The 72089-nt window shown below is 44.4% G+C and overlaps 1 protein-coding gene and 1 long non-coding RNA gene across 3 annotated transcripts in view; one reads left to right on the forward strand and one right to left on the reverse strand.

Annotated features, from left to right (window-relative positions):
• The first annotated feature begins 4856 nt into the window (after positions 1–4856).
• Positions 4857–54544, forward strand: LOC143982859 (cytochrome P450 2C23-like). Of its 2 annotated transcripts, XM_077481915.1 has the most exons (11): positions 4857–5153; positions 13309–13471; positions 17146–17295; positions 22992–23152; positions 27832–28008; positions 28482–28531; positions 31030–31111; positions 34698–34845; positions 39325–39512; positions 49098–49239; positions 54110–54544. In XM_077481915.1, exons 1-11 carry the CDS (start codon positions 4974–4976, stop codon positions 54307–54309), a joined length of 1641 nt encoding a protein of 546 aa, XP_077338041.1. In that variant the 5' UTR covers positions 4857–4973; the 3' UTR covers positions 54310–54544. The 2 variants fall into 2 exon arrangements, with proteins under 2 accessions (XP_077338041.1, XP_077338050.1); XM_077481924.1 differs by lacking the exons at positions 28482–28531; positions 31030–31111 and having other exon boundaries at positions 4860–5153.
• A 17275-nt stretch (positions 54545–71819) lies between these two features.
• The window catches only part of LOC143982870 (uncharacterized), a 10158-nt gene continuing 9888 nt past the window's right edge, over positions 71820–72089 (reverse strand). The window contains exon 4 of the long non-coding RNA XR_013274524.1: positions 71820–71985. This is a non-coding gene — a long non-coding RNA (uncharacterized LOC143982870). The remainder of the gene's footprint in view (positions 71986–72089) is intronic.

A 72089-nucleotide genomic window follows, 5' to 3' on the forward strand; every position in this document is an offset into this window, starting at 1 on the left:
GCATCTGTAATAGCTTTACGGCCCGTCTTTTAAAACGTCCATGTGTATGAGGCCTAAGAGTGATCTTTTACATGCTACAAAATGACCAGTCACACATAGCCTTAAAATTGATAATAACCTAGACTTGATGCGGCTTCATGGTGAAGGGGAATCCAACACCGGACTTGATCAAATGTACAAGTGGAACTTATCTTGTATTTTAGGTTCACTGGCTCTTTAGTGATTGTGTCCAAGGAGCTGCCTAAGTTCTATTGTTCTGCTAATTAGTAGATATGAATGTTCCCATTATAAGACAAGCATATCCTCCCTTTTTGGACTTGGTGCCCTCTTTTTTGCCCGTGCCAGGTATACTTCTGTAGTCAAAAAACTTCACTCAGTACACAAAATCATGATTGTATCCTCACCAAAATAAAAATCTCCACCTTGTGCTTTAGGGCCGGTTCACACTGCGACGCGAGGCGAGGCGACACGGCTCGCCTCGCCTCGCTCCCGCAAGTCGCCCCCATTCTGTACAATGGAACCGTTCTGAGAGGAGCGACTCGAGTCGCTCCGACTCAGAAAAAAGGTTCCTGTACTACTTTGGGGCGACTTCGGGGGCGACTTGCATTGACTTCTATACAGAAGTCCTCTGCAAGTCGCCGCTGAGGTCCGTGCAGGTCGCGGTGAGGCAAGTCGGAGACGCCTCGCCGCGCATCGCTGTGTGAATCGGCCCTTAAGATATGCTTTGTGTACTTTTAATAAATAATGGATACAGATAGCCTTGCTTTTCTTATATATTGTGTGCTTAACTTTATTTACTGAACAGCTGAAAGTATAACATCTGCATATAGAGAGTGTAGATTTGACACAGGATTCAGCAGAGATATAGGACACCATCGATTGTTCTAAAAGGCTTGTGGAATTGGTCTAATGTGGTAGAATCATCCCACATGATAAGTTTGAACCACCATGATGCATATTCTCTATTTTATGTTCATTGTGAAAAGTTGCATGTTGTGAGGCTGATTAATTAAACTGTTGGAAAGGATTAGGCTGTGGCCCACCGCTATCAGCTGAGTTTAGTTAAAAAACATTTTTTAATCTGCATGGATGAAGGGCTTTTGCCCCCTTTTTGGGGCTAGTACATGGGGTTTATTAACTAAAGCTGGAGAATGCACAATCCCCTTCTAACCTCAGCTTGTTCAATTACGCTTTGGCAATAAAACCTGGAAGCTGATTGGTTTCAATGCAGAAGTGAGCTTGATTTTGCACTCTCCAACTTTAGTAAATAAGCCCCATGTCTCTTGCCATTTAATTGTCAACTGTCAGCAAGTTAGTGGGTAGGAAGCAACCCTGACATTGGACAGTTGAATGTCTGGGGATTGAACTTGGTGCTGGGAGGAGGACTTCATCTTGACAAGGTTAGAAGTCGAGTCCCTATGTTAAGCATAGAGTATTTAAGGGGGCTCCACAATCATCATTTTATAGACAAGCACAGATAGCTGGTCCTGCACTTCAGCACTTGCTAATTTAGAAACATCTAAGGCCAGATTAAGTCTACTTCAAAGACCAACATCTCCGAAAATGTTCTATTTATTTAGGGAAAGGTTAAAGCCTGGATCAGGCTTTCACTGCCTGTGTCCTAATTGGGGAGACACTTGAGTAGTCACTTTGATTGACTTGAATAGGACATTGCTGGTACAGTATGGGTACATCTAATTTGAGTCTATGGGATGTTAACACATGTGCAGCCCCATCCCAACGCTTGTTTGAGCATCTGGTTAAATAGGCAGCTTTTAACAGTTTCCGCTGGTTGCAATGGGCAACAGCACTTATTTTTGCAGTACTGAATAGCAGGCAGAGCACACAAGTCCTTCCCAGGTTTCAATTCCTCAATTGTGGTGGAACAAATAGAGTTCCCCGACTCCCTTCCTTGGTTGCTAGGGGCAATGACTGGCAGTCACACGTGATCAGGTGGTCCCGGAACGAGACCCCAAACATAGCGGTACCCCCTGTAGGGGCTGCTGAAAGTATTCCAGTCTCCTCCAGCACAACACTTGTTTGCAGACTGTTACTCTCAACTCTCAATTCTCTCTCCTGCATTACACTTTACTCCAGGCACAGCTAGCACATGTTTAGGCCTGACACTGGCTCAGCCAGGCCATAGCAGTAGCCTTTTTGCAGGCAGGGACCACAGGCCCTTTTAATGTAGCAAAATAGGAATAGGAAGTCTTTAGTGCTAGCTGTCCAATAGGTGGACTACTGGTCCCAGTCAGCCCTCTTCAGATTTTGACAGCCCTCCTGGTTGCAGCTGCCCGATTCCACTGTCAGTATTATCACAGTACTTACTGCTGGCTCTGCACCCATCCTAGACTGCACACTCTCAGTACTCTCAGGCATGCCTCCCCAGCCCTTCTGACTGTGGCCCCCTGGCTGCAACTGGTGGTTCCCTCCTGGAGACTTACCTGGCAACACTAGCTCCTGTTGTCCTCTTTGATTCCTCTCTGTGCCTCCTGACCAGATCCTTCTTGCATTCTTAGAAAGGCTCCGAACCCTAGGCCCAGGGTCAGCCCCCCAGAATGGGGAGCTTCCTCAAAGGCCCCAACAACCTAGTGCTCCATCTCAAGTTCTTCCACCCGACAACTCCTCCCCAGCTGGGCTGACCCTAGGTATTTAAGGAGGCCTGCCCCCGGCCAATCCAAGTTGGGGATTGGTCAGGGCTCCTTAAAATACCCCCAGCTACTATATCCTCTCTTTCCCTCCTCTTCTTCTAGAATTCTGACAGTGAAGTGATGCTGCTGGTGAGTCACCATCTGCTACTCTGAGCCACTCCCAGCCCCACAGGCCAAAAAAAGAGGCCTAGTTAGCTAGGCCTTCCTAAATTTCTCTGCACTACAAAAATCCTAATCTCTAGCACCTACCTAGTAGGGTAGAGGGTGCTTACATATACAATCTCCTGGTCTGTGTGTGATCTCTCAGAGTTCGGGTACCATAGCCACAAGGCCTAACATACAAGTGTCACTTGCCTGCCATCGAGAAAATTCAAACCACCTGCCTACCAGACATGGTTGTGCTATTTGACAGGACTGTATGTGTAGCACTCTGGTGTGCAGGCAGGGTTGCTAACAAATTTAGTTTGCCAGGTAGTAATTGTCCTGGTTAATTGTTAGTAGATCCACCGATTCCTCTCTAATTCTGGAATTGATGCCCCTTTTCTCTTCTGTCACTAGGTGGCACTGTGGCTGACAGATTGACAACGGCTTTGCAAGGTCAGATCATGAATGGATGGGCATCTCAGCCAATTGGCAGGGGTTTCTTTAGTCCCTTGGCCTGCTGGGAGAACCTATTTATTTGGGTGGAGTCAGGTGATCGGGGTTCTGTGCCACCTGGATGGCTGTCTAGGTGGATGTGTTATGTTGCCCCAGGTTACTAGGCCGGAAGCCAGAGGCCTGTCCCGGGACACCTGGCTGCTAGGCTGCCTGAGGCCTTTCAAGGAGCAGGAGAAGCTGTGTAGGGTTGGAACTGCAGGATTGGAGTCCAACTGAGTTGCGGAGGTTCAGCTGGACGGGGAACCAGTTGTTGTTGGAGGTAAAAGGGACCATCCACCAGAGTCTACTGTGAGTAAGCTTGAGCAAGTACCAAAGCAGTCTTCTCACCAGCCTGGGATGATGAAGAAGTGGGAAAGCTTGAGCGAGTGCCAAGCCAGGGAGCCAGCAGGTTAGCGGAGTGATGCTTCAGGAGTGTACAGCGGGATAGCTGTAGAAGAGCTCAGGGGATCCAGTAACGATTGGATCTGGAAGTCTAGTGAGAGACTGGGAGCTCAGTGAGTGAAAATCTACAGTGGGATACTGTGAGATAAGAGAAGAACTCTTCTGTGTTACCAAAAGTTATGTGCAAATACCTTTAGTAACTGTTACAAGTTGCCATAGGAGACAACGTTCCTACCTATACAGACGTGGCATCCGGCTGGAGGCCTTTCCCTGTATAGCTGTCTACCTATAGAGTCTTGGAGCCTGCCAATTATCATTGCATCTACTCAAAGGTATCCTGGCCCTAACCTGCTCTCCCACAGTTCTTGTTAAGAGACAATAAATCTCTTGTTCGCATTCAAAAAGTGACTGGCACCCATCATTTCATCTTGCATTACACCCATCATGTCTGGTAACTCACTCTACAAGGAAGGATGTCAGCTCTCCTTAACTCCTTAAAGAGAAAGTAAACCCTGATGAGTTTACTTCCTCTTTCATTCCCTGCAAAGGTAAAGCATAATGGACTACTATGCATCAGTAGTCCATTATGTGTCACTTACCTGACACAGGAGCCAGCGATGTCACCGCTGTCCCCTGTAGTCCAGCGCATCCATCTTCTCGGTGGGTCTCGCTGCTCCGCCGCTGTCATTTGACGAAGCCGTGATGACGTCACTCCCGCGCAGCGGTGCCTCTTTTCCGGCAAATATCTCCTAAACCGTGTAGGTTTAGGAGATATTTCTTTGACCTACAGGTAAGCCTTAATCTAGGCTTACCTGTAAGTCAAAGTGTGTTGTAAGGGTTTACAACCACTTTAACTGTTGAGGTCACCATTAAGCTTTTGGGGGGCCAGGACTCAGCTACATCTGGATTTTAGAAGTTAATAGACATAAATACAAGTTCTTTGGTGGGTAAAACAGATCTCATATATTGGTTTCATCTCTGCATTTAGGTATTTACCTGGAGATTTAATTTTGCACTTCTTTTTATTATGCACAATATTGTTAAATGCCACTTAGCTTTCCCTTTATATGTTATTGTGCGCTGTTCTTTGGATTAAACCTTGGACTAAGAATGCTTATGCAATATAATCCACAGGAACGGTATCAATGACGTGCCAGCAAGCTTTCCAGATATCAGTTCCATCAAATTTAACAAAGCCTCTTGACGCCCACATTGCAGTGTATGCAGGAAGGCACAGTGTGTTAGAGGCTAAATTTCATATCCCTACCGATCGATACAGCAGTCATGACTATATTTCAAAGTATAACAACTATCTTGTTGGGCTTTGTATCTTTTATCATATTGCTGATTTATGTGAAGTTCCTATGGAGGAGAAGTAAGATGCCTCCTGGTCCATTCCCACTACCAGTACTGGGGAACTTTCTGCAACTGTACTCTGATGGATTGCTGCCAGGCTTGGCAAAGGTAAGTGTGAAATCAATATCATACAAATATCTATAAAACTGCTGATGTTGAGCATTTTTTAGAAGTGGCTATGGAATTTATGGTCTTTTAGCAGTAAAGTTGTATTTACTTTGGACATGAATGTTCTGTTGTTGCTTATATCAGTGTTTATTACTCTGGGAGTCATTTGAGTTCTCTTGGGTACCACAAGGATAAGATCTAGTTTGCCATGGATCCAAGGTGGATAAGAGGATTTTGTGATAGGGAGGACTCTATGGTGATGGAGGCCTCTGATCTATAGGGAGACTTTGATTTGCTGGAGGGACTCGGACATAAAGGGGGACTTCTGACGTGAAGAACTCTGATGTGAAGCTGAGGGTACTGAGGTGGCTTCTGACATGAAGGTTTCCCGTTGATATGTAACATTTAGAACAGTGGTCTCCAAACTGCAGCCAGGGGCCAGATGCAGCCCTTTGCTTGCCTTTATCCAGTTCTTGGGGCACTATTCCTCCCACTGTCCTCCAATACAAGACACTCTTCTGCCCACTGACACCAACAATGGGGCACCATTTCTGAAACTGACACCAACAATGGGGCACCATTCCCCCCAGTGATACCAACAATAAGCTACTGTTCCTCCCCCTTATACCAAATGTTGCGATGTTTAGTTTTACTGATGCCAGGGAATTTTCCGCTCCCACTAGCTACAGTTCTGCCCCTCTAAAGTCTGAAGAACAGTAAACTGGCCCTTTTAGAAAGTTTGGCGACCCCTGATTTGGAGGCTTTTTACATTTTTCACTGGAGTGCCTCAGGTGCCGCGACTGAAAAAAGTTTTGTTTATATGATCAATGCATGAATGTAGAATTGACCCCAATTTTTCAATCCTTTTGTAAAACAAACAGCCTTAAAGTATTTTTTTTTCAAGATGATTGTATGGTCATTATTGTAAGGTGTATGTACTTATTACTATGAGGTGGCTGTGCAAATTTTCCCATGATCAGTTTTATTGTATTTGTTATGAATAGTGAACAATATTTCCCTTTTAAAGAGAAGATGTGAAATATTTTCCAGCATTAGAATCATGGTAGTGTTTATTTCCCTTCTAGGCCCCCTCCATGCAAATATTGCATGGAAAGAAAATTGTATAACTCCAGAGAAAACTTTTTGTATATACAGGGGATTGGATATAACCCAAGGAGAGCTAGGAGCCAACAGAGACACAAACAGCAATAGCAATCCTCCACACTTTCCCTTTGCAAAATTAATTTCAAGGTCTGTAGTTAGTCTGAAGTTTTTTTTTTTTTTTTTTGTTTTTACATGAAAAGGGGCAAATTTGGGGATCGATTTGAATTTTTTTTGTTTATGGTGTCCCTGTTGAAAAGTTATGCTCCTATTTCCTGCTCATATGTTACCATGACAGTGATATTTTAGAAACGAGTGAGCCTGAGATTCCTGGGAAAAGGTTGAGGGGTTTGTGGTGGTACGCACATGGGGGATAATCGATAGAGGCGTGCTTTGATTGTGACATGCATATTTTAATAAATGCCTGTTTATAGCCCCAATATATGGGCTATAAACAGGCAGTTATTAAAATATGCAGGTAAAAAATTTAGAATTTTAAAAAACATGGGCATCAAATGAGCAACATGCGAGCAACAATCAATAGGCAATCATTACAATATGTGAGAATTTGAATACTGGTAAGATTAGTGACAATGACTGGAGCTCCGTCTGCCTCCCCCTTCTCTTTCCTTTATTCCAGGTCAATAGCAATCATTATTCTAATATACACGCCCAAGTATTTTTTTTCTATAAAAAAAAAAAAAAGGTGCAGGTACCCCCCTTCCTTCTAGTCACCCCCTGTCTTCACCCCTACCCACCTCCAAGCACCATCCCTTGTCTCCACCCTCTACCCACCACCCAGTGATGTCCCTTTTTAGGGAATACAGTATCATTTGTGCTGCGCTAAATAATTTGTATGGAATTTGTTAGTGATAAGAGGAAAGGCTTTAAAAAAGATCCCCTGCAGCCAGCAACAATAGACCCCCAGATACAAAATACCCCCCAACAACAATAAATCCCCCTCCAGCAGCCAGCAACAATAGACCACCCACCCCCTCAACAATAGATCCCTCAGAAGAAATACACCCCTACCAGCAAGAACAGATCCTCAATATCCAGCAACAATAGACCCGCCCAGCAGCAATATATCCCTACCAGCAACAACAGATTCCCCTATATCCAGCAACAATAGACCTCCAAGATACAAAATACCCCCGCCCCCTTTCCCCCCAGCAACAACAGACCTCCCCTTCAGAAGCCAGAAACAATAGACCCACCCAGCAACCATCGATTCCTCCACAGCAACGATAGATCTCCCATCAGCTACAATGGACCCCCCCCAGTGATAGCAGGTCCAGCAGCCAGGATCGATTAAACCCTCCAGCATACAAGTACCCCTTGCCAGTACATACAGTACATTCCAGTGTTTGAGGTGCCTAGAACTACATATCACAGAATTACCACTGAAAACAAAGTCTAAATGTAAGTTGAGCTTGAATTGGTAGAATTTATTAAATATATACTCTATACTACATAATATCTCAGCACTATATAAATATGGAAAACATGCTGATGCTGCAGTTTTCAAAACAGTGTATGTACCGTATATCCAACGTTTTTTTTTTTTTTTAAGTTTAGGATAGAGTCAGGGGCCTAACAACAGACCATGGGTGCTATTAAAAAATGTGATGGGGCCACCCAGTGACATCTCTCTGTGATACCCGGAGTGCCAACATTGCCATTGATCTTACCATAAGATATGGCTAAATCAAGGCCAGATACAAAGAGAGCTGTCAGCATAGTCAATACACTACAAGCTGAGTCAGTATAAAACAAAATGGACATTGGGGAATAGGGAATGTACAGCACAGGGTTTAGAATGGCATGGCAAAGAATAGGGAATGTACAGAAAATTGTTTAGAAGGATGCAGGGTGGAATAGGGAATATACATTGCAGAATACAACAGAATGAGATCGTATGGAAAGGGGAATGTATTATATAGCCTACAGAATGGGGCACTGCAGAACAAGAAATGTACAGCACAGTGTACAGAGGAAAGCGGTGTGAAATAGGGAATGTACAACATAGTGTACAGAACAAAGTGGTATGGAATAGGGAACGTACAACATAGTGTACAGAATGAGGCAGTGTGCAATAGGGAATATACAATCAGGGGTGGACTGACAACTCATGGGGCCCCGGACAATAGGAGATTATGGGGCCCCAAGGCAATCAGAGATTATAGGGCCACACAGTAAACACAAACACACACACAGTATACAATCACACAGGTTACACATACATGTATACACACATATGTTTCTATTGGCTGAGAAGGTACTGGAGAGGTGGGGCAGCTACAGTCTCTGGATTTTTAGACTAAAATAATGTCGGTAAGGGACATTTCAGAGACAGCTGTAAAAAAAACAGAGGCTGGCAACCCTGATGGGGCCCCCTAGTGGCCCGGGGCCCTCGGGCAGTGCCCGAGTGGCTGAATGGTCAGTCCACCCCTGTATACAATATAGTGTACAGAATGAAGTAATGTGGAATAGGGAATATACATTAGTGTACAGAATGAAGTAATGTGGAATAGGGAATATACATTAGGTGCACAGAATGAAGTAATGTGGAATAGGGAATGTACAAGATACTGTACAGAATAAGGCAGTGTGGAAGAGGGAACATACAATATAGTGTACAGAATGAGGTTGCATGGAATAGAGAACATACAACACAGTGTACAGAACGAGGCAACGTGGATTAGGGAACATACAACATTATAGAAGATAAGAGGTTATTCACTGTATGGTGGGCATTACCATCATCCCTATAATAAATTATCAAAAGAAAGTTTTTCCTGGGATTATAAAGGTAGTCACTAAATACTTATAATAAAAGTTATACATTTTATTGATACATATAATGAATAAAACATGATGTTTAAAAATATATTGCGTGGTTTACAGATGAAACAGACCAATAGGCATGTTGCACTTGTCAATATAAATACTTGTTTTGCAAAACAAACATCTTGGCACTTATGTGTTTTATTAACCGCTTCAGCCCCGGAAGATTTTACCCCCTTCCTGACAAGAGCACTTTTTGCGATTCGGCACTGCATCGCTTTAATTGACAATTGCGCGGCCATGCGACGTTACACCAAAACAAAATTGACGTCCTTTTTTTTCCCCAAAAATAAAGCTTTCTTTTGGTATTTGATCACCTCTGCGGTTTTTATTTTTTGCGCTATAAACAAAAAAAGAGTGACAATTGTGTGCAAAAGTTTTAATGTCTACAAAATAGGGAATATATTTATGGCATTTTTATGATTATTATTATTAATTTTATTAGTAATGGTGGCGATTTGTGATTTTATCATGACTGCAACATTATGGCGGACACTTTTGACACTATTTTAGGACCATTGTCGTTTATACAGCGATCAGCGCTATAAAAGCACTTATTACTGTGTAAAGGACACTGGCAGGGAAGGGGTTAAACATTGGGGGATGATCAAGGGGTTAAGTGTGTCCTAGGGAGTGATTCTAACTGTGGGGGGGGGGGGTGGGCTACCACTGACATGACAGCAATCACTGCTCCCGATGACAGGGAGCAGTAGATCGCTGTCATGTCACTAGGCAAAACAGGGAAATGCCTGTTTACATATCCTCGTTCTGGCGCTCCGTGACACGATCGCGGGACACCGGCTGATCAAGTCTGCAGGACCCGTAGTCATGGTCACGCTGTACACAGCGTGCCCACTTGCCCCCGCAAATTAAAGGGGACGTACAGGTACGCCCATTTGCCCACTGCTGCCATATTTTTTTGATTTTATTATGATATTGCTGACATATATCGGCGTGCGGCGGTCGGCAAGTGATTTATTATATGTATCAATAAAATGTATAACTTTTATTATAAGTGTAGCACTAACCCCCGAAGGAGCTGCTGGTTATTTTTGGGCTTACCGTTACCTTCTGCTTCTCCTTGTTGCACGTCTAGGGGATGTCCCGTGGTAGATGACCCAATAACTTGAGACTGACAATAGATCCACTTGAATGGATTTTATTTGCAAACTTCAACCATTGAACAGTCTTTCAACTTGGGATTGGAGGGTTGGGAAGGAATTCAGGTACTCTCAATGTCAAATAAACGTTAAGCAGGGCTGGACTGGGACAAAAATTTGGCCCTGGACTTCATCAAGACCGGCCCACTTTAATTTTGCAAACACACACAAAAACAGTATATAAACTATATGCAATTGCGCAAAAAAATAAATTATTAATCAATTACCGTGACCAGTAACAATAAATTATTAATCAGTTATCGTGACCAGTGACAATAAATTATTAATCAGTTATCGTGATCAGTGACATTAAATTATTAATCAATTACCGTGGACAGTGACAATAAATTATCAATTACCGTGGACAGTGACAATAAATTATTAATCAATTACCATGGTCAGTGGCAGTACATTTACCCCTACCCCCTCCCCCCGCTATGCTGCATATTAAGGCTGGGTTCACACTGCTGCGGCTACGAGAACCGGATGTGATTCGCACCGCACTGCAGTGTAAATCACATCCGATCTCTGTGCGATGCGAGTTCAGCCATACAGATAGTATGGCTGAATTCGCATCGCACCCGCCCCAAACTCGCACAGGACCCTTTTTTGGTCCGCAGCAGAATCGGATCGCATGGGTGTTCACACCATGCGATCCGATTTCTGTCCGAGTTTGCAGATCGCACTGCGATATGCGAACTGATCTGGGGGTGTCATTAACATTTCACTGACACTCCCAGCAGTCCACATAGGGCAGTGTGAACTGCCGCCGGGAGGTATGCGATGCGGGAACCCGCCGCGGATTTGCGGCGTTCCCGCATCGCTGCAGTGTGAACCCAGCCTAAAGCGGTAGTAAACCCGCAAATTATTATTATTTTTTTTACCACCTGCAAAGCAAAAGGCATAATGAGCTAGTATGTACCGCATACTAGCTCATTATGAAATACTTACCTTAGAACGAGGCCCCAACATCTGGCCCGATCCACGGCGAGGGAGCTGACATGCTCCCTCTGCATTTCTTCCGGGTATCGCGGCTCCGGTGCTGAGTGGCCGGAGCCGCGATATCGTCACTCCCGCGCATGCACGCGGGAGATATCACAGACATGTCATGCAGACATGCCATGCAGCCTGCATCCAGTATAGCATTTGATTACCTTACTTACTTTAATGACACTGGTGAGGTGATGGACCCTGACCCTGTCTGTGCTGCTGTCTGGAGTGGAGTCCTGGAGCTGTGGAGCAATGTTCTGGTTCCTCGTTCCTCCTCGGCGGCGCTTTCTCTTCAGTCCCAGGCCAGGCAGCTAAGCTTGGGCAGCAGCTGCTACACTCTGACTCCTCCCATATCCCCGGGCCGCCTCCGCCCTCCGGCCGTGTGTGACGTCACGGCGCTGGGACAAGGAGGCTGCCAGTAAGGTTAGTGAGTGGCAGCGTCATGAGGGGGTGGAACCTGTGTGCCGGACCGGCCCAGATGCTGTAGCGGAGCCGCGGCCGCCGCCGTCGTTAAAAATAAAAAAACACTGACTCAAACTGACAACCAGCCCAGCGGCCCACTGAGCCAATCGGCCCACCGGGAATCTCCCGGTAGTCCCGATGGCCAGTACAGGCCTGACGTTAAGGAACTTGCTTACTTTGACTGCATCCAGAGAATAGCCATTCGCAGCTGAATGAACACTCAGGTTGGACAGTCCCTCTCTCACAAGGCCTCGCAGCCAACAAGGTGTTTATTCAGGAACAAAGTCTTTATCACTGACGTTGTTACAGAACACGTAGGGAAACTAAGCTGTAGAACACTTGTAGGATACCTGGATCTTTCAGCCTGCTTGGCGATATCCACAAGACCGGATCCTCTCGGATACTTCAGCCCTTCCAGGCTCTTGTTAAGAAAACCAAACTCACACGTGATATTCTTCTAACGAGTCCTCCCCTGGAATGCTTGAAGTTCAGTGGGTCTCTCCCAAACCAGAGACAGCACCCATCCACCTTGGAATCCTTCCTTAGTTCCCTTGCCTTTGGCTAGCCAGCCCCGAGGCATTAAAGTCGAGTGGATCCGCACCCCAGGCCATAGCCTTCCTGGGGGCTGGTCAGGAGTAATCAGCACAGCATACTGAACCAGAACCCCGAACCACGTGACGTCCGCATCTTAAATACCCTCTCCCAGAGGGCACAGCGAGAGGGCCACTCCCACTGACCCGACTCCAAAAGAGAGTACCTTAAGCCCCTGACCAGACCATAGTTCCACGCCTGCCACCAGAGACAGCGTCCCACTGTGGCCAGGCTGAACATCTCACAGCCCAGTCAGACTGACACAGAAGTCAAATTTAGACAAATAGACCCAAACCAAACTGTAGTTTGGGTAAAGTTTTAACTTTGAAAAACATTGCGCGTAATCTTCAGGAGCCCACCGCTACATAAGAATTAAGTGGCTACCTTTATAATCCCAGGGAAAACACTTTCCTCTGAGGGAACATACAACATAGGGTACAGGATGAACAATAACACGGTGCTGCCATTCTGGAGGGGTCTGCTCCCCTTACTGGGCCCTTACTTGTCCCAGGTCCCATTGCAACCGCATGGGCTGCTATGGCATTTATTCCACCACTGCATAAATTAAAGTAAAGTTAAAACTCCAGTTGGTTTATTTATTTATTTATTTTGCTGCCTTTGTACTCCCCTCATATACAGCTATCCCCAGAACAGATGTCCCAGTGAAAGATTTCCCATCACCTCTTGTTCTGAGGGCAGCTATATCATTTTGGATTTTTCCCCACTTTCTTTCTTAGTGAAAATGGTCACTAGTAGAAATAGAGGGGTGAATCTCCCCAATGAGAACACACACAGCAAAAAAAAAAAAAATTTACAGAGGGTCTAACCTTTCCCTGTATGTGCAAAAATGTAAAAAAAAAGTTGTCTGGGGATACACTTTAATAACTATTCAAAATAAGTAGACATTCAACTGATACAGAGCTTTATTTAATAAGGAGCAGAATACAAAATTATCAAATTATTATTACATTCCCAAATAATACATTTTTTAAATTTATCTACAGATATCCAAAAAGTACGGTCCCATCTGCACCGTTTACTTTGGTTCAAGGCCTACTATTGTTGTTACCGGCTATCAAGCCTTAAAGGAAGTTTTCACTGATTCTGGTGATACTTTTCTGAATCGAGGATCCGTACCTGTTTTTGACCGTCTCTTCAAGTCTGAAGGTGAGAAGCAATACTTTTACCTAGAAGATACCTTCTGCTTAAATGTGAATGTTTTCCATTGAATCTTTCTTAGTTTATTTTACAATTCTGTATGTATAAATTTCTGATTTAGGGATAATGAGGGTTGCCCTCCTTATTTCTCCAAAATATGCATGTCAGCCCACGTTCACATCTACGTGATTTGACATGCGATTTGACAAGTCATGGTCTAGGGCTGCATGAGAGCGGCACTGGGGAGCTACAGTTCATTGAGGGAACCATGAATGTCAACATGTACTGTGGCATACTAAAGCAGAGCATGATCCCCTCTCTTTGGAGACTGGGCCAGTATTCCAACACGATAACGACCCCAAACACACCTCTAAGATGACCACTGCCTGGCTACAGAAGCTGAGGGTAAAGGTGATGGACTGGCCAAGCATGTCTCCAGACCTAAACCTTATTGAGCATCTGTGGTGCATCCTCAAATGGAATGTGGAGGAGTGAAAGGTCTCTAACATTCACCAGCTCTGTGATGTCATCATGGAGGAGTGGAAGAGAACTCCAGTGACAACCTGTGAAGCTCTGGTGAACTCCATACCCAAGTGGATTAAGGCAGTTCAGGAAAATAATGGTGGCTACACAAAATATTGACACTCTGGGTGCAATTTGGACATTTTCACTTAGGGGTATACTCACTTTTCCTTGGTTTACACATTAATGGCTGTGTGTTATTTTGAAGGGACAGAAAATTGACACTGTTATACAAGCTGTATACAAGTGTTATTTCTTCAGTGTTGTCACATGAAAAGATATAATAAAATATTTACAAAAATGTGAGGGGTTTATTCCCTTTTGTGAGACACTGCATATCTTCTGGAAGTAGACGCTCTGTAGAATAAAATAGTGGCAGTTGCAATTTTTTATGTCACATTATTATATAGGTGGGTAATAGGTGTACCAATGTGTAAGCACCACATCCCAAATTGCAGAAACAGTTTTCTTCAGATTATAAGAAAATGCATATGCATATAAGATACTGTATTTCCCGGTGTATAAGGCGAACGGGCGTATAAGACGACCCCCTAATCTTACAGTTTTTTAAACATTTTTTTCCTGTACTTACCGTATAAGACGACCCCCCTTCCGAGGCTTCCAACGCTTCATATTTCTTCCTTCTTGCTGGAGCTGGCGCCATATCCTTCTTCCTGCTTTTGCTGGAGCCAATCACGGCAAGCGATGTATTCTATTAATGAATACAAAGCCTGCTTGGATTGGCAGAGGCTGTAACATCCTCAGCCCGTGCCTCTCTGACTCTCAAAGCCAATCGGATTGGCAGAGGTTGTTACTCCAATCTAAGCAGGCTCTGTATTCATTTGAATACATCGCTCACTGGGATTGGCTCAGTGGTATATGCTGTATGTAGCCGAAGCTACATACAGTATTATCGAACACCCAGCAGGCATCCGAGGGGCTGACCCGGCGTATAAGACGACCCCTGCTTTTTGGCCAGTTTTTTTAAGTGTAAAAGGTCATCTTATAGGCCACAGTAATCAGTCCAAGACTTTATCTTGAAAAGATAAAAACATTACAATTTTATTAATATATAAACATGTAAAATAATAAAAACATTGTTCATATCACATGTTCTCTTTAGTCATGATTTCATAGCGGTAACAACAATGTAGTTCCCAACATGTTTTGCCCATATAGGTTTCTTCAGGAGAATGTAGATTTCAGACTATATGAGGATATATACAGTACAATAATAATAATAATTAATAATAATTAATAAAACAGTAACAGGCACACAACAAAATAACTTTATACCAGTAAACGTCATGGTTAGGACTCCTTAACACTACTCATGATTATTAACAACATTGAACACATGGTTGTATTGTTCCAGTATCTGAAATAAGTCCTTTTAAATGGTTGAATAAGCCTTAATCAACAATGTAACAATGTTTACAGGTATAATGTTATTTTGATGTGTGCCTGTTACTGTTTTATTAATTATTGATTTGTATATATCCTCAATCAGTTTTAGTGGTATTTACCCTGAAGAAGTCTATCTTGGCAAAACATGTTGGGAACTACATCACTGTTACCACTATAAAATGATGACTAAAGAGACTATGTGATGTGACCAATGTTTATAATAATATTTTAAAGTTTGATATATCGATAAAATTGTAATGTTTTTATGTTATAAAAAAAGAAAAAAGTCTTGGACCGATTGTCTCATATTTTTTTACAATCTAAAGAAAAAAAAACCCAGCTGTTTATCAAATGCATATTTTTAGAAAAAAATACAATAAAATGAATTTGAGTGCAGGCAAAATACAATATAATATCCACTTTTTGATAAAATATTAAAGATGGGGTTGTGTAAAATAAATAGATACCAAACATGTTAAGACCTAAAATTGCATGCACCCACTAAATGGCGAAAAATGACAATACCTAAAATGTACTTTTACAGAAGCTTTTACAAGTTATCAGTTGACCATGAATTATGGCCCTAGTTTTCTTGCTCCAATTCAGTCAGTCACAGCGATTTCTTGCATGTGTGGTGCAGTTACTGATGACATACACATGTGGCACCTAGGCACCAGTTTGCAGTCACATGTATGTGTGGGAGGGACAGGGTTGCTTTTAATCATTTTAATTATTTTTGTTTATTTTATTATTATTATTATTATTATACAGGATTTATATAGCGCCGACAGTTTACGCAGCGCTTTACAACATTGGGGTAGACAGTACAATACAATACAATTCAAGACAAGGGCAATCAGAGGGCCCTGCTCGTTAGAGCTTACAATCTTTATTTTATTATAATTTCTTTAGTTTTCTTTTACATGTTTTCATTTGCCTTTATGTCTATCTCAAGAGGGCTAACTCCTTCTTGGGGTTTATTAGGACATTATGAAGACATTATGTGTTATGGAGACATTAGGGGTTTATTAGGACATTATGAAGACAATAGGGGATATGGAGACATTAGGGCCCCGATTTCTCCCCTGTCCTCCAATGCAGCTAATCAAGTACAAATTGTTCTTGATTAGCTGTTATACTGGCTTCAGCAGCCAAGGAATAAAAGCCATGAACCTGGATGTGTCATAATTCACGTTGCTTCCGAGTTCATTGATGTTCGTTAATTGCTGTCATTTTTGCCTGGATCTCCTCCCTGTTTTTATGAAGATGTGTATGGTGCTTTGCAGCTGGAAGTCTGCTTCTGTCTAGACCGGTGATTGCGAACCTTGGCACCCCAGATGTTTTGGGACTACATTTCCCATGATGCTACACTACGGAATGTCTTAGCATCATGGGAAATGTAGTTTCAAGACATCTGGGGTGCCAAGGTTCGCCATCACTGGTCTAGATAGAGGAACTGTGGGGTGACCGTGTACATGTACTATAATTTATTGTTCTGTTTATATGATGCTTCCTTTCATAATTACATGGATTTTGAAAAGCTAGGGGTTTGAAGTGCTGCTTATTTTTGTTTAAAATAAATTTAATAGCAGCCTGGAGTGGAGCTTTGAAGCCCAGCATCAGCATGACAGTCAGGAAACTGGTATTTTCAGAAGAAGAAGTGCAGAAGTTAAAACAGTTATTTTATAATAGGACCATTTTTACTGATGATGTTCCTAACACATTTTTATTCGTATTATGCCATTGTTGTTTAGGCTTATCATTCACTAATGGAGATGAATGGAGACAGCTGAGACAGTTTTCCCTCCAGACTCTTAAAGATTTTGGAATGGGCAAGAAAAGTTTAGAAGACCCCATTCTGGAAGAAGCACATCATATTGCGGAACACTTCAGAAATTTAAATGGTAAGCATAAAATACCCTTCCTGCCCCCTTCACTTTTTCATTGTTCTGTATCCAGATATGACAACAACAGTGTTTTATCAAAATGTTTTATAAATGGCATAAAGCAGGGGTGTCAACCTCAATTTCATTGCTATCAGCTTTATGTTTGCCCTCAAAGGGCCGGTTGTATCTGTAAGACTAGATATCCAGAGTACCTCACCTCCCCTTTACATCAGATTTCAAGAGTCCCCAACCATCGGAAGCCAAGACTCCCCCATCCTCCCTTACACCACAGTGCACACCCCTTACCTTGTGCTGCTGCTGGGAAGAAGCTGAGGGCGAAGCTGGGAAGCAGAAAGTGCAGAATCTAGAGGAGGAACTAGGTGAGGGCTGGAATCAGATGAATGCTGAGACCAGGGGAGGTGGAGATGAGAGGGTGCTGCAGCTGGCCATAGGCGCAGGATCTATAGGAGAAGTTCTGTCCTCCTCTCTGCTGCTGACTGTTGAGACAAGGTAGAGGCAGAGATGAGCCTCTCCACAGCTGCAACGTGACGTATTCTCTGAAAAGCTCACCCACTGACCTACTACTATATACTTACACTCACCGTGCTCTCCCATTGAACTGATCATCCATTATAGCAGTCACAAATACGTAGTGGATCCAGGTATGGAAAAGCATGTGACCTTTTTACCTTTCTCCCAGAATGGACAGGCAATTGCAGGCCATGAACATTGTCTTGATTTATTGTCATGTGAGAGATTCATGTCATTAACACTCTGCAATCTCAGACACTGGTCAACACATTGCTTACACAGAAATTAGACCCATGTGACAAATTAACAGAGCAGCCAGGGAGAGCAGTAAAGATAAGTATACAGTATATGAGCGGAGGTGAGTTTTCAAAAAAAGGTTTTACTTTGCCCATTAAGGGACATACCCTTTCAGAAATGACAATTTAAAGAAAACACCCGGTTACCGTATATACTCGAGTATAAGCCGAGATTTTCAGCCTCTTTTTTGAGGCTGAAAGTGCCCCCTCGGCTTATACTCGAGTCACCGCTGTCTGACTGCTCGATCAGCGTATCAAGCAGACAGACGGCGGACATTTAAATTCAAAAGCCGCGCCTCCTTCTCCGCCTCCGCCTGTGATAGGCGGAACACTGAATTTCCCAGCAGTCAGTGTTCCGCCTATCACGGACATCCGTTCATTCTCATACTACGGACGAGTATGAGAGGATGTCCGTGATAGGCGGAACACAGGCTGCTGGGAAATTGAGTGTTCCGCCTATCACAGGCGGAGGACGGAGGCGCAGCTTTTGAATCGTAGAATGGCCGCCGAGAAGAGCGGCGATCCATCGGCACGACACGGGACGGAGGAGGCACGGGGCGGAGGAGGCACGGGACAGAGGAGGCACGGGACACCGGAAGGCACGGGACAGAGGAGGCACGGGACAGAGGAGGCTCGGGACGACGGCGGCTCGGGACGGAGGCTTGGGACACAGGTAGGCTGGACACACACACAAGGCTGCACGGACACACACACACACACACACACACACACACACACACACACACACAGGGATGGATGGATGGATGGATACACACACACACACACACAGGGATGGATGGATGGATGAATACACACACACACACACACACACACACACACACACACACACACACACACAGGGATGGATGGATACACACACAGGGATGGATGGACGGACACACAGGGATGGATGGATGGATGGATGGATGGACACACACACAGGGATGGATGGACGGACACACACACAGGGATGGATGGACACACAGGGATGGACAGCCATGTCTCACCCTCGGCTTATACACGAGTCAATAAGTTTTCCAGTTTTTTGGGGGTAAATTGGGGGCCTCGGCTTATATTCGGGTCGGCCTATACTCGAGTATATACGGTAATCTGCTGTGACTATCATCAAATGACAAGGTCCCCTCTCCACCATTACAAAGACTGTACTACAAAGCCTTATTTCTATGTAAGCGTAAAGTGGTCTCTGTTTCAGGTGGGTGCCACCACAGAACCACCTTAACCAATGGGATGACCTCATTAGTCATGTCCTCCACTTTTTTGTTTTCTGTTTAAGTGTAAATTATATTTCCTGGATATACACTGGATCTCTAGTGGACCTATTATATATGTAGCACCGGCTCCTGAAGAGCAGGGGCTATGTGTTTTTTCTATTTAAAATTCCTAAAGTTGGGTTTTAGGGTCAATTATACCAAATTATGGTTTCAGTACCAGTCTAGCTGGACTGTTCTGCTTGGCCACAGGTGTTGCTGTCACTACTAGCAAGTGTGATTCAGTGCAATTCTTTCTCGGAACCAGCCCAGTGGGAGTGTCATCTTGCTGTGTATTCTGGGAGAGAGTACTTAAGGTACTGACATCACATGCTTTTGGGTTCCGTTCCAGAAGATCTTTCTGTCTGTTTGGTCCTGGTCCTCCTGACCAACCCCATGGCCCTCATGGCCTGGGGTGTGGATCCATCCAATTCCGAGTCTCGGGGCTGGCTAGCCAGAGGCAAAGTAACTGGAAGGAGAATTCAAAGGTGGTCCGGTGCCGTCTCATCTGTGGAGAGGCCCAGCAACTGGAGAAGCAACCAGGGGAGGACTCTTCTGGAGAAGGCCATGCATATGGCTTCTCAGAAGGAGCCTGGAAGCTCAGTTGAAAGACACCAAGTGAATCCACACTCATACGCTATCACCGGACCGGCTGCAAGATACTGGTACCGTATAATAGCTCTCTAAATTTATCTACATCCTTCAGTTACATCCAAGTCTGTGGCAGAGACTTTATTCACAAGTGTTCTACATCCAAGTATGTGGCAGAGACTTTATTCATAAGTGTTCTACATCCAAGTATATGGCAGAGACTTTATTCACAAGTGTTCTACATCAAGTCTGTGGCAGAGACTTTATTCACAAGTGTTCTACATCAAGTCTGTGGCAGAGACTTTGTTCAAGTGTTCTATATGCAAGTCTGTGGCAGAGGCTTTGCTTTACTCTATCGGCTGCTAGGCCTAGTGAGAGGAGGTCTATCTGTGAGAGCTGTGAGAATCCAGTTGTGAGCATTAATTCTCTGGATTTTTATAGTGAGAGACTTCCTATCTTTTGCAGTTTCAAGAGTACCTGAACTTCCTACCCAAGCCTTTTTTTTCTTTATTGAGAGACTGTTCTGTCTACCCGTTGTCAAATAAATATCCCAAAAGTGGATCCAGTGTCAGTTTGCGAAATTCTTTGGGCCATCTACCTCGGGAAACCCCTAGACATATACGAGGTCAAGAAGGTAATGGTAAGCCCAATTAAATCAGCCGCTCCTTCGGGGGTCAGTCCTACATATATCATTCACACCCACGTGCGTGCCTAATAACAGCACAAAGAAGCAAATCCCCATCCACACAAGCAAGGTGGATGGATGAATCCTTCCTGGTGTGCGGATGTAGTCTGACAGTGGGACTCCTCTGCTGTTAGGATACACCAATCAATCCAATGGCTTCTCTAATTGACAGAAGTAATTTGTTAGATTGACTTCTGTTGAGTGGGAATGGCCACACATGGATCGAAATCCAGCTGATGCCTGCTGAATTTCGATCCATCTCTTGCCTGGTTAAATGGACTATAAAAGGAAAAAAACAAAAACAAACAAAAAACAAACATGTCATACTGTACGTACCTGCTCTGTGCAATGGTTTTGCACAGAGCATCCCTTCTCCCGTCCCCCATCAGCGCACTGGGCCCCTCCCCTTTGCCGAATGTCCTTTTAGCAAGTCACTTGCTAAGAGGGCACTCGTGCAGGCTCACTCCCAAACTGGCTCGCTTTGTCCATAAGACACAGAGAGCGCGTGGCTCAGCCCCCCCCCCCCCCCTCACTGGCTGTGATTGACAGCAGAGGGAGCCAATGGCTCCTGCATCTAAGCCAATCAGGAGGGAGAGACCATGGGGAGCCTCAGCTCTTGTGCACATCATTGGATGAAGATCAGGCTTAGCCAAGTATTGGGGGGGGGCTGAGGGGGTGCTGTACACTGAAGGCTTTTTACCTTCATGCATGGAATTCAGCCAATTACAACCACTTTAAGTTAGTAACTGGAGTCCAGAGGAGTGAACACTTCAGGTCCGCACTTTAAATGCTCCTTCTAAAGCCTGAAAATATGCTGTTAGCTGTCAGGCACTGAAGGATGGTGTTTGTTAAGGTTCTCATTTATTCAGTACATGGTATAGCTTGTACTATTTAGGTACATTCAACTGGACTTGTTCTGTAATGTTGAAGATGTTTTGTAGCTCATCAATTCACTTGTTCAGTTCCAATGCACGTCGGGACATTTGCACATCCAATGGTGATTGGATTGAGCTGTTGATATAAATGCTGGGATAAATTCCTGAACACATTGGAACTGAAGAAATGGCATGGTAAACTATGAAACATCTTCCAGAACAGGTCCAGTTGAATGTGACTACTATGAGTTGCTGGAGGCGGATATTACTGAATCTGGTCTTGTATGTACACGCTGAGGTCTACCATTTACCACCCAGAACAAGGCTGTATACCAGGGGTGTCCAAACCTTTTTCAAAGAGGGCCAGATTTAATGAAGTGAACATGCATGAGGGCCGACCATTTTGCTTGACATTCTTTGAACCATTAAAATTAAATGCATTTTAACTAATACACTGCCCAACAAGAAATTCTCTTGCCTTTGTGGCTGTGTGTGGTGGAGAGTCTAAGGATGAGTTTGGGCGTGTTATTTGGATATTCCGTATTTACCCGTGTATAAGACGCACCTTCAAGAGGGAAGTTTCAGGGAAAATTTTTTTTTTTAAATAAAGAACTGTGAAGCAAATAAGGGTCAGTGCCCATGTATGCAGCCTCACCATTGCCATGAATGCAGCCTCACCAGTGCCATGAATGCAGCCTCACCATTGCCTGAATACAGCCTCTGAATGCAGCCTCACCATTGCCATGAATGCAGCCTCACCATTGCCATGAATGCAGACTCTGAATGCAGCCTCACCATTGCCATGAATGCAGACTCACAAGTGCCATGAATGCAGACTCACAAGTGCCATGAATGCAGCCTCACAAATGCCATGAATGCAGCCTCTGAATGCAGCCTTACCATTGCCATGAATGCAGCCTCACAAGTGCCATAAATGCAGCCTCACTATTGTCATCAGTGCAGCCTGATCCATGCTCATCTGCAACCTTGGAGGGAACAAGGAGGAGGGCAGCATGAGCGCCAACAGATTACATACAGGAGAATCTCCTGTTTACTCAGTGGCCTCTTTAATACAAAGTTCTGCCTCCTATGATAGACAGAACAGTCCTCCACCAGCCCATGAGATGGGACTTGCTATTACAGAGGCCGTCGCGTAAACAGGAGATTTTCCTGTATGTAATCTGATGACACTCGTCCCACCCCTTCTGAAGAACAATAAATAAGGTATATTTCTTTTGTGGCCCCCAACGAATCCCCGAGCGCCTCGTGCCTCGTTGGGGGCCACAAAAGATATATATATATGTATCCAAATTACCAGTGGGGCCCTATGAAACCGAAAGCAATTGGCCCAAGGCCTGGACTTTGGACATGCCTGCTGTATACCATCAAAGAACATGTGTTTACTACATGGATGTTTACAATTACACCACACATAAACCACAATATCCTTGTACTTTTATGTATTTAGAGGAGCCATTTGAACCCAGCACCACTTTGATCTGTGCTTCCTCTAATATCCTTGCTAATATATTATTGGGGACTCGCTATGACTACAATAACAAGAAATGGATGGAAATCCTACAGAAGTCACGTGAATCTTTTCATATCCTTTCATCTGTTTGGGGCCAGGTGAGGAAATTTATTATCAGTGTTACTTTATTTATGTCCAGAGATAAGGTCCATGGTATAAGCTGACCATACACCAGTAGAATTTAGTTCAATCATTTTCATTATCACAATATTCGTTCCATTTTTTAATCATTGCTGGGGTCAAATTGCTGTTAATTTTTGACCGTAGTTGCAAAAAAATTCAAAGGAGTAGGATGAAAATTTTTTCCTGAAGGAATTAAATTCTAACTATCAATGTGGTTGTAATGAAACCTATTTAATATTCCTGGAATGGAAAGGTCTGGATTACATTTTAAGGGTTCTGATGATCAATTTTTATAAAATGCCTATTAAAATCTAATAGTTAAATAGGCTATCACAAACTACAGTGCATACTCCTCCTCTCACAGTCTTGTGGGTACCCTCATGACACTCAAATACAGCAGTCACTATAGCATCAGCGGTCTCTTGGTAGGTGCAGCAGTGGTCCTGAGGACTCTATGCCAGTCCAGCCTGTCCTCTGCGCATGCACAGCACCTCAAACTATGTTCCAGCAGGGCAGGCTTTGCCACAGTCCTACCAGGACTTAAGGTCTCACACAGTCTTTTCCTGATTTAGATTTAGCATGGACTACATCCCCCATAAGTCTTTGTATCCCCAGCTCTGAGTTCGGGGGGCAGGCTTTTGTTTTCCTGGAATGCAGCTTCAGGCAGTCATTGTAGATGGGGTGCAGCGGCAATAATTCCCACTGTCAGGTGCAATGGAAAATAGTTCAGCGACAGTTCACAACAAACCCAGTGGGAAGGCTGCACTCATGGTTTCCAGTAATGTGAAGAGCGCAGGCATCCGCTGGACTGACGTTGTTAATCATTAGCCGACCTGCTCACTCACATATACCGTGGCTGGTTGGCTCTCCTGCACGAATCCCTATACCCGTACGGCAGCTTGCGCAGTCGCAGGCACGCGCTGCGAGCGGCACGCTCTTGCTGCGCATTGCAGGAGCATGCCCAAGGGTTGGGCGGACTCGATGTCCGCTGGCGGCCCTTGACCGCCTTATACAAAGGCAGAATGGGGAACTGCCTTTGTAAACATGTCATAGATCTCCTGTTTCTAGTGATCAAGAACAGTGATCTCTGTCATGTTGAAGTGAGCCCATTCACCCTACAGATATAACACACTCAGGGAACACAGTTAACCCCTTGATTGCCCCATAGTGTTAACCCCTCCCCCGCCAGTGACATTTATACAGTATTCAGTGGCTATTTATAGCACCGATTGCTGTATAAATGTCAATGGTCCCAAAAAAAGTGTCAAAAGTGTCCGATCTGTATGCCGCAATGTCACAGTCCTGCTAAAAAATCGCAGATAACCCCTAGGGATGAGCTTTATGTTCAGGTCGAACATTGGTTGTTCGCCCGTTCGTCATGCATTGCTGTATGATGATTGGCCAAAGCATGTACCATGGCCTGCATGCTTTGGCCAATCCCAGCGCACTCAGCTAATTCAGTGACCTCATCCTCCCCTCCCTCTTCATCACTGGAGCAAACCTGGCAGTATGCTGCAGCTGGTGGAACATGACTAACAGATTGCTGTCCTTCTTGAGCATCCCCTCTCTCTGCGCTCACGCTACTGCCTTCCTCTAGCTGGGTATCATCATCAGAGCCTTCAAAACGGGCATCCTCCTGGAGCATGTACCCAACACTGTGCTCAAACAGTTCAGGGGACTCCTCAGGAGGACATGGTGGGCCTAGGGAAGGAGTGACTGATGACACTGAGACGAGGGAAGAGGACGCGTTGGCAGCTGCTTTGCTAGTACCCTGGATGAGAGAGGATGAGGAGGGCTTGGTCATCCACTCTACCAAGTCTTTGGCATGATGCGGCTCAACACGTCCAGCTGCCGAAAATAAGGACAAGCGTGTCCCATGGCTACGTGCTGATGACGATGCACCGCATCCACGACCAGCACTGCTGTCTCTAGACACAGAGACTGCTTGCCCTATTTTATTGGCTCATGACTGTCTGCCTCTCCTTGTTGGCCTTCCAGACAATGGCCTGCAGGAAGATGAGAAAACCAGCAATTGGGGTAGCTTTAGGTGCACACTGAGCAGATGACACAGTACACCGACTGTAATTACTGCAGCTGCCTGCCTGTGGTATAGGATCTGAAGAACACCAGCAATTGGGGTAGCTTCAGGTGTATACTGTGCAGGAAGCACACTACACTCACTGTAAATGCTGCAGATGCCAGTGTTACAGAAACAGGACTTTACGTTGACTCTGGAAAGACTTTGTGTGCCTCACCTTCTCCAAAGGAGGCATAGTAATTTCCGTAGCGGTGGTAGAAGCAGTATCCATCTGCTCCAGAGTGGTTTCCTCAGCAGTCTCAGTAACAGACATTGCGGCATCTCTCTCTGGGATGTCAGCAACGATAGGTGTCACCGCGGTGGAAGTCTTTACCGAAAAAGGCGAAGATGGCCGACTCCTCGGGTGTCACGCCCGTGGTCCAGTCCACGCGGTAGGCCTTTGGTAGTGCGACTGACTGCTCCACTTTGAAAGTGTACTCTCCACACTTCTTGCACCTGGAGAATGCCCGAGGGTTGGCGACCAGGCCGTCGCACTTCCTGAAAACTATATAGTTTAGTATGTTTCCTCACAATTCTACCATTAAAATACTATATGTGCTCACATTATAACAAGGTGACATTAGGTGTTTCCGTTAGCATATGAGTTACACACTTTAATCTATACCTGAATATGAGTAGTGAAATATCTGAACAGGTTTTGGATATTTAAAGCGATATCAAACTATATTATGCTTTTGTTTTTTTGAGCAATTTTCACGCTCACTCTAGAGTGGAAGAGGAGAAACATTCCCAGGGGGAGACACAATTGGGAAATGAAAAAATAAGAGGGTTACACTGAAGGCTTTCTTATGATGGTGGAGGGTAAGAGTATATAAGAAAAGACCACACAAGTGAATTATATAGAAACATTTGTGACGCCTAATTATAATGTGAGCACATATAGTACTATTTTATTGGCAGATTAGTGAGGAAACATATTACACTATATAGGTTTCTGTTTTTATGGAGATTGTCACCAAGAAAAAGGCAAGACCATCATGCAAAACTGGTTTTCCATCATGTGAGATATGAAGAAATTTAAGAAGAGAGATTTGTGAACTTGCATTTATGCACTGGGACTGTAAGATATCGGGGTGTGTCAGATCAAGTGGTGCATGTGATTTGAGGAATCATGTGTCAGTCCAGACTGTATTTTCAAGGGCATGGCAGCCCACTTTTATTTAAAAGAAGAAAAAAGTTCAAATCAAACAGAAATTTCGCTTGCAGAGGGGTTCCACCATAATTGCATCATGGTTATTCAGCCTCCTGGCTTACTTACTGCAGAGACAGCTGCTTCAGGCCTCACCCCTAGGGCATAGGTCTGTTCCTCAGACCTGTATGCTTGGGTCAAACTCTCTCTCTCCTGGCTTACCTGGGGTTCAAACTGTTACCTGCAGTCTCTCCCCTAAAGAACATGGGTGTCCTCCTAAGACTCATACACAGACATCCCGTCTGTAGGGTGGAGCCCTCCTGACTCCTCAGTGAGACTTCCTCTCTGCCTAGGTGGAGCTGTCTCCGAGTGGGAGTTCTGAGGTCTATCCCTGGGATGTGTATGAACCCAGCCCACAGGTGTGCAATCAGCATGCCTCTGTTTACAAAAACCAGGGTGAAAGTACTAATCCACAACGCGAAATGTGGTCACCTATCCACAGGACATAAGAACGTCAATTTATATTTTGTAGTAAATTTTATGGACTTCTTTGATCCGGTTCTGCTGAGGATGGAAGATCAGTTTCAGCTGTTGAGTTTAGAGTTTTTATGGATTGATACTAGTGTGCTAAGTACCGTATTTATCGGAGTATAACACACACCCCAAGTTTAGGAGGGAAATTTAAGGAAAAAAATGTACATTTAAATGCCTATCAATGCAGCCTTATCAGTGTCATTTGCAGCCTGTCCATCATTGCAGCCTTGTCATACAGCCTGTCCATCATTGCAGCCTTGTCATGCAGCCTGTCTATCATTGCAGCCTGTCTATCATTGCAGCCTTGTAATGCAGCCTTGTGCATCATTGTCCCCTTGTCAGTGTTCATTTCAGATTTTATTTTTAAAAATGGCGCCGCCGAGATGTCCTGTGTATCTCGGTGGCGCCCGGTAGTTCTTGGCCGCCTTCGGCCATTCTCAGCGGCTTTCGGCTGCCTTCGGCCATTCTCGGTGGCTTTTGGCCTGCTTCAGCCGTTCTCGTCAGCTTTCAGCCGCCCTCGGCCTCTCTCTGCGGTTTTCGGCCGCCGAGAAGAGCCAAAGGCGGCCAAAAGCCGCCAAGAACCGCCGAAAGCCGCCAAGAACGGCCGAAAGCCACAAGAAGGGCCGAAGGCAGCTGAAAGCCGCCCAGAGGCTAAAAAATTGCGCAAAAATCGCAGAGGATCGGCGTTTAACACGCACCCATGATTATCCCCTGATTTTAAGGGGGAAAAAGTGTGTGTTATAAGCCGATAAATACGATACATATATTTTTAGAACCAATCTGCATTACATCATAAACCAAAAATAAAAAACTTTTGGCATTAATATCATAATTTGTGGAATAAGTATGATTTTTGTTCTGCTACCTGACTCATGTTATATCTCTCTTGACAGCTTTATGAATTTTTCCCAACAATTATGAAATATTTACCAGGACCGCACAGAAACATTTTTACTTTTCTTGAGCCTCTTGAGAACGAATTGATGAAGAGCATTGAACTTCACCAGCAGACTCTGGATCCGGCCTGTCCTCGAGATTATATTGACTGTTTTCTCATCAGGATAAAGCAGGTCAGTCAACACCTGTATGGATACTGTAGATTCACCAGCCCAGATTTTGCTGTGACTAGTTCAGTAAAGAGGGGCAGCTTATCAGAAATGAAGATGGCATTCCAAACAAAGACAGCATTTACTGTATATGCTGTTTCACTCACTCTGAGTGTTGCTTTATATTTAGTGATATTGGTATCTAAAGCATAACTCCACTTTTGTTGAGGGGGAAATAAAATCTCCTCTGGGTGATCTATGTACATTGCAAGGATTATAACAACCTTTGTTGCAGATTCCTACCTTTTTGTTATTCTGAAGAAATCCCTCTGTGTTTCTCTGTGCCTCTGTTCTGAGTGGGTCTAATGGGAGAGGTTTCATAATTAACTGTCAGGTGTGCAGCTGGAAAGCACTAATGAGGAAATCTGCTGGGTCTCCATCCCTTTAGACGTGTTCCTATTGAAAGTATCTCTCCAAAAATTAAATTTTTGTTGCAGGGGATGCCTGAAATCGGACATGTATCTTACACAGACTTCTTGGAAAATTGGTGAGCCAATCACACAAGCAGGTTCGGTTCTATCAGGGGTTTGGGGTGATTGTGGCCAGATAAACGCACTGGTGGGAATATTTGGGTGCTGTCTTTTGTCCTATTTCTGTCTGCGCTTTAATTTGGGGTGGGCTTTGGGGGCGTGTCCTGGGGACTGTCCTGGGGATTTAAATGTTGGTGCAGATGGGGAGGATATTGCAGATTGTGCTCAATTTGTTTTCTACCAAGACCTTCACCCTTATCTGAAGCCAGCTTCTCGTAGAAGAATTATCGGGGAAGCTCTTTGAGCTGCAGGAAGTTCACAGCCTTGCTGTTGTTCATGGCATCAAAAGCCTGTGGTCATTTGCTTGCCTATCCCATATTGAGATGTCAGCCAACATGGCAGGCAGGGGAGTCAATCCGGTTCTATTATAGCGCATTCTTTCAGCACTACTGATGGGTTTAGTAGTCCTCGCTACACCTGTCTTTGGCAGGAAGCCAGTAGCTTACTCATTTTCTTATGATCTAATATGCTGAAGCTTCCCACCCTGATAGGTAGTTATTGATCTATCATACGTTTGCTGCCATGGAGGCACCAGGAAAACAGAAAATTGTATTCTACTTACTGTAATTTTCTTTTCCTGGTGCCTATCCATGGCAGCATACTGAACCCAACCAGTTCATTCCTAGCGATATACAGGGAATGGGCTGTTGCGTGGGTGTTAACATTTTATAGCTATGCACTGATCCTGTGGGTGGAAGTAGGTGGTGCTACTATCATACATATGCTGCCATGAATAGGCACCAGGAAAAGAGAATTACAGTAAGTATGATACAATTTTCTTTTTTTTTTTTCATTTTGGATAGCGTAAGGGAGGGGTATAACCTCTGTAAGGTCTATTTTTGCCCTCCTTGTTCCATTGATTTACCTTCACCTCCTGTCCCATAGCCAAAACAGGAAGTGAGATTAAATCCCTTCAAATTAGGGAATCCATTGCCCCCCTCACAGTAAACAGGACAAATAATTTAAAAAAAGCTGTCATGTTTTTGCCCTGCATCCCATTTGGAAGATTTCTTTTCATTTCCTGTCACAGAGACACAACAGGAAGTCAAAGGAAATCTCTGCAAGATAAGCAGAAATCCTCTCAGGAACCATTGTCAGTAGACATTGTCAGTAGAACAGATGTCCCCATTGGAGGTTTTCTTCTTTATTCGTTCCTGACAGGTGTAAGCTATTACTCGTGACTTTCTGTTTCACTGACAGGGGTATCCAGGAATAAATAAGGAGATTCTCCCCAGTGACACAGACAGAAATACAATACACTTCCCCGCTCTAGCCAAAAAAAAATCAAATAATAATGATTTTGGCTTTAGATATATTTTAGTGGACATGAAGATTCCTATGGCTGCAATGTATAGTTTTTCCAGAGACTTATACGGGTATGGCATTTGCTAAAAGCAGATGCAGTAGGGCATAGAAGTGAGTCGCTTGTATTAGTATACATATGACTTACCTCCCCATTGCCACTGAGATCTGCTGCATGACATTTTATGTGAAACCTAACAACTCAAAGAATAAAAATTTGAAACCTACCTAAGAGTATTCTGAATGGTGTCAGCTGTCGTATTTTTGCAGAACTCAATCTTCAGCTTTTGTCACCAGTTTCAGATCAGATTACTCCTCTGCGTGAAAATCCAAATTTAATTATATGGATTAACTATCCGTTTGTGTTCTGCTTTGGTATTTCGTTTTTCTGTGTTTGTAGCATTGCATGTCTTGGGGGTTGAGCTCTGCTAAATCAGACAGGAGATGCAAAAGGAGAGGGACCACATCTCAGTAGTACCTCCACTCCCCAGCTTCTTAGTACCCTCGTTCAACAGATCCCCTGCGTAGTAGTTCTCCCAGCTCTGTTGATGCCCCAGTCAGTAGTATCCCTGGCTTTGCTGATCACCCCCATCCAGCTCAGTAGTAACTGCCAGCACTTCTGATCTTCTGGCTTACTGATCCTCCTCTCTCTCACATCCTGCTATATTACTCCTGCTATATTACCTGCTATATTATTCCTGCACCGGTCCCCCAGCTCTGTTGAGCCTCTGCTACTCACCTTCTGCTATAGTCTTCTCATGTTGCACGCCATGGGGGTTATTTACGAAAGGCAAATCCACTTTGCACTGCAAGTGCACATGGAAGTGCAGTCACTCTAAATCTAAGGGGTAGATCTGAAATGAGGGGAAGCTCTGCTGATTTTATCATCCAATCATGTGCAGGCTAAAATGCTGTTTTTTATTTTCCTTGCATGCCCCCCTCGGATCTACAGCGACTGTACTTCCAAGTGCAAAGTGGATTTTCCTTTAGTAAATAACCCCCTGTGTGTGCCGTCTGCTATTTGCTCCGCTCTGGTCTGGACCTGGCTCACCTTCCTGCTGCTCTTCGCTGCACACCAGATATGACATCTGCACTAGACTATTCCAAAATATACGCACATGAATAAGAAGTGATTGCTGATGACGTCTTTCAGGTTCCCTTATTGGTTTCCCACTGCATCCTGGAATATCTCATACCTGCAATACCTTCAAAACAAAGCAAAGCTAAAGCTGCAGGTACTGTAAGCAAGCGTTGTCCTAGACGTTTATGGAGGCTTTGGAGACATTTTGAAGCAGCAAGAAAGCAATATTGGTTATCATTTTTGAAGTGAAGCAAAGCAAATGCAATGTGTAAACAACTGTAAGCTTACCATTTTATTTAGTGTCGGGGGCTTTGATTGGCACTCGGAGCACGAAACAGGGTGTTCAATGCCACAAGTGTAAAGAAGCCCTTAAAGAGGAGGTCCGGCCACCCCTTTAAAAAGTAAAATTCAGTAGCTACACATACTGTAGCTGCTGACTTTTAACATTAGGACACTTACCTGCCCTGGAGTCCAGCGATGAGGGCACCGCAGGCGATCTTTGCTTGCCACGCCATTGCTACTAAGGGAACCCGGCAGGGTAGCCTTTTCGGCTTCTTGGCCAGGCCCCTACTGCGCATGCACGAAGCTCACTGCAAATTTTCACTGGCTGGCAGAAGAGGAGGGAGGCAGAGGGGGATTGATCTGCTGACGTTCTTCCGGAAGTGGGACAGGATACCTATCAAAAACAGGTATCCGCTCCCCAACCCCCCCCCCCCCCCCAAAGGTGCCAAACGTGGCACTGGAGGGGGGGAGGAATCAAATTAAATCCGCTTTTGGGTGGAACTCCACTTTAAGCATATGTAACCCCAATCACTAAAATCTCATATAAACTGCATTTTTAAAGTAATTTTTGGCCTAAATCTGCAACATTCATTAAGATAATATCAGGTGATTTTGCCTTGATCAAGCACTTCCTGTTCTTCTCCCATATTGTCACACGGGTTTCCGAGGAAGACTATATGGGGCTAAGCCAATGCAAATTTTGCAGGCATGGTCCACTGTTTTCACTATCGGATAACCCACCCTGAGAAATGAGATGCAGCAGTTGCTGGAGTGCATGCATGCAGACATAAAGGTGCTGAAAAGTAGGCTGCAGAAAATCTATAAAGAATAAAAAATGATACAAAAATGTTTCAATAAAATACAAACTAATTGACAGTTTAGTTTCCATCTACTTTAACTCCCTGAACACATAACTCAGAGAACACACTAGCCGGCTCCATAAGTACATAATCCATACCTCCCAACTTCTTGAGATGGGAATGAGGGGCACCTATTAGCAAAAGTATGTAGGCATAGAACACACCCCCTGACACGCTCTCTTATAGTAAAATTGTATTAAAAGATTAAAGATTAAATGATTAGTTCAACCAACAAGCGATTTTTTTTTTTAACCGCTACTATTCTATTATACTGGCATTTGAAGCGTAAACTTGCAGCAATTTAGAAATTGGATGAAAGGTTTAGCACTGGGAAAAACTTTTTGAAAGATAAAAATTGCATTTTATATACAACTATATAGATCAGACCAAAATGAGGGACAAATCAGGGATAGCCCCTCAAAGTCATTGGTAGTTCTGAGCTATGCAGTTGTTCCCATGGCCCCTATTAATTACCTGCATTATTTTTTCTGTACAGCCAGCCCATCCTTATATTAGTACTACCGTATGGGTTTCTACAAGAGCCAGATGTTCTTCACTAGGCTTGTGCAATTTGTTTCGCAACAAATTAAAAATTTGGCCGAATTTTGCATCTTTCGGACAATCGGATGCATCCGAATAAATAAAAAATAACGAATTTCAATGAATGCGAAAGAAATTATAGCGGATATAACAAATGAATTCGACATGATTCGGTAATTCGTTAAAAATCTAATGAAACAAAAGGTCAACTCAAAGTAAATCTTCCATTCCAATCAGCTGATTAATTTTGTGCTGGAGGTTGGATTACTGGCAAAGTGCATTCCTGAGAACTGAGTGAGAAGGGTGTTGTATTGTATTTGAGCAGAGAAGAGAGATTGTCATTGTGTGTGTTAAAAGATTCAATAAACAAACAACTTTCCAAACTGCGAATCATTATCACGAATATATATACATACATAAATATTGAATACAAATGCAATTATAGCGGATATAACGAATGAATTTGTCATGATTCAAGATTCAGTATAACGAATATGAACATTCTACAGAAATAACAAATTATCCGAAAACGTATTAATGTAACATAACAAATATAGCAAAATGAAATTATGTATTTTATGAATGACAACAAATCAAAACTAAACAAAATTTTCGGTTGTGCACAAGTCTATTCTTCACTGTAAGCTGTAGTACAGGCAAACAAACTTTGGCAACAAAAGTCACTCTAATATCATCACTTCTTATAAACTAAGCATGTTGGAAATAAACATCTCTCCTTAACCACCTTCCGTCCGCTCTATAGCCGAAAGACGGCTACAGCGCGAACCTAATTTGCCAGGAGGGCGTCCATAGACGTCCTCCCGTGCTCGAGCGGCCTGCACACCCCCTGCAGGGCATGCGTGGCATGCTATGTGATCAGCGAGTCTGAGACACGGCTGATCACAGATTGGAATAAAGGATCGCTACCGACCCCTTACCACGTGATCACCTGTCAGCCAATGACAGCTGATCATGTGATGTAAACAGAGCTGGTAATCTGCTCTGAATAAAAAAAAAGCCGATCACCAGCGGCTAAGAGAGGGACATCAGTCCCGATTGTGGAGAGCCTCTGCAGAGGCTTCTGTGCCCATCTGCACCACTTAGCAGTGCCCACCAACGCCACCTACCAGTGCCCACAGTACCACCTATCAGTGCCCACAGTGCCACCTACAAATGTCATCAATCAGTGCCTCATCACCAGTGCTGCCTATCAGTGCCACCCATCACCGTCTTATCAGTGTCGACTTATCTGTGCCTATCAGTGCAGCCTCATCAGCGAATATCAATGAAGGAGAAAAATTACCCGTTTGCAAAATTTTATAACAAACTATGAAACTATTTTTTTTTTTTAATTTCTGTCTTTTTTTTCTGTTTGCTTAGTAAAAAATAAAAACCCGAGTGCTGATTAACTACCACCAAAAGAAAGCACTGTTTGTGTGATAAAAATTTAATTTGAGTACAGTGTAGCATGACCGCACAATTGTCATTCAAAGTGTGTCAGCGCTGAAAGCTAAAAATTGGTCTGGACAGGAGGGGGGTTTAAGTGCCCAGTAAGCAAGAGGTTAAAGAGGATGGGTTTTACTTCCTCTTTATTTCCCTGCAAAGGTAAAGCATAATGGGCTACTATGCATTGTGTGTCACTTACCTGAAACCGAAGCCTACACTGTCACCGCTGTCCCCACTAGCAGCAAGCGTCCATCTTCACCCCTCTTCAGGTTACCAGTCATGGCATGACCCCTATTAGAAACGCCATGATTTGCCCTTTCTAAAGTGTGCATGCACCATAGACATCGCTGTAGGTAAAAGTGGTTGTACAGGGTGTACAACCACTTTAAGAGTTGGATTGGGACAAAATGTTATCATTTGCCAACAAAACTTCTACCTCCCCTAGGGCACAGGAGTATAATTATAATATAATAACCTTTCAGTGTGGTATCATTGTCCTAATCTGACCTAGCACTCTCTGAATTTTAAAATGGCAGCACAATATGGTAAACATCTTAGTTCTAAAACTCTCTTTCTTTCTCTCAATTCCCCGCTTTCTGCTTTTCTTTACAGGAGGAAAAGAATGTTGGTGTAAAAACACCATTTACTATTAGAAACCTAAAAGCGTCAATCTTTGATATGTTCTTAGGAGGAACGGAAAGTACTGCAGTCACTGTAAACTTTGGATACTTAATACTGATAAAGCATCCTGAGCTACAAGGTACAATACCTGGTGTTATATTAATAAGAGTCAAACCCAGCATTCTTTCAAGATAAGATGAGATACATTGTGGTTAATTTACTAAAGGCAAACAGGCTGCTCACTATACAGGGGGAATTTTATATTAGTTTAGTGAATGTGACGAGGCTCTGCTGGTTTTCATCATGGAAACATGTGCAAGTTAACTTTGCAATGGAATTCTCCCTTAACAGCCTAATAATAATCTAAGAAAATAATCCCCCTTGGCCCACATTTGAGTTGCTTTGGTTTGGATTTCATTTACTTAAGAAGTTGTTTCAAGCTACTTCCAATTTGCATAAATTTAGGCTCCATTCACATCTAAGTGTAGTGATTTACTGGTGTTTTTCAGGCATTTTTAATAAAGTTTTTGCAGTTTTTTGTTGAGCATTTTACAGCTACAAACCTCAAGCAGAAAATCGCTCAGGTGTGAATGTGGCCTTACTTCTGAAGTTTATGAAACTGCTTCTAAGTTGCACTGAGCTTCTTTGAGTTGTTTTTGAACTCGTTGACTTGTAGGCAGAAGCATAGAAGCCTAGATGCAAACAATTGCTAATAGTGTACATAAGCCCTTATGGAAGTATTAGCTGGGCAATGTGAAGGCCCAAGGGCACAAACTGAATAGTCCTTACAGAAAACCGCCCTGAAATCAAAAGACTAAGACAAACTGAGGATTCTTCTTCATACTGAAACCTAACATTAAAAGGATTTCCAAACTAAATGGACATGAGAACAAAACACCAGCATGCGTTCCTGAAGAACCACATAAATCCCGTCTATGAATGAAAGTTGTATACAGGGCTGATAGCAAGATGAGTTCCAGATCCCAATAACACCAAAAGCAAGTCCAATAAAAAGTCAAACGTTTATTCCAAACCAGTTAAAAACATGACTGCATATTAAGCAGCATTACCAGTGGTTGAACAGGCACAGACCTACAGCAGGAGAAATATACCAGGGAACCCAGAGGGAAAAGGAGATCCTGGTTGGGAGGATTTGATAAAGGGACGTGCCCCGAGACATGTAGATCTGGCGACCGGCTCAACTTCCTGGTTTCTCCAGCATTCCCATGTTTCATCAGCTGACCTCCAGTAACGTGAGTCCCTCTGCTGTTCGGCGACTGTGGGTGGCCTCCCAAACAGGATCTCCTTTATCATCTGGGTCCCCGGCACATTCCTCCTGCCATAGGTCTGTGCTTGGTCAACCGCTGGTAATGCTCCTTAATATTCAGTCATGTTTTTCATGTTTTTAACTCGTTTGAAATAAACTTTTGACTTGTCATTGGACACCTGGCATTGGGTGTTATTGGGCTCTTGAATTCATCTTGCTATCAGCCCTGTATACACCTTTTATCCATAGATGAGATTCATGTGCTTCTACAGGAGCACCTGCTGGTGTTTTTGTTCTCATTTCTTTTTTCTACCATCCCAGTGGTCACTTTGAGGCTGCCCTGATTAGTGTTATTCCTTGGCAACATATCCTGTTCCAGCTGGGGCTACTTCATCCAGATGGAGAGGTAGCAGTCTAGAGCCCAATATGTTTGTGTGTGTATGTATGCCAAATGGAATGGAACCTCCTTTCTTGCTAAGTAGTCCTCACCTCTTACAATACCTTTTATTAAAAAAAATAGGACTTCTGTTTTTCTCTGATTTTAGTACCTGGAAAACAAAAGTCCAACCAAATTTCGTAATTAAAAAATAAACACCATGATTGGATGATGGAAGTCAGAAGAACTTCCTCATTCACTAGGCTCTATGGATAATTCCCTTGCAAAGTGATCAGTCTGTGTATCACTTCCACAGTGTTATATAAAACCCACAAAGTGCCGTGCATAAATTAATACTCTTAAGATGACTTACTCCACCCTCAATAGGAGCACATACCTCAAAAATACTACAAGCAAAAAAACTAAAAATTGTATGTGAGCAATACATTTTGCAAAACGCGTAGAGGCTGCTGGGAACTCAGTTTTAATTACTTCCAGTATACGAGAACGAGGCTTGGAACGCACTCGGAGGCTGGGGGATGCACGCCGCTACTCAGAGGGGATAGAAGTGATAGGGTGACAGGCCTGAACCCCATCCCCACGTACACGGCTGGACATGCTTGGTGCCGGCATAGGCACAGGCACATGTGAGTTTATATTTTGTTTTTTACTTTTTAAATACATTTTTGATATACTACACTATGATAGCCATTCATATATCTTTATGAGAAAAAATTAGCACGAGAGGTTTCCATTTACCGCTTGGAGAGGCGGTTGGTGAAATCCCCAAAGGAGGGGTTATCCTAAATGAACTATATACAGATTTAATCTGGTGAGTGGCCATTGCGGCTGGTGGTGGTAAAGTCACTTGTTTGGTGGATATAAGAAGCACTTTATTAACCTCCCTAGCGGTGATCCCGAGTCTGGCTCGGGTTGGGATTTTAGTTCCACGAGCGGTAACCCCAAGCCAGACTTGGGATCACATCGCTGGATACAGGGAGAACACGGAGAAGTTACTTACCTTGTCCCCTGGATCCAGCGATGCCCTCCACGCTGTGTAATCGAGCTGTCCTCCGCTCGATTCACACAGTGCCCGAATGCCGCCGATCTCCGTTCCCGGCGCCAAATTCAAAAAAGTAAAAGTACACAAAACACACACAGTACTGTAATCTTACAGATTACAGTACTGTATAAAAAAAAATTACACACCCCCTTTGTCCCTAGTGGTCTGTGCAGTGCCCTGCATGCACTTTTATATTATAAATACTGTTTTTCCTGCCTGGAATTTGGAGATTGTCCATAGCAACCAGAAAGTGTCCCTTTTTCAGTGTTTTAGGATTTGATTACATTATTGAATAATTTTTATTATTATTTATTATATTATAAACTTTATCATACCCGGGATGTCTGCTAGACTCTGGTTTGAACAGATTTAAGAGAGTTATTCCTAAGAATTACAGGACTACAATATAAAAAAAAAAATTCCATGCAAAATAATTGTACCGCTTTCAGCACCTAAGACCAGAACGAATCATACCGCCAGGGAGGTTAAAGGAGCACTTTAAGGAACTTATTGGGACTGGAGTGATCCCTCACTCAGGATATTCATTGTGCACTAGAATTAATTGTTTTGTTCACATACAATTTTTTGTTTTTCTGCTTGTAGTATTTTTGAGGTATCATTTACAATAATGAATTGCACTTAATACTATTTTTTACTACTATAGAAGATACGTGCTCCTATTGAGGGTGGAGTAAGTAATCTTATAGGAGTATTCATTTATGCACGGCACTTTGTGGGTTTTATATAACACTGTGGAAGTGATATTTGACATTTAATAATTTGTGGTGGTAGTTAGCGCAATCCAAGTTATATACATATTTTGAATTAAATTTGTTCACGCAGTGACACTTTTATATTAGATTGCAGCAAACTAAGATATAAATTGGTAGTTTCTTTTTGCGACGGTAGTCCATTGCTTTTTTAAAGTGATCAGTCTGTTTGCCTTTAGTAAATCAAACCTATCGATCTAGCTTATTCATGATTAGGTAGACAATTCATGTCAGTGCTATGGGGTCATGGTGACAAAGTGGTCATTTGGCTGCTTACCACCTGCTGTTCTTAGCCACTGAGGTGTAGCCCAAAGTCTATACACCTTTTCTGTTTGTTTTATTTCTGACCTGTAGAATATGCTGTATTAATACAATTTTCTAATAAATGGGTTCTGTAAGAAAGGCTTTTCTAAAAATCAAAGGATTTCTGTTCCACAATATACTTTTGCATACTATTAGAGATCTATGGGGTTGATTTACTAAAGGCAAATAGAATGTGTACTTTGCAAGTGCAGTTGTTCCAGAGCTTAGTAAATAAAGGGAAGCTCTGCTGATGCCCATCATTCAATCATGTGCAAGCAAAAATGCTGTTTTTTTTTTCCTTTTGTTTTTTTTTCTTGCACGTATTTGGGTATTCTTTGGAAATTGATGCTTCATCTCATTTACTATAAGTATTTACTTTTACATTTACTATATGTATATTTTTGCTGTTGTCTTGAAGTTTTTGTTTTTGTTTTTTGATCAAATGCTTTGTATCACTTGGTTTTGTCTCACTGGCCTTCGAGTTCTCCATATATGCCCATGGAAAATTTACAAAAAGCTGCAAGTCTGTACTGTGCATCATTTAATGAATTCTCCAAAGGAAAATATGTAGAACTAATTTAAGCTAGCTACAATAGTAGCTTAGATAAAAAAGCAAAACATCAACTTGCTATAGTCAAGCAGGAAGAGGATGTTATCTTCCTATCTTGGTTTAAGTTTACTATGAAAGACCCAAAAAAGAAGTAACAATTTATGCTTATCTGAACCCAAAATTGTCAATTACTGTACGTCATGTGAAGCTGCTCAGTAAAGAGGACGAATGAAAAATATGAAAAATGAAAATTCCTTACTTCTATTATTTTTCTATGCATACTTAATAGATAAACTTCATGAAGAAATTGACCAAGTGATTGGTCAAGGCCGAGAACCTAAAGCAGAGGATCGGAGCAAGATGCCATATATGAATGCTCTTGTTCATGAGATTCAGAGGTACAGTGACATCTTTCCAATGGGTTTTCCCAGAGCTACCAACAGAGATATTACTTTCCATGGTTACTACATTCCTAAGGTAAGTGAATGTTATCAATGAGGACTGCTCATAAATAATTCAGAAGAAACTCTCAAAGGCCTACACTTCCCTGGCCTGGAACTCAATCACATTCAAATGGTATTATTCCATCTCTAAATTTCTGGGTTTGAAAATCCTTAGATGTGTAGCACTAACCCCCGAAGGAGCTGCTGGTTATTTTTGGGCTTACCGTTACCCTCCGCTCTAATTGTTGCACGTCTAGGGCAGTGTTTCTCAACTCCAGTCCTCAAGGCACCCCAACAGGTCATGTTTTCAGGCTTTCCATTATTTTGCACAGGTGATTTGATCCGTTTCACCGCCTTAGTAATTACCACAGCCCTTTCATCTGAGGGAAACCCTGAAAACACAACCTGTTGGGGTGCCTTGAGGACTGGAGTTGAGAAACACTGGTCTAGGGGATGTCCCATGGTAGATGGCCCAGTAACTTGAGACTGACAATAGATCCACTTGAATGGATTTTATTTGCAAAACTCAGACAATTGAACTGTCTTTCAACTTGGGATCAGAGGGTTGGAAAAGGAATTTCAGGTACTCTTAGTGTCAAAGTCCAAAAACATTAAAGAACTTGCTTACTTTGACTGCATCCAGATAATAGCCATTCGCAGCTAGATGATCACTCAGGTTGGACAGTCCCTCTCTCACAAGGCCTAGCAGCCAACTTGGTGCTTACTCAGTAACAAAGTCTTTGCCACAGACGTTGCAGAACATGTAGGGAAACTAAACTTGAAACACTTGTAGGATACCTGGATCTTTCAGTCTGCTTGGCAATATCGACAAAACCGGATTCTCTCGGTTATTTCAGCCCTTCCAGGCTCTTGTTAAGAAAACCAATCCATACGTGGTGTTTTACTAAAGAGTCCTCCCCTGGAATGCTCGAAGTACACTGAGTCTCTCCCGAACCGGAGACCGCACCCAACCATCTCAGAATCCTCCTTTAGTTTCCTTGCCTTGGGCTAGCCAGCTCCAAGACATTAAAGTCGGGTGGATCCGCACCCCAGGCCATAGCCTTCCTGGGGGCTGGTCAGCACATCATACTGGACCGGAACCCTGAACCACATGACATCCGCATCTTATGTACCCTCTCTCAGAAGCCCAGCGAGAACGCCACTCCCACTGGGCGGGCTCCGACCAGACCACAGTTCCATGCCTGCCAGAAGAGACAGTGCCCCCTGAAGTCCAGCGAAAACGCCACTCCCACTGGGCGGGCTCTGACCAGACCACAGTTCCATGCCTGCCTGAAGAGACAGTGCCCCCTGTGGCCAGGCTGAACATCTCACAGTCCAGTCAGACTGATGCTGAGGCCCAATTTGGTTAATTACACCCAAACCAAACTGCAGTTTAGACAACTTTAATTTTAGAAAAACCGCATAGCGCATGCTCTTCAGGAGCCGCCACTACAGATGGTTTTCAACAACACTGACAACCATTTCCAGCCATTTTTTTTATTTTGGATAGAGTGGGGCAGAGCTGCAATTTCCGTCTCTGGCCCCATTGGAGAGATTTGCCCTCACTTCCACTGATGCCCATGCAAGAAGCTGAGGAGCTCAGCTGTCATAGAAAGGCAAAAGCCACAATGAAGTTTCCAATTCTACACTTCTCTACTTAAAGTGGAGCTCCACTTGTCTGCCCCCCCCCTCCCACCTCGGCTGCCACATTGGGCACCTTTTGAGGGGTAGAAGGTACATGGTATTGACAGGTATCTGCTCCCACTTCTGGCTGAGATTGTCACAGCAAACTCAGCTGGAATTTCCACCCCCTCCTCCTCCCCCTTCAGCTGGCCCATTTACAGAGAGCAGCGTACATTGTGTATGCACAGTAGGGAACTAGCTGTGAAGCCACAAGGTTTAACTGCTCGTTTTCCCTAGTGGAGATGGTGATGGCAGCACAGGTGAGGACATTGCTGAATTAGTAGACAGGTAAGTGTCCTAATATTAAAAGTCAGCAGCAACAGTATTTGTAGCTGCTGACTTTTAATTTTTTCTGAAGGAGCCTGGACCTTCTCTTTAAATTGTGTTTTTTTTTTTTGCCCCCTTTAGCCATCTCTTGACAAACTCCTGACAGAAAGTGAGGAGACATCTTTCCAATAAGGACACAGGCACAATTTAAAACCTTACAGAAGCTTTCACCCTTCTCCATTTCATCTAAAATAAAATTAAATATTTTGGATGGAGTTATGCCGCGTACACACGATCGGAATTCCGGCCAGAAAAAGACCGTTGAGAGCTTTTCATCTGAAAATGCAACCGCGTGTATGCTCCATCGGAATTTAGCTGTCCGAATTTCCGCCAGCCAAAAATTGATAGCATGTTCTCAATTTTCCCAGTGGAAAAACTTTCTATCGGTAATTTTGATAGAGTGTATGCAATTCCGACATGCCAAAAAATCACGCATGCTCAGAATCCAGTTCGAGACGGAACCGCTCGGTCTGGTAAACTAGCGTTCGTAATGGAGATGGCAGATTCTTCACACTGCAAATTTTTTAATTGTTCAATGCCGCGCATTCTCTTCTTTATATAATGCTAGAAGAATGAAGTTGTTTTGCTGTTCATATTCACACAGTTATCACAAACTTATTTTTTTATTATTTCTACGTATCTCCTGAATAATCTTTATTTTAATTTAAGCCAGATCTACATAATATATGTATTATTTTTGTAAAGTCCTTTTTTTTCATTAATATAAATTTTTTTATTATTGTATTATTTTCTAGTGCTCTCCTTTTTATTTTTTTATGCCACGTTTCCACAACACCATTATTATGTTGTATTTGTAAATCTGTTTGTTGTTGGTGTCCCTTGTTAAAATTGACATTGTATTTTTGAAATGTACCTGCCTACTCACCCAAAATAATTTATATTTGCTATTTGAAGAAAAACACATAGGCAAGTATTTTCTGAAAAAAAAAAAATCACAATTTATTTAACATCATAAAAACAAAATAAAGATGAAGGCAACGCTGGAGAAAGTGCTTGAATTTGCGAAGCCTTTGGCCTCCAAGGCACACATGAACTTTGTGGCTCAAAAACTTGGTAGCTTGAGAAGTCTATATAGAAAGGAGGTCAATCTGGTCCAAGAATCCCAGAGAACAGGAACAGCAGCAGATGACATATGTACCCAGGCTGTGGTACTACAAAAGGCTGTGTGTTCTGTCAGATCAGACTGAAGGCAGGCAATCACTTTCTTGTCTTCCGTACAGCCTTCCTTGCATCCTTCCCAGGAGGTGGACTTGTGGAAGGAGGAGGATGGGGGAGTGCACACAGGTGATCGTCGTCAGTCAGTTCACCACTCAACCCCTTGTGGATGGTTGTAAAAATTATTTTTTCACATTTGTGCCGTTGGCCCTCTTCCATTTGCTGTAAATTGGAGGCTATGTAGATGCCATAGGCCTCTACAGCATCGAGGGGGGGATTTCAGGGCATCATTAGCCTGCCTGATGAGGGCCAGTGCTGCCTTCTCTGTTTTAGTCCCCTTCCTGGGCCTTTTGTATGGAAGGCAGAGGGGAGGTACCTGAGACTGGGTGGGCCCTGCCACCTCCTGGCTGACACCTTCCCTCGCCTCCTCCTGTGTGCCACTTGCCAGAGCATGGTCCTGGCTGAGGTCTTCCTGTGTATGAAAAAGGGACATGGTTTTAGTTTTTTATTTATCAAACACACACAATTTTCAGCTTATTACTGTTGCAAATTGAATGTTACTAAATAGAAAAGACTATCATTCTGAACCCAGCATTTTTCATTCTTGTCCCAATAATTTTTGGCCACTGCTGTCTATTGATATGTGAAACACTTTTTGTTAAATCATTAATTTCTTATTCATAATAAAATCTAGTTAACAATCATCATTTTCACATAAAAAATATGTATAAATATCCTATACCTGGCTCCAACTGGGCTCCTCAATCTCCTCCTGGATGGAAGGCCCAGGTTGGTCCATGGAAGCCTCAGCTGGGGTTGAGGGAAGGCTGGATGGAAGGCTGGAGGGAAGGGGTGTCCCGGAAGAGTTGAAAGCGATTCCCTGCCCTCAATCTGGTCATCAAGGAAGTGCATCCTGTTATAGTACCACAGAATGGGTACATACACCTGATCTGCTGCTGCTCCTGACCTCAGGGATTGCCGGAGCTTCTGATACTCCTTCCTATAGGTGCTTCTCAAGCTACCAATTTTCATTTCCAGAGACCTCATGTCTGCATTGGAGGCCTGGGTCTTTACAAATTCAAGCGGCTTCTCCAGCGTTGCCTTCCTAGCTGCTTTATTGTGATATAATGGGTTTTTCACATCCCATAAATTGCGCATTTATCCAGGAATTTGCCCAGGAATTATTGGTCTTTAAATGGAAATATTTTCTCTGCGAGACCAAACAAAAGACAAAAACACTCATCTCAGGAAAATCTTAAAAGCCAATATAGGCATCAATCTAGATTCAGTATAGTCCGCTCATGTCACCAAAGTTAAAATCGTACCTTCGTTATAACGTTCGTCGCTTCCATTCCCCCTTCATCTGCATGCAGAACGTAGTTACGACACACACGTGTTTAAGCTTTATATACACTGCGCATGTGTGAAACTCCGCCCACGTCGCCCGCCCCTGACATTCTTTCTAGAATATTCCCCGTCCCGTCTCTTTCGTCGCAGTGGGAGAGGAACATGGTGGAGACACACCAGGTGCATAATAATAGCAGTAACGAGGAGGAGGAAAGCCCAGAACCAGGAATGTCCCGATCCCAGAGGAGATTTAAAGCCACAAATATGTCCTTTGCTGAAATGTTGGAGATGGTCGACATCTTGAGGAGGAACGACTATGATGGGAATTATGGTCCATAACCAAACACAAATCTGAGAAAGGCCAAGATCATGACTAAAGTTGTGAAGAGTCTGTACAGGAATTTTGGGGTACGACGATCCAAGGATAAATTGAGGAAACGCTGGTCGGACCTCAAATTAAGGGAGCAGGATTAGTATAGAAAGATCAAGAAAGTTCTTAGAAAAAGTAAGTATTTGTCGTGTGTTCCTATTATTATTATTGCATGCTGCGCCATGTGTTTTTCTTTATGGTGTTGTACATGTAAAAATGGCTACTTTCATGTTCATATGCACAGTAATCGGTCGTAGTAAACATTGTTCGTTTCCCAAATAAATATGATGTTTTCCCAGATACCAAATTAAATACATATGTTCATGCTAATTTTGAATTTAATAAAAGAGGTTTAGGACATTGTTGTCTAGATGTGTTTGAACAGAACAGAAGGAATAGCAAACTAGATTTAGTGTAATGTATGGAGAGGACACTCAGCAGCTGTTTACAAATCTGGACTCGGGTGCACTAGTGTGGGACACAAGAACAAACTTTTTAGGGTGTCAAACACAGGTACTCCATTGGATACTTGGGGGTCCAAAAAAGTTAAGTAATTCCAGCGTTAGTGAGGGAATAAATCGTGTCTTCAGCTTGGAATTCTGTCCAGACAATTGTCCCCCACTTCCAAGCAATGTTTATCATTAATATTTGTTGCCTCAAATATCTGTGTGCTAAACCTTTTGTTTCAGTCTCATAGGAGAGCAAAGAATCGGGAAATATGAGGTCACCAGGAAGAGGGGGAACAGAGGTCACAACCAGAGGATGTAGAGGAAGGAGAGGTGGTCAAGATTGAGACCACAACAGGTGAGTGTCTGACACCCCAGCTTCAGGTAATAAGAGATGTATGCTTGCATATTTATAATACATGGTGTGTTTTTTTTATTTTTAGGTGATGTACAGGTTGTGGAAGAACAATCAGATCATTTCACGAGTGACAGTGCCCAAAGGCTAATCCAGGACATCATGTGGTGTAGTCAGAATTTAGAGATCAAACAAAAAACTATGGATATTGAACTAAAACTTAAGAACATGATTGATGTCCTTGGAAGAATTTAATTTACAAAAAGATGGCACTATTTTGTGTTTTTTGCAAAAATGTTGACAACATTTAAAAAAAGCCTAATTTTGAAGATGCACACAGTATATCAACATGTGCTATCTGCCATCAGGGAATATCAATGTATGTGTTTTGTGCCTGCAACCCCTTCCTCAAAACTCAAGTAGGTGAGAGGAAGGGGTTGCACCCCCAAAACACGTCCATTTGTCCCCCATGATGGGAGATAGCACATGTTGACATTAGGCATGGGATCAGAATGCAAATCCCCAGTTTGACTCCCAATCTGTATACGTCTTCAAAATTAGGCTTTTACAGGGGTGACTTCACCCCATCTGTTTAAGGCAAGATCCACACATTTTGGACAATATAGCATGTGATCTTGCCTTTTAAGTTTTTCAATGTTGAACTTTGTAAGTTCTAGAGTTGTGTATGTTCTGTTTTCAAACATGGCTGTTTATGTAACCTTAAAAAAAAAAATATGTAGATAACTCAAAATGTTATACTTTTTTACAAAAAAAAACGTTTTACAACGCACATGTGAATGTGTACGGAGTAAAAGGATTTTTACTCAACAATGTGTGGCTTCTTCTTTCAATAATCAATACCATTTTTTGTGTTTAAATTGGTGTTTACAGTGTCAATGGGTTTAGATAATAATGTACAAACCACTTGGCACTACAAGTGCACTAGGAGGCAGAAAAAAGAAACACAAGTAGGAAATCAAAATCCAGATTTTTGCAGATTAAATGTGGGGGGCCGGGATCTGGGGGCTCCCGGATTCCGATAAGCCCCCCGCCCGCAGACCCTGACAACCAACGGCCGGGGTTGTCGGGAAGAGGCCTTTGTCCTCATCAACATGGGGACACGGTGCCCCCCCATGTTGAGGGCACGTGGCCTGGTACGGTCCAGGAGGGGTGGGGCGCTCGCTCGTCCCCACCCCCTTCCTGACCGGCCAGGCTTCGTGCTCGGATAAGGGTCTGGTATGGATCTGGGGGGGACCCCCACACCGCTTTTTCGGAGTCGGGGGTTCCCCTTAAAATCCATACCAGACCTAAGGGCCTGGTATGCTCTCGGAGGGGGAACCCACGCCAATTTTTTAAAATAAATTTGACGTGGAGTTCCCTCTCGAGAGCTGATAATTCTCTGAGAGTTGCCTCCGTATAGACGGAGATCCAACTTGGAGGCGACTTCCATTGAAATCAATGGGTACCAGTCGTCTACAAGTCGGATACAAGTATTACAGGAACCTTTTCTGAAGTCGAAGCGACTTCAGTAGTGTGCATTAAGACGGCTCTCATTCACTTACATTGATTTTTACATGTAGCGCGACTTGAGGCGACTAGGGGCGACCTGAAGTCGGATCTGAGTTGCCCCTGTGTGAACCGACTCTAATGGGCGGGGACATCACCCAGTGACCCCGCCCCTTGTCCTTATATAAGTCGCTGCACAAAGCATCCCTGTCATTATGGCCAGAGACAGCGTCTAGTCAAAATCTCAAGGAAGAAGAAGAAGAGAAGGCGGCGGCGGTGGTGACGACGACAGAAGAACGGGCCACCGCTAGTAAAAGAGCTGGAAGAAGGAGCGGAGGCCCGGCAAGAAGAACCGAAGAGGGGGACAAGACCCCCGAAGTCAGAAGGAGAGGCGGCGGCGACAGAAGACCTGGCCACCGCTAGTAAACGAGCTGGGAGAAGAAAGCGGAGGCCCGGCAAGAAGAACCGAAGAGGGGGGCAAGACCCCCGAAGAGGGGGACAAGACCCCCGAAGCCAGAAGAAGACCCCCGGACAGCGGCGGCGACGAAGAAAACAAGTAAAAGAGCTAGCAGAAGATAGCGGAGGAGTCCAGCGAGAAGACCCCCCAAGTCGAAAGAAGACCACCGGAGCTGTGCAATAAATTATTTTAAAAACGTGTTGTGTTTTTTTTTTTTACTTTTTTTTTTCACCAGGTAAATGGGTAGGGGTACAGGGGGCTCCCCGATTCCGATAAGTCCCCCGCACGCAGCTCCCGACAATCAACAGCCAGGGTTGTCGGCAAGAGGCCCTTGTCCTCAACAACATCGGGACAAGGTGTTTTGGGGTGGGGGGCCCCCCCTTCCCCAAAGCACCCCCCATGTTTACGGCATGTGGCCTGGTGCGGTTCAGGAGGGGGGGGGGCGCTCGCTCGTCCCCACCCCCTTTCCTGACCGGCCGGGTTGCATGCTCAGATTAGGGTCTGATATGGACCTTGGGGGGGACCCCCACGCCATTTTTTTCGGCGTAGGGCTTCCCCTTTAAGCCCATACCAGGTGACGGGGCTGGCGAGGTGTCAATCTCGCCCATGGAGGCAGCGACATTGACCTCCTTCGCTAGTCCCGCCTACCTGGAGTGCGTTCAAAATTAATAGACTTTCCTCCGTGTGTGGGCAAGTCCGTTCATTTCAAAAGTACGGTGGACTCCCGCCATAGTCCAGCGGACCTAGGCCGCCGGAAAAGTCCGGTTGTGTGTGGGCAGGTCTGCTCGTTTAGAAAGTCCGGCGGACTTTACGGCGGTTTGTCCGCCACACCAAGTCCGCCGGATAGTCTGATCGTGTGTACGGGGCATTAGAGTTGCCCCATCAGAGGGTGCTGTCTTAGTGTTCCCAATATTCTTGGCCATAGCCATGGCAAGCATCGAAGTGGGATCTTTGTACACGATTGTTACATTTTTGACATCGCTTTTAAATGATTGCTTTTCCTTGTTTTGGCAATGCAATAAATGCAGCTATTTGTAGATCATCCATAGGAGGATGAATATATTAATCAGTGCAATTAAGCTCCATAATTTCTAAAAAAGTTGTTGAGATAATTTATTAACCTCATATGGAGTGCATTGCTTTCATTAGATTCATAAGGGTTGATTTACTAAAGGCAAGCAAAGTGATCATTTGGCATGGGGATTTTCCTTTAGCTTGATGAATATGGTGAAAATGCACTTTGCAAAGACTACCTAATCATGTGCAAGGAGAAAATAAATAACTCAAAAATAAATATATATCTATAGATATATATCTATAATTTTTTTTGCTTGCACGTGTTTTGATGATGGGACTCAGCAGAGCTTCACCTCATTTACCACTAAGACTAAAGATAAATCCCTAGCAATCTGAAAAGTCCCATAAGACATAAGATATTCACATTAAGCTGATCTCTTTTAGGTGTATCTAAAAAGTAATTGAAAATACTTAAATTCCCTTAAAGAGGTTGTAAACCTTCCTGTATTAATTGTACCTACAGGTAAGCCTATAATAAGGGTTACCTATAGGTACAGTAAATATTTCCTAAATGTGCGCCGTTTAGGTGGTATTTACTGTATACTGCACTGATGATGTCTTTGACGCAAAGACCGGACGACATGCAGCGTGGATGATGCAGGCTTCGTTTGCAGGTAAGTGTCACATAATGTGTTAGTATGTGATGCATACTAGTACATTATGCCTTTACTTTGCAGGGAATAAAAAAAGGGAAAAAAACTACAGAGTTTACTTCCTCTTTAACACCCTCAGTGTTTTAATTTGCTATACTATTATAGTGTTAGTGGCAGTGGTGGTAAGGCACAGAACAGATCTGTATTACATTAACATTAAGTTTGACAGCAACATTTTGTATTATTATCTGACTATCAAATACCTGTTTAATTAATTTATAGGCAACCAATGTGCTTCCCATGTTGACCACGGCATTACGGGATCCTACACATTTTGAAACTCCTGAAGAATTCAACATAAAACATTTCTTGGATGAAAATGGCAAATTTCAGAAAAATAATGCATTTCTACCATTTGCTGCAGGTAATAAAGTGTTGCAATATGTTTAGCTAGGAACTTTTTCAGTCCCAGAATCACTCAGAATTATATCTTTGTCTTATAGACTTCCTAGCTTCCTAGAAAGGAGGGAGGGTATTTTTAAGCTATTGTACAAATCGGTGCAATACAGAGGTGGTTCTAGGCTTTGTGAGGCCTTAAGCAAATTTGAGACACGAGGCCCCATTCACATCAATAATTGGAAAAATAATTCAAGCAATAAAAATTAACTGTATAAATTGCATATATTAATAGTTTTAAATTCTATGAATTCACATTTTTTTATAGAATTTTCTCTAACCAATTTATTGAATTTAATTGAATTCTTCTTTAGTCAGATATATTACATCTTGGTGGCTGGGCAGGCAGTGGGTGACGACGGCGAGCTGTGTCTTCCATGCTTCCCCATTCGCCTCTCTTCTTTCCTTCTGCTAGGCATCCAATAGGATCGCCTGTGCTTTCAGCCAATCAGGTGATGGGTATCAGACCCACGCTTCCTGATTGGCAGAGAGGCGGGTCTGTGTTAGAAAATAAATATTCATTGGCTTTTCTAACACACCTGGGTGGGCTTGGAGTGCAATGCTCTGTGCCCACCCTATTTTGAAGCCTATTAGAACCTATGGCTCTAATCAGGTGCTTAAAAAAAATCCAGCCACTGTAATTCAGTTGCCCAGTGTCCTAAAAGGGGCTGGACGCATGACTAGGGGGTGGCTGTGGATAGATTCATGCTACACATGAATCTATCCGTTATACATATAGGGGGGTGGCGTGATAGAGGGGGCAGCGCCCTTGAGCCCAAGTTCACACTAGTGCAGACATTACATGGGATTCGCACCCGCAGTGGCAATAACGTTTTAAAAAAAAAAAATTCCTGCACTGAAATCGGATTGCATGGATGTTCTCACCTATACGATCTGATTCTTGTGCAAGTTCGCATTTTGCAATGCAATCTGTGAACCGATCTACAGGTGTCATTAACAATGTATTGATACCTGCAACGTTTCGCAGAAGGCAGTGTGAGATGCGATGCGGGAACCAGCGCTGTAATCACGTCATCACATCAGTGTGAACCTAGGCTAATGGACGGGCTGCCACTGCAAGAGATGGTAAGAGACTGCAGACATGAATGGGCTGAAATTGCACTGCACTCAGGTCACATATGAATTGCACAGTGCAGTGCATTCCTGTGCAATCCTGCCCTGTGTCCTGGAACCCACACTTTGCTCCACTAACTTGCCTGGTAGGGGGGCACTAGTTTGGGCAGTGGGAGCATTTATCCACATCTGTTGTGAGGTGCCTAGAGCCACCCCCTTTGTGGCAGACAGCATCTGTTCGATTGGGGGGGGGGGGGGATATGTGCTAGTGGGGCTTTGGGAGGGAAAAGACATGTGCTGGGGGCTGGATTTCATATCCAAGATCCCTTGTAGTCCTAAAGTGCCCCCTAGCACACAGTGGTGTCACTAGGGTTGGTGTCCCCTGGTGCAATAAAACATGGTGTCACCCCCATGCACTTAGCAGGATAGTGTGCCAGTGTCGCTCTCCCCTCTTAACCTGTCACAATGGATGGAGCAAGGATGGAATTGAGGGGGGAGGGGAGGAATAGAGCTGGAATGGGATCAGGGGACTGAATGGAGCTAGAATGGGATCGGGGAATGGATAGTGATCGGGATCAGGGTGGTAGATGGAGCCTGGATGGGATCAGGGGGATGGATGGAGCCGGGATGGGATCAGGGGGATGGATGGAGCCGGGATGGGATCGGGGATGGGATCGGGGAATGGATGAAACCGGGATGGTTTTAGGGGAATGGATGGAGCCAGAATGGGATTGGCACGGGGTGGATGGACCCAGGATGGATGGAGCCGGGATGGGATTGGGGGATGGATGGAGCTGGGATGGGATTGGGGGATGGATGAAGCCGGGATGTGATCGGGGGATGGTTGGAACTGGGATGGGATCGGTAGGATGGATGGAACTGAGATGGGATGGGGCCTGGATGGATATCCTCTCCCCCAAATCACTCCAAGTGAACTCTTTGCTTGTCCCCCCTCCCTCATCCTCTTCTTCATGCTCTCCTTCCCTCCTCTCCTCTGTAAGACTCACTTTTACACAGACCTCAGACCAGCATGCTCTCAGTACAGGTGGTGTGCTTCCTTCACTCCTCCTCCTCTGTGCACAGGAAAACATGACAGCACAGGAGGAGGAGGGGCGGGTTCAGTTCGCTCCGCAGTGCACTGTGTGTGTCAGGCAGCTGTGGAGAGATTCCGGCTGCAATGCACAGTGGAGCTTGCGGTGTGCAGGAATGGAGACATCCTGCACAAGCCGCGGGCATTGGGGGGGGGGGGGGGTCGAGAATGGATAATATTACAGGATGGTCCCAGTGAAATATTGAGGTTGTGGTATGGGCAAATTAGGCGGCTGCGAGGCCCCTGTGGGGGCGAGGCCTAAGGTGACAGCCTAATTAAAGAGCTGCCTCTGGTGCAATATGTTGATTGGAGGAATAGTTACGGTATGGTTTTTGAAGTATTGTCTGGCCACCTTGATGTATTGGTATTTGCCAAAAAGGCCAAGATCACTGACAGCCATCTTACGCTCATTATGTTTCATTATCTTAAAAGATATCTCTGCGTTTCTTAGGTGGACTATGGGGCTGATTTACTAAAAGCAAAAACCTGTTCCCTGTGCAAGGAAATTTTTCTCAGTGTTTAGTGAATATGGTGAAATTTCATTTTGCAAAGACTACCCAATCACATGCAAAGAAGATAAATAAAACCCTGCTTTTTTGCTTGCACATGATTGGATGATCGAAGCCAGCAAAGCTTCACCTCATATACTAATGTAGGCAGGTGATGTCTGTATCCCCCACTGTAAGTGGTGCTCTACCAATGTGGCAATGAAGAAGGGGAAGGAAGTCGTGAGGAGCTCAGTTCCTCTATGACTTCCTGTGGTCACAGGGAGACAGCTGTCTGGACGCTGGCACCGCACGTGACTTTGGCAGCCATCTTAGGCTTGACAGAGTCTATTTAAGTTTCTGAATCCAGGGTTTGGCACACTTTATGCAAATCATTAGTGTAGGGACAGGTTCCCCATCTAGTATTAACAGTGCTTAGCGGAGGGCAAAAGTTCCTGAGGAATAGGAAAAATGACGGGACTACGTTATCTCCTTGTAGGAAGCCTCTTGTTTGGGTATGGACCGCCCAGACTGCATTCCCCACTCCTCGCCGCAGAAGTAGTTGCCATCATTCCAGGACCTAGATCCTTGGTTACTGTTTGTAAGTGGCTGCAGTCGACTGTGCCTTCTCTCTGGGCCTGTTTGTACCTTGGATACTGGTTTCATCCCCATCAGCCTTTGAGTGTATTCTTGCCACTGGCACAACCTACCCACACTAAGCTCTGTAGATAATTCAAATGCAAAGTGCAACTTCATTTGTAAAGTAAACTACTTATTTGCCTTTAGTAAATCACTTCCATTGAGTATACCATTTAGATGTGTATCTACCAAATTGGCACTCCAATTTTTGCAGCCAGTCAGCTAGTGTTATCATTAGATGGTCATTATTTATGCTTAGGCATGATGAAATCATGAGAATCACCAGTGTGAATATCTACCTACTTGTACATTCGTGTAATTAATAAGGAATTACATAGTTTAAGAAACCAGACAGGTGTGAGTTATCATATATTTTTCTATGCAGACTGGCGCAATGTGCATGCCTAAAGGCTTGTTCACACTTGAGTACATTTCTAACGATTACTAAAAGCTCCTATAGCATTAGTATGGGTGTTAGACACGCATTAATAAGCTCTAGTATGGGCGTTAGACTCGCATTAATAAGCGTTAGTATGGGCGTTAGACTCGCATTAATAAGCATTAGTATGGGCGTTAGACTCGCATTAATTAGCATTAGTATGGGCGTTGGACTCGCATTAATAAGCGTTAGTATGGGCATTGGACTCGTATTAATAAGCGCTAGTATGGCTGTTAGACACCCATTAATAAGCGTTAGTATGGCCGTTAGACTTGTGTTTTTACAAGCGTTTCCCCAAATGCCCTACGGGCAGTTTTGAAGAGTTTGATAAGCGCTAAGGTGCGATAAAACCGCTCAAAAAACGCCTATTTCATTACAATAAATGAACTAATCTAAGCACCCCACAACCGCACCACAATTGCCTGCCAAAGCGTTTGCGAAGCGTTACCAAAGACCTGAATGGGAAGCGTTGAAAGGCTTCATGATTCTTAAATTTTGAAGCAACGCTAACGCTTCATGTTTTCATAATGTGAACAACACTGTGTGCTGTCCATTGTATCTTGTGCATAGGCATTTAAGGGCCATTTTTAATGCCAGTGTGAACTTAGCTTTAGTTTAGGAAATCAAATAAATAGCAGTTTGAAAATTCAGTTGTTTTAAAGTGGAACTCCGGTCAAGATATAATAGACACAAACGAATACAGCTTTTAATAATACAGCATTGTTTTATTTATTTTTTAATGCAGGCAGGGTAAGTCCCTAATTGGACTTGGTATCAGCCCTTGTACAGCAGAGCTCAAACTGGGAAAGGAAGAAAATAGCACAAGAAGCCAAACAACTAGATAAACTCCTCAGTCTGCTGTGTTTGCTTTAACTGTCAAGTCTTAGGCTGAGGGTAGGACAAGACCCATCAGTTTTTAATAACTTATGCAAATAAAAATCAGGTCTCCTGCCCTGCCATATGTGACTGTGCTGTGTGGCAGAGCTGTGTAAATCTCAGAACTTAACAAACAGAAAGACAAATCTTTTGGCAGGTAAAATAGCTCCTTTATATCTATTTTATCTGTGTATTTATCTGCGTCATCCTATTTTATATGCTTTCATTATTGTAGGAAAACGAGGTTGTATTGCGGAGAGTATGGTGCGCATGCAGCTTTTCCTTTTCTTCACCATTATCCTGCAAAAGTTTACCCTGAAGTCAGTGGTGGACCCCAAAGATCTCGACATCTCTCCTACAGAAAGTGGCATTGAAAACATCCCACCAGCCCGCAAGATCATCTTCATTCCTCGCACATTAGAAGGAGGAGCTTAAAGAATCCTCATATTTTAGCGCTCTGAACGCCCAGTCTACATTGTTATATAATATAAATAAAAGAGAAATTGTAGGGCAAGACTTGCATATTGTATTGTAACCCTTCTGATAAGTAGAAAATGTTGATCTTGGGGTTGGTTTACATCAGTAGCACTAATCTGTAACAATAAAGACTAACTCATTGTCTAGTGATGAAAAAAATAAATAAAAAAATAAATATGAACTTGGAAAAATATTTTAGCTGCTTATTCATTATTGTTATAACGACCTGCATCTCAGCTAGCCTTATATAGGTGCATTTTATTAGTGTTGTAAGCAGTAAATCTGCGGCAGATATTAAATCATCAAATCACTTCAGCTGAACTCATTTACATAGTTACATTGGGGTTGATTTACTAAAACTGGGCAGTGAAAAAACTGGTGCAGCTCTGCATAGCAACCAATCAGCTTCCAGGCTTTTTGTCAAAACCTAATTGAACAAGCTGAAGTTAGAAGCTGATTGGCCAGGTATCTGGTGGCATTATATAAGACAAGGGCATTTCAAGGACATATTAGGAATAGATGGGGTATCTCAGCCAATGGGCAGGGATCTTCCTGGGTCCCTTGGCCTGCTGGGAGAGCTTATTTATTTGGGTGAGGTCAGGTGATCGGGGTTCTATGCCACCTGGACAGCTGTCTGGTTGGACATGTGTTGTATTGCCCTGGGCTGCTAGGCCAGACCCTGAGGCATATCCCAGGGACATCTGGCTGCTGGACTGTCTGGGGGCCTACCCAGAAGCAAGAGAGCAGCACAGGGTTGGGACTGTGGCTTGCAGTCCAACCAAAAGTGGCGGTTCTGCCAGCCAGAGAACCTGTCGTGGTCCGAGGTAGAGGGAGACGCTGTCGCCACTAAGGGACCATCCACCTTATTACCAGGGACCACTGTGAGTAGCTGAAGCAAGTACCAGAGCAGCATTCTCACCAACCGGGGACGGTGAAGAATTGGGAAACTTCAGCAGGTGTCAAGCCAGGGACCCAGCCAGTGGAGGTGATGCTTGCAGAGCATCCTTGTGTGCCAAGCCAGGGACCAAGCAGGCCAGTGGGGTGACGCTTGAGGAGTATCGGTGAGCGCCAAGCTAGGGACCCAGCAGGGAATGCGGGGGTGATGCTTGAGGAAGATACTCGGTGAGAAGATTGGAGGAGCTCAGGAGATCCAGTGCCAGTGGATCAGCGAGTTCATTGCAAACTTTGTTAGAAACTGTTCAAGATCATTGCTATAGGAGACAGCATGTCTACACATGCAGATGTGGTGTCTGGCTGGGTGCCTTTCCCTGCATGACTGTCTACCTATAGAATTCTCTGAGTTTGCTAATTAACATTGCAACTACTAAAGGGTGTAGTGACCCTAATCCTCTCTCCCACAGTTCTGTTCAAGAGAAAATAAATCTCTTTTGCATTCAAGAAGTGTCTGGCACCCATGAATCTGCCATGCACTACACCCACCATGCCTGTTAACCCAAGGATATCTGCTGCCCCTCACTCTGGAGGTCACCATTAACCAGAACCTTCGAACGGACCAAAAATTTGTACGAACTTTAGAACCCTATTAAAGTCTATGGGACTCGAACGTTCAAAATCAAAAGTACTAATTTTAAAGGCTAATATGCAAGATATGCAACAGACCACACCAGCAATAAGGGGTATCTTCAGGTGTATACTGTGTTGGAGGCACACAACACACACTTTAACTCCTGCAGATGCCTGTATTAGAGAACACCAGCAATAAAGGGTAGATACAGGTGTATACTGTGCTGGAGACACACAACACCCACTAACTCCTGCAGATGCCTGTATTAGAGAACACAAGCAATAAAGGGTAGATACAGGTGTATACTGTGCTGGAGGCACACAACACCCACTTTAACTCCTGCAGATGCCTGAGAAAAGAACACTGTCCCTGCCTATCTTGCTCTTTCCCTGCATGCCGGAAAACACTACATAAGGCCACCGCGCTGGCGGCCTTATATAGTGTGGGGCATGTACTAAACCCCTCGAGCTATAATTGGCCACAGGCATCCTGCCTGTGGCCAATTATGGCTCTCCTCGCTGCCAGCGCTGTGATTGGCCAAGCATGTGGGGTCATCGTGCATGCTAGGCCAGTCATGAGCCAGCAATGCACTGCGATGGCGTAGTGCATTGTGGGCCGTTCGTGCCACACGAATTTGGTTGTCCACAAAGTTCTGAATTTGCCGAACAGACAAACGGCCGATGTTCGAGACGAACACCGAGTTCATCTCTAGTCACCATTTGCCCCCCAGGGGCCCTTAGACCTCGCTACACAGGTGTCCCAATACTTTTGACAATATAGTGCATTTCATCTTTGCATTTAGCTGTTTGCCTAGAGTTGAGCATTAAAATGTAGATGTTTATTCAGTAATGTAATCCAGAGAGCAATAAGAACCTGTAACTTGCAATATTCCATCTCTCTATAATCAGACTGCAGTAATGTATTGTACTTTGTACACCACCACTGCTCATTCTGTTTCTTTGAAAAAAATAAAAATAAATGGTGATAAAAATAGCAGTTTAAATCACATCCACTAATCAGAGTCAGGTCATATGATGCTGGCAAAAAATGCGAGAAACACCCTGTTGCAGAGTTTCTTTTTCATATGTAACCTTTTCTTTGCCAAACCCATTATTCTCACAAGGCGGATCCACTTCCACGGAGTCCGCCAGCTCAGCGGGAGGTCACTACGTTGATCTCCGCTGAGCCAGCGGATGACAGGTCCCTCTCAGTCCACTGAGCGGGGAGGGGCTTGACGAGCGCCGCTGGTTTCTATGGAGAGATCGGATGAAAACGGACAGCATGTCTATTTTCATCCGATCTCACCCGATCCGATAGTGACGGATCCGAACCTAGGGCCATCCGTCTTTTTTTGACAGATCGGACTGGGTCGGATGTCAGCAGACATGTCACTCCATAGACTAGCATGGAGCCCCCGTTCAGGTCCGCCGTCAAAACTGACAGGTGGACCTGAACGGTCCGACAGTGTCAAAGGGGCCTTACAATTACATTTAAAGCTAAACTGGGCACAAAATCTTTTAACTAAATATATTTCTCAATAGCCACAAAGGACATAAATCCACTGTAAGTGCTCCAAATTCCTTTGCAAATCCTGTTTTTACCTGGTAAAGGTAGTAGTGACATTGTTAAAGAGGGAGTCCACCCACAAAAAAAAAATTATTAAAAGCCAGCAGCTACAAATACTACAGCTGCTGACTTTTAATAAATGGACACTTACCTTTCCTGGAGTCCAGCGACGTCGGCAGCCGAGGCCGATCAATCGCTCGGCTCTCGGCTGCTGCCGACGCCTTTCTCGGTGAGGGAATCAGGAAGTGAAGCTGCATTCCTGGTTCCCTACTGCACATGCGTGAGTTGTACAGTGCAATGAGAATGATCCGCTCTGTCTCTGGGACCCGTGTGTGTCCCAGCAGACAGCGCGGCAGGACAGGAAGAAGCATAGACTCCCGTGGGAGTCTATGCCCGAAAGTGGGTGCAAATACCTGTCTTAGACAGGTATCTGCACCCCCCCTCCCCCCTGAAAGGTGCCAACTGTTGGGGGAGGGTTCCGGTGAGCGGAAGTTCCACTTTAGGGTGGAACTCTGCTTTAATGTGATGCGCTTAGTCTGTATAGAGAGCAGAGCTGTGGGTGGGACCCAGGTAGCCCACCCACTACATGCTGCCTGCAGAAAACTGCAGGAGGGGGTGGAGACAAGACCAGTCACCCTGCACAAGGAGAGAGAGTAGCAGTGTCCGGTCTTTATTACAGGAAGCTTCTACACAGAGGCAGAGCTTCACATTTGATTACTGCACAGATCTGGAAGAAATACACAAAGATTTAGGTAGTAATATACATACCTCTTGTATTTAGAAAATATTTGCTGATCCCAGAATCAAGCTTATAATAAATCTAATTGTATACTGGTGCAAAGAGAATTATCTTTGCAAAGAGAATTATCAAGCTTAAATTTGCAGTTACATGAGAAGATAACTTAGGGTGGCCATAAATGGCCCATAACAGTGAGAGCAAGAACTAGTGGCTCTGTCTATCAGGATCACTCACAGAGACTTTCCAAGTTTCCTACGAGTGGCCTTGATCCTTCACTCTTTTATGTAAAAAGTAAAGGTGCAAAGTACCTTACGTGTGCCACCCCAGGAGACTACAGTTGCACGATCTCGATTCACTCCCCTGACGATTTCTCCCGCTGAGAGTAGGCGATTATTTCATATAAACAAGTGGAGAGATTATCTGCTCACTCAGCTGTCAAAAGAGAGCATCCCAGGCAATCTGCCAAGTTTAGAACTTGAAACATTGTAACTAACTTACTTCTTAGATCAAAGGGATAGAACTTCTTGTGTAAACAAATAATCTGGGCAGTCTGCCAAGCTTTCAAGTGTAAACACAGGAAGTTTAACCACTTAAAGTCCAAATCTTTTTCTTTCTTAAGTTAAAATCAATATTTTTTGCTAGAAAATTACTTGGAACCCCAAAACGTTATATATATATATATAATTTTAGCAGAGACCCTGGGAATAAAATGGCAATTGCTGCAATATTTTATGTCACACTGTGTTTGCCCAGCAGTCTTTCAAATGCAATTGTTTGGGAAAAAATACACTTCAATAATTAAAAAAAAACTAAACAGTAAAGTTAGCACAATTTTGTTTTGTTTTAAAGTGAAAGATGATGTTATGTCGCGAGAATCGGGATCTATCTTCTAAGCAAAAAAATTGTGATTCTCATTTTAGCCAGAATCGTGCAGCTCTACAGGAGAGGCTAGCAGGAGGTCCTGGTGTTCCATCAACTCATTGCAGACGTTATGGAAATAGCTTCCTGTGTGTCATCTGGAATCAATGGAATTGTTCAACAGAAGCTAAAAGTCTTGTTGTGTTCACCCTGGAAAATACTGTGCACATCAATTTCTTTACGGATAATAGACTGTGTAGACAAACTTTCAATCATGTATTCACAGAACTGTTTTCAGGAAACTAGCTTGTGTTGGGAGATGGGACATGTGATATACCTCTTAATCAGAGTTCATGTTCTTGAGAATGTATTGGAAATAAAGTATTTTTTTTAGGGATGCACCGAAATTTCGGCCGCCGAAACATATCGGCCGAAAATGCCCTTTTCGGCAATTTGCCGAAAGAGAAAAACGGCCGATAATGGAGCCGAAAATGGGGCGTGGCCTGGGTGGGGGCAGGGCTCCGCCCCCCAGCCCTGGTGCCGCCCATCATGGGGGTGTCCTGTAGCGCAGGAGAGCCGCCTCCGCCGCCTATTTAATCACAGCACCGGGAACATCACAGCTTTCATTTCAGTAGCTGTGTGTTCCCGGTGTCCCATCATATAAGGTCCCCCATCAGATAGTGTCCGCTGTGTACTGCGCATGCGCAATAAACAGCAACACAGATTCCGAAAATAACCGAGGATGAACGGCGCCTGCGCCGTGAGTCCAGGTTCTAGCCCCACCATCCAAGTGGACTTAGAGTAGGAATAAAAAAGAGCTGAGCGCAGCGAGGCCGAGCCCGAAGCGTGGCGAGCGAAGCTCACCCGCGAGGGGCTCTCTAATTTTCACAACCCTATGTCCGCTTGCATGGTGGGGCTACCACCTCCACTCACGGCGCAGGTGCCGTTCAGCTTCGGAGATTTTCCGAAGCTTCTTCTGCCCCGTACTGCGCATGCGCAGTACGGGGCGGACGCTATATGATGGCAGGACACTATCTGCCAGAACACCGGCCGCTGTCACACACAGCCCCTCCCCCTTGTCCGGGCACTTTGATAGACAGATCACCCGCAGGATTGGACGGATGATCTGTCTATCAAAGTGCCCGGACAAGGGGGAGGGGCCGTGTGTGACGGCGTGGCCGGGAACACACAGCTATTGAAATGAAAGCTGTGATGTTCCCGGCGCTGTGACCAAACAGGCGGCGGAGGCGGCTCTCCTCTCCCCTTCACAGGCTGGCTGCAATATGGGACACTCTGGCTGCAAAATGGGGGACACACTCTGGCTGCAATATGGGGGACACACTCTGGCTGCAATATGGGGGACACCCCCTTTACCACGTCCTCTGTCTCTGACCATCTCCTGTACCACGTCCCCAGTCTCTGACCATCTCCTGTACCACGTCCCCAGTCTCTGATCATCTCCTGTACCACGTCCCCAGTCTCTGATCATCTCCTGTACCACGTCCCCAGTCTCTGACCATCTCCTGTACCACGTCCCCAGTCTCTGACCATCTCCTGTACCACGTCCCCAGTCTCTGACCATCTCCTGTACCACGTCCCCAGTCTCTGACCATCTCCTGTACCACGTCCCCAGTCTCTGACCATCTCCTGTACCACGTCCCCAGTCTCTGACCATCTCCTGTACCACGTCCCCAGTCTCTGACCATCTCCTGTACCACGCCCCCAGTCTCTGACCATCTCCTGTACCACGTTCCCAGTCCCTGACCATCTCCTGTACCACGTTCCCAGTCCCTGACCATCTCCTGTACCATGTCCCCAGTCCCTGACCATCTCCTGTACTATGTCCTCTGTCTCTGACCATCTCCTGTACCATGTCTCCAGTCTCTGACCATCTCCTGTATAAAAATATATTTTTTTAAATATGTTTCGTTATCAGTGCGGTTTCGGTTTTCGGCCTAGTGTATTTTTCATTTTCGGTATCGGTTTCGGCACCAAAAAACCCATTCGGTGCACCCCTAATTTTTTTTTATTAATTACAGTGCCTTGCGAAAGTATTCGGCCACCTTGAACTTTTCAACCTTTTGCCACATTTCAGGCTTCAAACTTAAAGATATAAAATTTTAATTTTTTGTGAAGAATCACCAACAAGTGGGACACAATTGTGAAGTGGAACGAAATCTATTGGATATTTTAAACTTTTTTAGCAAATAAAAAACTGAAAAGTGGTGCGTGCAAAATTATTCGGCCCCTTTACTTTCAGTGCAGCAAACTCACTCCAGAAGTTCAGTGAGGATCTCTGAATGATCCAATGTTGTCCTAAATGACTGATGGTGATAAATAGAATCCACCTGTGTGTAATCAAGTCTCTGTATAAATGCACCTGCTCTGTGATAGTCTCAGGGTTCTAAAGAAAGCGCAGAGAGCATCATGAAGACCAAGGAACACACCAGGCAGGTCCGTAATACTGTTGTGGAGAAGTTTAAAGCCGGATTTGGATACAAAAAGATTTCCCAAGTTTTAAACATCCCAAGGAGCACTGTGCAAGCGATCATTTTGAAATGGAAGGAGTATCAGACCACTGCAAATCTACCAAGACCTGGCCGTCCCTCTAAACTTTCAGCTCAGACAAGGAGAAGACTGATCAGAGATGCAGCCAAGAGGCCCATGATCACTCTGGATGAACTGCAGAGAACTACAGCTGAGGTGGGAGAGTCTGTCCATAGGACAACAATCAGTCGTACACTGCACAAATCTGGCCTTTATGGAAGAGTGGCAAGAAGAAAGCCATTTCTCAAAGATATCCATAAAAAGTCTCGTCTAAAGTTTGCCACAAGCCACCTGGGAGACACACCAAACATGTGGAAGAAGGTGCTCTGGTCAGATGAAACCAAAATCAAACTTTTTGCCCACGATGCAAAACGATATGTTTGGCTTAAAGCAACACAGGTCATCACCCTCAACACACCATCCCCACTGTCAAACATGGTGGTGGAAGCATCATGGTTTGGGCCTGCTTTTCTTCAGCAGGGACAGGGAAGATGGTTAAAATTGAGGGGAAGATGGATGCAGCCAAATACAGGACCATTCTGGATGAAAACCTGTTGGAGTCTGCAAAAGACCTGAAACTAGGACGGACATTTATCTTCCAACAAGACAATGATCCCAAACATACAGCAAAATCTACAAAGGAATGGTTCACAAATAAACGTATCCAGGTGTTAGAATGGCCAAGTCAAAGTCCAGACCTGAATCCAATCGAGAATCTGTGGAAAGAGCTGAAAACTGCTGTTCACAAACGCTCTCCATCCAACCTCACTGAGCTCGAGCTGTTTTGCAAGGAAGATTGGGCAAGAATTTCAGTCTCTCGATGTGCAAAACTGATAGAGACATACCCCAAGCGACTTGCAGCTGTAATCGCAGCAAAAGGTGGCTCTACAAAGTATTAACGGAAGGGGGCCGAATAATTTGCACGCCCCACTTTTCATTTTTTTATTAGTTAAAAAAGTTTCAAAAATCCAATAGATTTCGTTCCACTTCACAATTGTGTCCCACTTGTTGGTGATTCTTCACAAAAAATATAAATTTTATATCTTTATGTTTGAAGCCTGAAATGTGGCAAAAGGTTGAAAAGTTCAAGGGGGCCGAATACTTTCGCAAGGCACTGTATATAACTATGCAACATAATTTTGTGTTGTGACCTTTACAAAATTAGATAGGTGCCTGTAATGTTTATTTCTTTTACCAAATAATTCTCACACCAACTTTCTTGAAATCTGGGGTCCCTGGCTGAGTTATTTCATCTCTGAGAGTGGACAGGTGGATTGATTATGGATCATTTCTGACCTGATAAATTCTCTGGATCATGGTTCATATAACCACTGGAACAGTCCTTTTTATTTTTTATTCTCTGTCCTCTTCTTCTTCCTCCCTTTGTCTTCTTCAGCTCCTTCTTCTCTTTGTTCTCTTCTTTTTTGTTCTCATTCTGTTTCTTTCCTTCTTCACTCCACCTTCCCTGCCTTTCCTTTTCTTTGTCATCTCATCCTCATCTTTATCCTCGACTTCTTTTTGCCATCTCCTCCATCTTCCTCTGTCTTCGTTCCTCTCCTTCTCCCTCTCTCGGTCTTCTGCTCCTCCTTAGTCTTGTCTTCTCTTTATTTTCTGTACCATCTCGTTCTCTTCTTCACCTCCTTCTCATGGCTCTCTCCTTCTTATTGCCTCAATCCTTCACTCATCCCCTCTACCTTCTCCTCCCTTTCTTTCTCTGTTCTCCTTTGCTTCATCTATTCTATGCCTTCCCTTTGTCCTATTCCTCCTTTTTTTCTATTCCACTTCTTCTCTCAACCTTACTTGCCTCTCCCTCTCTCTGACCTTTTATTCTCTTTACTATTTCCTCCTCCTCTTTATCCTCTTCTCTTTTTTTGAAATTTTTGTTCTCTTGCTTCCTTTGCTCAGATTTTTGCCCTCCTCTCTTTCTCCCTCCATTTGTCCTTCTTCTTCTCCCTTTTATTCTCAACTTTTTATCCTTCTTGTTGTTATCTCCCACTCCTTCTCTCTTCCTTTCCTCCCCCCCCCCCTTCTTTGTCATTTACTCCATCAACTGCACTTCCCTTTCCCCACACCTTCCCTCTCGTTGTCTTCTGCTCCTTTTTTTCTTTGTCTTTTCCTCCTTCCTCATTTTCTGTTCCGTCTATTTTTCTTCTTCACCTCCTTCTCTTGGTTTTCTCCTTCTCCATTTTTTTGTATCCTCCTCCTTAACTTTTCCCCTCTACCTTCTCCATCTGCTTTCCTCCTCTCTTTCTCCGCTCTCCTTGCTTCATCTCTCCTCTACATTCTATATGTTCTCTGCCTCCTTTTTTCCTTCCTCTCCTCCTTATATGTGTTCTCTTCCTTTGTTGTTTTATCTCCTACTACATACTGAGTTAGTTACTACGTAAATACAAAATTCAGTTTTTAAATGATGATTTCCCCCCCAAAAATATAATAAAAACGAATTTCTCCCTTAGTTTAGGCCAATATATATTCTTCTACATAATTTTGGTAAAAAAATAAAAAAAACGCAATAAGCGTATATTGATTTGTTTGCGTAAAAGTTATAGCGTCTACAAAATAGGGAATAGATTAATGGCATTCTTATTATTTTTAATTTTTTTTTACTAGTAATGGCGGTGATCTGTGATTTTTAGCAGGACTGCGCCATTGTGGCGGACAGATCGGACACTTTTTTGGGGCCATTGACATTTATACAGCGATCAGTGCTAAAAACAGCCATTGATTACTGTACAAATGTCACTGGCAGGGAAGGGGTTAACACTAGGGGGCGATCGAGGGGTTAAATTTGTTACCTAGGGAGTGTTTCTAACTGTGGGGGGTATGGGACTGCCTGGAGAAGGAGACCGATCGCTGTTCCTAATCAGTAGGAACAGGAGATCTGTCTTTCATCCCTCTGACAGAACAGAGATCTGTCTGTTTACATTGACAGAACTCTGTTCTGTCTCTGTCAGGCCACGTGCATCAGCTTCCCCTACAGCTCCTAAAGCGTTTTTTTTTTTTTGATTAACAAAGATACCCTTGTCCCTTAAAGCAGATAAAATAACACAGTGCTTGTCCTGTGGAATCTGCCCCCTCTAAACTGTAAATCCCCCTCGCCCTGTTCTGTTCTTCTCTCTCCTCTCCCCTCAGACCCCCCCTCTGCTATTATTTAAAAAGTGTAAATACTGACTTTCAGCTGTCTTTAGGCCGGTCACATGAATCGTGGCCACATGATCTCCCCGGCTGACGTCAGAGGAAGATCACGTCCCCTCCAGCAGAAGCAATCCATTGGAGCTGGAAAGCTGCCGCGAGTCACGTGACCGGCCTGAAGATAGCTGATAAACGGTATTTACACTGCTCGCTTTTAAAAATGCTTTACACAATGTGCTATGCCTGGCTCTAACAGAGGGTCTGGCATAGACTTAGATAAATGGGTTCACAAACCCTTCAAAGTGGCCGGGGAGCCACAGGAACGCAGTATAACTGCTGCGGCTGGTCCTTAAGTGGTTAATTGAACAATATGAAGTTAGAAACTGATTGGCTACCAAGTACAGCTTTTTGGATTCTCTAGTTTTAGTAAATCAACCCCCATTGTCTTTCTACACTACAAAATACTGAAAAATGTCATCTATACTGCAATTAGCTGAAGTAAAATTGTGTTGTAGTCAACTTCTGTGTCTTACTGAAGAGTTAAAGCGGAGGTCCGCCAAAAAAAAAAAAAAAAAAAAGAAAAGCCAGCAGCTACACATAGTATACATATAGCTGCTGGTTTTAACAATAGGACACGTACCTGTCTTGGAGTCCAGCCATGTCAGCACTGCAGGTGATGTTTCGATCAGCTGTCGGGTGCTGCCGCCTCCATTGCGGGTAAGGGAACCCGGCAGTGTAGCCTTACGACTTCACACCAGGAACTCTATTGCGCATGCGCGAGGCCCCGCTCCTCTCTCCTACTTGCCTGGCGACAGGGGGAGGAGGAGGAGGGAGAAGGGAGTACCGTGGTGATGTCATGGGCCTCTGCGCGGACTCCTGGAAGTGGGGACAGGATACCTTTTTTTGACAGGTATCCTGTCCCTCCTCCCCCCGAAAGGTACCAATTGTGGCACCAGAGGGGGAAGGGAGACAAATGAGCAGAAGTTCCATGTTTGGGTTGAACTCCGCTTTAGGCTGCCTGTGGATGTTGCCAAGTCAGTAGGGAACCATACTATCTGGACCTAAAGCAGCATTTGAAACATCGTTTTCAACGGTTTCACTGTTTCAAATCACAGTTTTTATTGCCTCATTTATTTTATGTATTTACAAGCCAGATGTGGTGCATCTGGATTTTGCAAAAGCATTGAGTAAAGTTCCCCATAAACATTTACATACTTCCCAACTTTTTAAGATTGGAATGAGGGACACCTATTAGCAAAAGTATGTATACAAGGAACACACCCCCTGCCACACCCCCTTAAAGGAGAATTATACCATTACAAAATTGTTAAACCCAAAAGTGATTTTTTTTTACCACTACTATCCCTTTATATTGGCTTTAGACATTTACAAATGCAGCAATTTAAAAGTTGGATGAAAGGTTTAGCACTGGGAAACACTTTTTGAAAGATAAATGGTGCATTTTATGTACAACTATATAAATCAAACCAACAGGAAGAGGAAAGAGGAACAGAGAGACTTTGTTTCAAATCAGGGACAGTTGGGAGCTATGCATTTACTTTACAAATTGAGGTCTGTTGGCATGGACCATAGGGAATGTACATGGATAGAAAACTGGTTACAAGGGCATGTCCAAAGGGTAGTGATAAATGAGTTGAGAGGTATCTTAATATAGCGAGGTCTTACCCCAAGGATCCCCAGTGAGAACTTAGATTAGTCTGGAGTGGTAACTGGGGTACCCCAAGGCCCAGTCCTGGGATGAATTCTCTTTAAATTATTCATAAATGATATAGAGGTTGGTATAAATAGCTCAATCTCAGTATTTGCTTATGATACAAAGCTAAGCAGGGCAAGATCTTCTCAGAAAGGAGGTGGAAACCTTACAAGAAGACCTCAATAAAACCATGGGGTGGGCAACTACATGGCAAATTGGGTATAATGTTCAAAAATGTAAAGTAATGCATTTGGGTGCTAAAACTACAAACTCAAGTTACTCACTAGGGGGAGAACCTCTGGAGGAATCTAGGATGGAAAATAGAGGTGCAAAGGATCAAAAAACTCATGGATCAGATCGTTCCTCGAATCAGAGTCACAGATCAGATAATTTTTCGGATCAGCAAATAATTGAATTTGAAAAAAACCTGTGAAAAGTCCACCACCATATAGTCCCTACTGTAATATCCACAATCTCCCCTACTGTAATATTGGCTGAGTATGGCTGAGTTATGGCAGTGTATTGGCGGGGTTATGGCAGAGTATGGCTGGGTTATGGCAGAGTATGGCTGGGTTATGGCAGAGTATGGCTGGGTTATGGCAGAGTATTGGCGGGGTTATGGCAGAGTATTGGCGGGGTTATGGCAGAGTATTGGCGGGGTTATGGCAGAGTATTGGCGGGGTTATGGCAGAGTATTGGTGGGGTTATGGCAGAGTATTGGCAGGGTATTGCAGAATATTCGCAGGGTACTGCAGAGTATTGGCTGGGTATTGCAGAGTATTGGCTGGGTATTGAGGGATGGCTGTCACAGAGCAGCACTGTGGACACTACAGATCCAGCCCACAGCGCTGCTGACACCGATCTCTCCCCTCCACTGTACAGATCAGTACAGAGAGGGGAGGGAGGAACCGGCGTCATTTACAAGTGATCGCTCCATCATTTGACGGAGCGATCACATTGTAAACCGCCTGGGTGTAGAAAGATGGCCGGCGCTTCGGAGCTAGGCCAAAGCCTTTCCTTTCCTAAGGCCGAGAACGCGGAGTGCAGCGTGTGCCGATCCGAGCGGGGTGACCCGTTCGGATCACGGATCAGTGACGATCCGTTGCACCCCTAATGGAAAAGGACTTGGGGGTCCTAGTAGAAGATAGGCTCAGCAATGACATGCAATGCCAAGATGCTGATAACAAAGCTGGCAGAATATAGGCATGTATTAAAGCGGAGGTCCACCCTAAAGTGGACCTTCCGCTCATCGGAACCCTCCCCCCCTCCGGCGCCACAATTGGCACCTTTCAGGGGGGAGGGGGGTGCAGATACCTGTACAGTACAGGTATCTGCACCCACTTCTGGGATAGCTCTCTGCGGAAAGGGGCGGAGATTACGCCCCTTTCCGCAAGTGCCTGCCCCTTTCCGCAAGTGCCCCACTGCCTGCTGGGAAACACACAGATCCCAGAGGCAGCGGGGACCGTCCTTAGTATTTGCAGTATTTGTAGCTGCAGTATTTGTAGCTGCTGGCTTTTAAAAAAAAAAAAAAAAAACGCGGAGTCCCGGCGGACTCCCGCTTTAAAAAAGGGATTTACTCCAGAGCTAAAATTTTAATTCTCCCACTTTATAAAACTTTGGTCCGGCCACATCTGGAGTATTCTGTCCAGTTCTGGTCACCAGTCCTCGGGAAGGGTGTGCTAGAACTGGAGAGAGTCCAGAGAAGGCGACAAAGCTAATAAGGGGGCTGGAGGACCTCAGTTATTAGCAGAGGCGGCTCTAGGCTTTGTGAGGCCTTAGGCAAAACTTAGACATGGGGCCCCACTCACGCCCATAATGGGAAAAATAATTCAAGTGATAAAAAATAACGGTGTGCCCCCCCACAGCCCTGCCGACTTCCCTTCTCTGCTCTCCAGCTGACTGCTGTGGGGGGGGGGGGGGGGGGGGGGGCTGGGATCTTCAGGATGGAGGCTGGGAAAAGGGCCTGGTAAATTATATTTTCCAGCCCTTACCTTTGCTAAAAGAACACAGTGCATGATTGGAACTGATCGCTCACTTTGTTCATTCATAGAATACTATGCTTTAGTTTATGAATTACCAGGAGCCTCTGTCTCCTGTTCATTCATCTACAGTGCAGCTGACGCTATAGAGAAAGGAACTGGGGAACGTGTTTCCTAATTTCCTTTCTCTGTCTCAAAAGTGAGACTTCAGAGGTCCGTTTAGAACCCTGATATCTCACCAAAGATACCAAAAACTCTCACCAAAAAACGTAAAAATAAATAAATAAAAAGATTGTAAAAAAAAATTAAAAATATAACTGTGAAGAATATATATAAAAAAAAAAAAAAAAACAACAATAGGTAGCATAATTTATCCACACTCACTGTTTTTTCTGTATGCTACAGGTCACCATCTCCCTAGTAGGGGCACCTACTGTACAATGGTGGTAAATTGGAGTAGGAGAGGAAAGTGGAGGGTATGACGGTGGGTAATATGTACATGAGAGGGGTGCGGGTTGTATGGTGGGTAGTATGTACATGAGAGGGGTGCGGCATGTATGGTGGGGGGTAGTATGATATGTGAGGGGAGCGGAGTGTATGGTGGGTAGAATGTACATGAGAGGGGTGCGGAGTGTATGGTGGGGGGTAGTACGACATGAGAGGGGTGTGGAGTGTATGGTGGGTAGTATGTACATGAGAGGGGTGCTGAGGGTATGGTGGGTAGTATGTACATGAGAGGGGTGCGGAGTGTATGGTGGGTAGTATGTACATGAGAGGGGTGCGGCATGTATGGTGGGGGGTAGTATGATATGTGAGGGGAGCGGAGTGTATGGTGGGTAGAATGTACATGAGAGGGGTGCGGAGTGTATGGTGGGGGGTAGTACGACATGAGAGGGGTGTGGAGTGTATGGTGGGTAGTATGACATGAGAGGGGTGCGGAGTGTATGATGGGGGGTAGTATGACATGAGAGGGGTGTGGAGTGTATGGTGGGGGGTAGTATGACATGAGAGGGTTGCGTAGTGTATGGTGGGGGGTAGTATGACATGAGAGGGGTGCGTAGTGTATGGTGGGGGGTAGTTTGACATGAGCGGGGTGCGGAGTGTATGGTGGGGGGTAGTTTGACATGAGCGGGGTGCAGAGTGTATGGTGGGGGGTAGTATGACATGAGAGGGGTGCGGAAGTGTATGGTGGGGGGTAGAATGACAAGAGAGGGGTGCGGAAGTGTATGGTGGGGGGTAGTATGACATGAGAGGGGTGCGGAGTGTATGGTGGGGGGTAGTATGACATGAGAGGGGTGTGTAGTGTATGGTGGGGGGTAGTATGACATGAGAGGGGTGCGTAGTGTATGGTGGGGGGTAGTATGTAGATGAGAGGGGTGCGTAGTGTATGGTGGGGGGTAGTATGTAGATGAGAGGGGTGCATAGTGTATGGTGGGGGGTAGTATGTAGATGAGAGGGGTGCGTAGTGTATGGTGGGGGGTAGTATGTAGATGAGAGGGGTGCATAGTGTATGGTGGGGGGTAGTATGTAGATGAGGGGTGCGTAGTGTATGGTGGGGGTAGTATCAAATACACCACTAATGCATTAGTGACTAGTGGCAATTAATTAACCCCTTTGTGCTGCATTAGTGGCAACAGTATCAGTGTTTATGAACCCTTTCATGCTGCACCATATAGGGGTTAATTAACACTGATACTGTTGCCACTAATGTAGCACAAAGGGGTTAACTGCCACTGGTCACTAATGCATAGTAATGCATTAACCCCCTCCATGCTGCATATTACAAATACCATCTGCAAACTTACGTGCACTGTTGCAGGGGGCTTCACTGGCTCCTCGCAGGTCTGTACAGCAGCACTCTAATCTGCCTTTTCATCCCGCCTCCCGGCCTGTGAATGATATCACACCAGGCGGGACTAGGAAGCTCCTGTCGGGCGGAGATTACTCCGCCTGACAGGGAAGTGAATGCGTTCGTTGGACGGGCCCATAGCGTACTCGCATCGCTCTGCTGCAGATTTAACACAGTGCAGCGGCGGCCGACGGGTGTCACAGAAGCGATGCAGAGCAAGCCCCATTTTTACGAGGCCCCCCTTCCCAGTCCGCCCCTACATCCTGGCGGGTTCAGCAGTGGCCGTCAGCTCCGCCTCCTTTACAATTCGTCTGCAGCAGCGCTGTATACAGTAAAGACGGTGACGCTTTACCATCCCGGCCCGCTAACCCTGCCAGCTTGGAGACACTGACCGGGGACATTCCCTCCCATTCTTCCACACGCACATCAGGCAAATTAGGCGGTTGCGAGGCCCCTGTGAGCACGGGGCCTTAGGCAACTGCCTTATTTGCCTAATTAGAGAGCCGACTCTGGTTATTAGGAAGGACTACAAGCAGTAAACTTGGAGTCCCTGGAGAAGAGACGCTTGGAAGGAGATATTATATACTATTAGATGGGCATCTTAATGAACGCAATATACAGGGATATGGGAATTGCTATTGACATAAACTCACACCCACACCACACAGGTTAAATTGGATGGACTGGTGTCTTTATTTAACTATATCAACTATGTAACTAACAAGCATTTGTGCCATTCTAGAAATGTCCAGATTTTGCTTTGAAGCCAGGATCATTATGGACAACTTTCTACAGTAAACTATGGAATGATCACACAGATACCATGTTACCTTTTACAGTATCCACTCTTCTTACATGGGACATTGAACAGTCTCAAATGGAAATTTCAAGACCCTGTACATGCTGTATAGGATGAAACAAGCAATAATAATCTTCCCCGAGAACAGGGACCCCCTTCCCCCCCTCTCTGAGGACATGGACCCCCTTCCCCCCCTCTGAGGACAGGGACCCCCTCCCCCCAAGATAGAGATCCCCTTCTCCCCCCTGAGGACAGGAACCCCCTTCTCTCTTGGGGACAGGGACCCCCTTCTCTCTCTCCTGGGGACAGAGACCCCTTCTCCTTTGGGGACAGGAACCCCCTTCTCCCCTGGGGACAGGGACCCCCTTCTCTCTTGGGGACAGGGACCCCCTTCTCACTCTGGGACAGGGATCCTATCTCACCTGGGGGCAGAAACTCCATCTCCCCTGGGAATGAGGACTTCATCTCACTTAGGGACCCCATCTGCCCTGGGGATCAGGACCCCACCTCCCCTAAGAACAGGAACCTGATCACCCTGTGTGTGCCAAACTCACTGCTCTGCCTGCCATGTGCCCTGTGTGAGGGCCCTCCTGTGACAGCTCTTATAAGATAAGGACTTCATCCCACTGTGTGATCCCCCTGCATGAATGATCCCTCTGTGTGCACCCCTTACACAGGGAACCCCTCTGTTTCCTCCCCCTGTAAGTGCCCTCTTACATAATTGAATTCACTCCCCCCTTACATCAGTGACCCCCCCCCCCCCCCCCCCCAGACTGGCCCGACGGCTCTGTCTCCGGTGCAGCATACAGGGCTGGTTTTCAGTCTATAGTCTCTTCTCCACAGTCCATACACATCTGACTCCTCCTGTAATCCCAATCCCGGCGGTGCTCTCACTCTTGATTCCTCTCCAGACTCCCCCTAAGAGACTGCGGACACATTAAAAGACAAGAGATATTCAGAAACGGTTAGAGGCTGCAGACAGGATACAGGAGGTGGTTAGAGGCTGCAGACATGGTACAAGAGGTGGTTG

This window comes from Lithobates pipiens, unplaced genomic scaffold, assembly GCF_037356315.1.
Source record: "Lithobates pipiens isolate NorthernLeopardFrog02 unplaced genomic scaffold, aLitPip1_a1.2 Scaffold_1, whole genome shotgun sequence".
Classification (NCBI taxonomy): Eukaryota; Metazoa; Chordata; class Amphibia; order Anura; family Ranidae; genus Lithobates; species Lithobates pipiens.

Bases quoted from the DNA above. Each gene is read 5' to 3' on its own strand.
- LOC143982859 (XM_077481915.1), top strand. From the start codon at position 4,974: ATGACTATATTTCAAAGTATAACAACTATCTTGTTGGGCTTTGTATCT. The intron at 13,472-17,145 runs GTGAGAAGCAAT...ATTGTTGTTTAG, and splicing joins CCGTCTCTTCAAGTCTGAAG to GCTTATCATTCACTAATGGA. The intron at 17,296-22,991 runs GTAAGCATAAAA...TTATGTATTTAG, and splicing joins ACACTTCAGAAATTTAAATG to AGGAGCCATTTGAACCCAGC.